This window comes from Ascidiella aspersa, chromosome 5 (genome assembly GCF_963924565.1).
Source record: "Ascidiella aspersa chromosome 5, kaAscAspe10.2, whole genome shotgun sequence".
Classification (NCBI taxonomy): Eukaryota; Metazoa; Chordata; class Ascidiacea; order Phlebobranchia; family Ascidiidae; genus Ascidiella; species Ascidiella aspersa.
Genome location: NC_139451.1, coordinates 16284473 through 16345420, shown reverse-complemented (window position 1 = coordinate 16345420; position 60948 = coordinate 16284473). Strand labels below are relative to the sequence as shown.

The 60948-nt window shown below is 35.1% G+C and overlaps 2 protein-coding genes across 3 annotated transcripts; both read right to left on the bottom strand.

The window, feature by feature from the left end:
- Nucleotides 1-501: 501 nt before the first annotated feature.
- Nucleotides 502-7609, bottom strand: LOC146145116 (uncharacterized). 2 transcript variants are annotated; one of them, XM_083390230.1, is made up of 5 exons: nt 7540-7609; nt 5034-5128; nt 3275-3436; nt 1390-1488; nt 502-924 (listed from the first exon to the last, which is right to left on the bottom strand). In XM_083390230.1, the coding sequence occupies exons 2-5, from the start codon at nt 5106-5108 to the stop codon at nt 724-726; spliced, it is 537 nt and encodes a 178-aa protein (XP_083246356.1). In that variant the 5' UTR covers nt 5109-5128; nt 7540-7609; the 3' UTR covers nt 502-723. The 2 variants fall into 2 exon arrangements, with proteins under 2 accessions (XP_083246356.1, XP_083246355.1); XM_083390229.1 differs by lacking the exon at nt 7540-7609 and adding an exon at nt 7417-7536.
- An 8940-nt stretch (nt 7610-16549) lies between these two features.
- On the bottom strand, nt 16550-33096 carry LOC146145115 (signal transducer and activator of transcription 5A-like). Its single transcript, XM_083390410.1, has 19 exons — nt 32833-33096; nt 32212-32404; nt 30029-30185; nt 29489-29578; nt 29241-29415; nt 28942-29078; nt 28530-28681; nt 27875-28030; nt 27442-27621; nt 27181-27274; nt 26132-26254; nt 25310-25402; nt 22977-23118; nt 22681-22834; nt 22247-22383; nt 21079-21252; nt 20737-20797; nt 19425-19547; nt 16550-19052 (listed from the first exon to the last, which is right to left on the bottom strand). Exons 1-19 carry the CDS (start codon nt 32930-32932, stop codon nt 18926-18928), a joined length of 2568 nt encoding a protein of 855 aa, XP_083246536.1. The 5' UTR covers nt 32933-33096; the 3' UTR covers nt 16550-18925.
- Nucleotides 33097-60948: the final 27852 nt, after the last annotated feature.

Sequence of the window (60948 nt, the reverse complement as noted above, 5' to 3'; positions counted from 1 at the left end):
AAGATTTCTCACTTTCCAAAGTTTTTTACCTTATGTTTCTAGAATGTTTTAGCCCATTTTAATAAAATTGTTTTAGTCCAAATGTGTTGTCCGTCCAACATCGTATATACAATTTGGGAAACTTAAACGACAATAAAGGCTTTTTGCGCTTTGCGCGATTCATTTACATCGTTATAGCTTTTGTATTAAAGTCCTGTCCAATCTAAAAAAACACCTGTCCAATCTAAAATTTTAACACACAGTCTGAGGATCACTTAAATAGGCCTGTTATTTAGTCAGCTAGTAGGGAAATTCTGCCAAACTGGCTGACAGGAAAAAAATGCTACAAAACCCACCCTGTGTAAAAATGTATCAACTTTAAAACACTTTTTCCACTGCTGTATTACGGAAAGACTTGTAATATGCAATTCAAATATCATCGGTAATAAATACCTAGATATGTCTTACTGTTTTGTTAAATAAAATAACGAAAACATTGACGCTGTTTAAACTTTCACTTTCGTAAAAATAGAAAGATAGTTTTTATTTGTTCAACTGTTCTGCGTAACAATAATTTTACAGTAATATGTGATGGGTAAAGCTAAGTGTAACATACTGATAGTAATGTTAAAATGTAGCAAAGTTGGCACTTGAAACAAATCCATAAAATATACAGTACGCTTTGATTAGAATTAAACATTGAGAGTATTTTATTCCTCAGAGATGAGACAAATCGGTTATTATTCACATTATTTGAATAAACCTAGGACTTAAAGAATGAACTGGTTCGCACGATGTTGGATTAAGATCGTTAACGGTTTGAAATGCAAAACTTGGGGCAGTTTTTGGACGTACTTTGTTGATTCGGATCATCATCGGAAAGTTTTGAGGTAGCTCAACACTTTGTAAACTTTGTCGGTCCGCCCATTGAGCGCAGTGGATTTTCTGGATAACAAAACACTTAAATAATGTAAAAATCTTATTATTGGCAAAATGACATGTTTATTTTTTAAATAAAGTTGTTTTAAAAAAAATTGCTTTGTTGTCTAGCTACAATTTGATTTTTTCCTAGCAAGCTAATTAAAAAAATGGTATTACTATTATGTGGCGTCATGTCTAAAAATTTGCTTGCACTTTTCAAACGAAATCTTTGAATCACAGCTGACCCATATCTTTAAAATGCAATTTTAGTCGAACTAAAAAAAGGTTCTGAAAAAAGTATCTATTTGTAGTTTTAGTTTCACAACAAAACAAATAAACTTAAATTCACGTAGGTAGCCCTTTCCACTATAAACAACTGACACCTAAAAAACAGTATTTCTGAGATTTGTATACATTATAAAAACATTTCTAGAACTGCACTATTTAAGGTAAAATAGTTCGGCCAAAAGTAGCATGTGAAATACATACCTGGCTAAGATCTTTTCGACCACACAACTCCAATGCGGCCACCAAATTGCGCATGCGACGGTTATCCAGACGATGTCGGTCCATCCACAACAGCAGCATCTAGATTGCAAACTCAGTCAAAAGGGTTCGTGATGAGTTATAATTACAACAAAAGACGTGTCCAAGAAAGTATCCCTCCCCCGTTGATGAAAACTTGTTTTAAACAGGCCGCAATACTTACATTAGATTAACATGAGTCGTAATTTAAAAACATAACTGTAGAAATATTCTATAACGCATCGGCGTCCAACCGTTCTAAGTATACAGGTCGAAATTCTAAGGTTCAAAAGATGTCGCGAGGCTTTATTTAGTAACATAGCGATCAATTGATTTCAAAAATCGTGCAAAATTTCTGATTCATCGCTGCGAAATTTTATTACAAAGTCTTCATGAACTGTTTGCAAATGTGTTGGTAATTTTGCATTGAGACAAAATCAAGAAGTTATCTTTAAGCTACCGTAAAGATTCACATTGAAAGTCAGCCAAACACTTTTGCAAATCTTTTTTTAGAGAGACACGAAATGTCCTAAAATTTAATGCCTATTTTGGCAGTCAGTAAATTCATTCCCCATTTTTTATTAGTTTTAAAAGTTATATCATCAAAAAATACCCCTATGGTTAAATTTAGCAATTTTATAAATTGGTATAAAAATATTCCACGACTAAGTCAATGTACTGCGAAGTATATGCCATGGAGTAATCACGCGTTTCTACTGCGAGAGGTTGTCCCCGGTCCCTTATCCGCGTGCTCGTAAGTCACGTGTTCTTAATTATTTAATGCGTTGTGCGGTGTTGTATCGCAATGTAAAATCCGTGATTACTCGCCTATAAATAATATATGACATATGATTTGATATTATTTATTTGTAACATCAAAAAAATACGAAAATCGACGACCATGACTATGAAGGATGAATGTTGAAATTCACATGTAACCAAAAAGTGATGTTACGGAATCGTCAGAGTGCTAAATAATGTATATTTTTTCTAAATATTTAAGGAAATATTTTCTTAACCGTGACCGGTTAACGACAGAGCTAGTTTGAGATCCCACTTTCTCTCATAAAAAGAGAGTAGTTTTTTTATGTCTTGGAGCACATGAGTTTCTTTATTTTACCCTTTATTTTACCCTATCGCCTGCCTTCTCGCTTAAAAGGGAGCGGTGTGAGTGACGTTTTTCTGCATGTTTCTTCAAGACTACATACCGGCGAACGTTTGCTGCCCGGCAATCGGCGGACAAACTTTGCCATTTAGTAAAGGGACGCGACACACAGTGCTTTGCTAAAGTAGCTTGCATGTATTCGCGAACTAGGTTGTTGGCGGAAACTAGGTAAAAAGGTCGGTTGTGAAAACAAGCCCTCTTCCAAGTTTGCATTATTTTTTCTAGTAACGTAATATACTCCTGAAACTCTCAAACTGCGTTTTTGCACATAAACCTAAGTATAGATAGACTCTTATTGACCCTTACTTGCCATACTTAAAGGTAGTAAGTTTTAAATAAAAGCCAAACATCGTATTGCTTGATTTAAACGTTTCTTCGTGACAAAATTAACTTAGTTTAGATTTAAACGCTATATTGCTAACGCCGGTGCAGTAAATAAAATTAATATATATTGCCCAAACACTTCATCGTACGGTTAAAGGAGAATAACAAACTTTTCAAGACGTCTAAATATGTGTTGTTCTACCATTTTTACATAATTTTCTTTACATAAAACCATTTTAGATTAACAATTGCAAAGCAAGAAAAAATTGATGCAGTATATAAAAGTAGAAAATCAGCAGTCCAATTCTGAGGTTTTGGCGAGCCACATGTCGGACGTCCCTGTTAAAAGAAACAATTTACCTTATAAGCCTTTTCCTTGTGACCTCTACAAGTTTTGTCAAAGGCGGCGATATCGGCACGAGTCAAGCCAAGGTTGTAGGCAAGGAGCGCCCATTCGTAGCCAATCACAGCACTCAAACTCCACATCACACGCTCGTCCAAAATATCCTTCACCACTTTTGTCTTGATTAAAAAATATACCAATTTAATGAAACCTAATTTCGAATTATTTACAAACTACATGGAATTCTAACAATATTTGGTTTTGCCGCGGTCTTATAATTTGTGTCGGCCTACGTATTTGACAAACGTGTGCTTCGGGTTATGTGAGTCTGGCTGCATTGTATCTCCTTTTGCCCATTGGGCTCATCCGAGTTTTTTCTGATTGCTTTTACTTTCACTTGATTAGGCACAGTTGTGCGGAAAGTGCTACTTTAGTTTTCGATCTTTCTGATTACTCACCTATTATACAACTCCAGCAAACGATTGAAATAGGAGTAAGTTCGGATTAGGACAAATACCTACATTTCAATAAGGCCTAATCACTTTAGGTCTTATTCTGTCGTAAATAATATTGCGCTTTAGGATTTTTATATTTCATTGGTCGTATTATATACTATGGCGTTATTTCACCTGTTCCGCGTGTTGTTTTATGTTTTTTATTGTTTTAGCAGTTTTATATATTTTTTGTGTGGTCCCCTCTTAATTTTTACAATCTTTGTAACATTTAAGGTAACCAGCAATTCTAAATCAGATGCATGTTAATTATTTCAAATTTTAAGCAACAAATGCTTCATCAAAAAACAAGCCCTATATGTAGTGTACATATAAATCAAACTTGTACAAATGATGTTATTGTTGTGATCGGTCTTTTGTCAACTTGATAAAGATTGATACCTGATACGCGCTTTCATTTCCTAGCGTTGTGTATGTTATTGTTGCGCCACTATAGCGTACAATTGGTCCTGTGGTGGGTTCGCATTTTATCGAATTCCTGCAGTATCTTATATATAAAGGATAAAAATAAAGACTTCTTAAAAAAGTAGCCTATAAATACCAAAAGTATAATGGGCCAATTAATTAAATCACAAATACCGGTATGCGTAGTTTTCGGTTCCTAAATGTAGTCACTCTACCAAATGAGCTACACAGGTTTAGAGGTCGAGTCGAGAAACAATCATGCGCCAATGCCTGACATTCTGTCAGTACAAGCAACTTCATATTGAAGGTGAACTACCAGTGCTGTAATGACCTAAGTCAATGACCCGGAAGTTCACCGGGAAGCTGTGTTTTTTCTGAATATAAATTTGACAAGTATAGTAACCCTATACTTATTCGAAGTATACGCAGAGAAATTGTAAGAGACTAATATGTAATCAAATTTTACTTTTTTATCCACGTTTTAATGCGTACAACAGCAGTGACCTTGCAAAAAAGTAATCTTCAAATATGTAAATCGTTTAGTGCGAACCGAGACTTACAAAGGCAAAAATGCCAATAACTTTTCATAGAAATTGTTTGAGACACTATGCACACATCGTTCGCCTTTGTACAGTTTGCGAGCGCTCAAAAACACTTTTCAAATCACGACCAAACAAGTGTGTTGACATCATGGTATGACATAGTTTTGTAAATTAATATGTCAGAAAACCCACCCAAAAGATTCCAGATCTCTGACTTTTTTATTTTTTCGAAGCGTAACGGTTTGTAGTTACAACAAAGTTAATGTAGTTACTTTACAGCCCATGCCAGTTGAAGTAAATTAAGCAAGCACACATACCTCTGCGTTCAGTTTTTTTGAGCTTTCCATTTCGATGCTTTGATTTGATCTCTGCAAATTGTTCCTTTTTGACATATGATTTCTCTTTTTGTCACCTTAATGACAAAAAAGAGTCTAAATAATAAAAAACAACATAACATAGGCTACTAATGTTTTTGTCAAAAAGTAAACGAAAACGACATCTAAAATACAACAAACAGCCAGGCAGATACAGCTGTAAAGTTAAATGTTCTATTGAAATAGAGTTTATAATGCTTCAATTATGTGTATACCTGGTTTTAAACGACCGGTTTTGCTTTAATCTTTAGGGGAAATGGCTTAACATTACCTTAAAATATTTAGGCAAATCAACTTATTTTAATGAACATTTTTTGACAAAAGTGGCTTATTTTATCATATATTAAAAACATTAACCAATTTCCCAGCGATTTGTTTCGTTTTCATAAATTGTTTTACTAGTTGTTTAAAATTGTATCGCTTGATGCAAAAGATTTGACTTGAACTTCGCTTGTTATTTATTTGTTAGAATCGTATTTAGTTGGATTTGATGTATTTAATTCAGGGGTCGGCCACCTACGGCCCACGAGCCGGATACGGTCCGACAGTATAATCTATCCTTTTTTATAATCTGGACACAAGGGCATGTCTCACAATTTTGAACTATTTTAACCTTGCAATAAGGCAAAAAACTTTTGCGCTTCGCGCAAATGTTGTTTCACTTTAAACTACATTTTTCTTTTCACCGAGTCTTCTCATACCAAAGGGCTGTACGCATGAAAACTATAAGTGTAAGCTATTCGTAGCATGGAACTCTATAAAACGAGAAATTTCTCCCAGTAAATTTGTATAATCTTTTCGCTGATGTAGTTCGTCTTTTATGATTAACGTATAAAAACAAGAGTATAAAAATATGTGCGTATTTTATTTTGAGTGTGCGCAATGCGTCACGTCTTCTTACATTAAAAGGTTTGCAAATTTAAATTAAACCAACGCAGTTTTTTTTCGCGCTTCGCGCGTTGCTACTTTATTAGTATAAAATAGACATTTATATTTAATTGCATGAAACATCTAGCTCCGACCCTGATCAAAAGTGCTTAAAAAGCCTTTTAGAATGTTTATAAAACAGATAAAAAGTATAAATTCATTTCTTAAAATTTTAGCGAATTACACAAATGGTAACAACCGAAAGCGTGAAAAAAAAACGAGAAAAAAGAAAGGGCACGCAACTGATAGTTATGTTATCAAACGGTGTTGTGGATCAATCACTGAAGACAAAAAAGACCAAAAAAATAGCTAACGCGTGAAAGCATTTTGTACATTGTAATTTGTCCAGCAAGTGATGACGCCTATTCATACGGCGAAATATATATTTCTGTAAAATTGTAAGTAAGGATTTCATGTTCATACCTGTTTTTTTTGTTTTTTTTATAAAAATGTAAATATCATCTGATTCGAAATCAAGAATCTTTGTTTTAGTTTTTATTGTCTGCAGGAGATTCCTTAGATTTGAAAGTTTTTCAACTTTTTTGTTAACTGTTTATTATTAAAAAACTAGATAAAAAACAAATTTGGTAAAATATTTGTTGTCCTATTTGTTTCACTTAAAATAATCAAATTTGAAATCAATTCATATGTGATGTTTAACAACTTAAAAAAAAATCAGGGCAAGGTTATTGACCTAAAGAAATTGTGATTTTTTCCGTGTTGATGACAATAAAAATAATGCTTTTCGTATCAACCAGCTTACAGTAATGCAATTTCAAAAAGTCATAAGGGTACTATATTTTAAACAGTTACATTATGAATTTAAATAATTATTTTTAATCTCTTATGTCATGAAATTATGCATGGTAAAGTAAAGAAATAACAAGCATTTTGAGATCGTCGATATCTGTTGTTTTACCACGTTTTACATGGCAATAGTTAAACAAATGCATTGCAAAAAAGTTGTTGGTGTCACGCTAGCGATTCGGCATAGGCTATACAGCAAGTACAAAAGTAGCAAGTTAAGCATTCCACTTCACCGGTTTTGGCGGGTCACATATGTTGCCCACGGTCGCAAATTGGAAACCAAAAGTTGTATGTACCTACTCCGATTTATTAACTGTAAAAATCGTCCATTGAATGCCTGACGAGAAAATAATTCATACAAAAGATAGCATATTCCCTACTTTTACCATTCACATTCAGGTAACCTAGTGCCATAGATATTATATAGTTATATACCGTACTTCGTAACCTCAAGTTGAACGTTTAGAAATCTTCATTATACAATATATCTCGTTACGGACCTGGAAAGCCTACGAAGTATGACTAGATCTAACTATTTTTGTTCTTAAATGTCTCTAATTTTATTGACAATAATTCAAATAACAAAGCAAACCTATACAACACCAGTGAAGCTTTAGCTTTGGCATTTCAAAGTTGCGTCTGAATTGATATTTGTCGTTTAAGTAATATCCTTATGAACAATATGCATTTGCTGCAAATACTGAAAAACACTTACCTTACAATACCGTCTAAAAGTAAATTGTCGTACATCATTATTGGTTTGTATGTATGGCGAGTGACCCGGCGCGAACTAATAATGACAATAATTACAAAACAATACGATGACAACGCAGGGTACAAACGCGTGCTCGTAAGACAAAGCTTCCAAACATAGTTTGATATCACTTGACAAGTTGGTCCTTGTCAAGGCTAACAAAGAGGCTCATTTAAAAATATACGTTTACCGTGAGTTATCCAAGAAACCCCAGTCATACACAACTCGGCGAAGATGTTTGCTGAATGTGCCTTTAATATTATTCAGCTGAACGCGTTTATTACTCTTAAAAACGTTTAATGCTACCATTTGTTTATTTTAAGAAACGGCGTTCACTTGTTTAATAAATAGATTTTGCCGAAATATTTTCGATAGCTTATTTTGATTGAACTTTTTGCACGTTTTTAAGCATTTTGGCAGGTTAAAATCTTGACAACTGTGCCATCATTGGGAGGCCACGGGCATAACTCTGTAGCTATAGGACAGGTATTGTCAAACCAAAGCGTCACTATGTTCTAAATTTGCAAGTTAACTTAAATGTGTCATTTTTATAATGACTGCAAAACTTTCTTGTAACGTTTCGTAACAAAGTTTTCTTACACGTTTTTTGACGGGTCAGTTTTTGACGGGTCATACATAAATGTTTAAAGATTAATATTGGATTCGTTTTATCACGAAAAGTTACGCTTAATCGAACGTTACCCATTGACAAGTTTGGATAAAAGCCTGTCGCTATTGCTAAACGCTTACTTTGCTCCTTTATATGTAGCCAAGTTGTGCGGAGCCAGCGTTTTTTCAGACGGCCTATTACTTTTAATTGCACTGTATTTTAAAAGTTGGTGTGGCTAAGAAATTTCGATATTGTGTCTGCGTGGTTCAGGCCCGCGTGCCAAATGTGGCTCTGAGAGTGCCTGTCAAGTTATATTTTTTGCCAACTTTAACTATGTGAACAAAAAAATTTTGTCGCGCTTCGCGCGTAGCCTGTTTTCTTCGTTTTATAGTATCATTATGGCTTGCCGATGTTTTCGGTATCAATTAAGGCGCCGTGTAATACTTCACCCTTTCTTGGTGTCAACAGCCTAGCGCTGTGTGAACTAAGACTCCTTACGGTTACAACATGTAATTTCTACCAAAATATATCTAGTTGTATTTTTCTATCAATTTTGTAATATGGGTATTGTATCATGAGTAACATTTATTCAAATTTTAAAACAAGATAAACATACTGACAATAATGTATTTTTTATGTGATTCGTGCGAACTTTTTACGAGATGCCATTTAGCTGTGGAGATGATTTTTTTGCGTTTTGAGAGATAAACTTGGTTTAGTTGCCTAATACCACACCGGTTAGCTCAGCGGTTCCCAAACTGGGGTCCGCGGACCAAATGGGGTCCGTACAGCAGTTTCAGAGGGTCCGCAAGGAGAATTAGTCTTTTAAGTTTTTAAACATTAGTCTATGTTTTAAACATGATCTGTCATCTTTATTGTCTTTAATTATGCTTTATTATTCGATCATATAGCGTGTTTTATGATGTCTATTGTGACATCATAAAGCATCTATTATGCTGTATTACCTGCTATCAGCGAATCGTTCACATTAGTTAGAACAGGGTGGTCCAAACCCAGTTGCAATTTCAGCCAAATATATCTAGTTAATTAAACCTTTTTGGGCGAAATGATAACGTCTTTGTAATTTAGCGATTGGGGAGTATGCAACATCTCTTTTACGCGAACATTCTACGCTTATAAAATGCAGTCTTCTAATTAAAATTTTTGTTAAATACACAAATTTTTCGCGCTTCGCGCACACCAGTTTTCCCACTCTCATAACATCCGACTTTATTTGCGCACAAGTTCGACGACAGAAGCAAGTTTCTGGAGCGTATCTGTCTTTCGATGCTACTTTGTGACGTTATCTTTAAACATTTCATGCCTCAACCAAACGAAAAACGTTGATCCGCTCCTGGTACGCATTTAGCCTTCTTTATGTGACCCGCAAAGAATATGCAAGAAATATTGTGGCCCGCGATGCAGTCAACCGTGGACCACCCTGAGTTAGAAGGTTGTTACATTAGAAAGAATCGTGACTGCACTAGTGTAGGCTACTACAAGAAATATGGGTCAACTGACCCTTGAAAATTTATAGGGCCGCGAAATATCAAAATAATTGCAACGGGTCCGCCAGGCAAAATTTTTAGAAAAGTTTGGGAACCGCTGGGTTAGCTAGATAACAACACGTTTCTTTATTTAGCCTACTTGAACCACACGGCGTTACTTGCGAAGTCAAATGTAAGGGTTTTTATGCACTTTTATAGTTTTATACTTATATCTATTCAGCCAAAAAGCGAAAATTTTGGTGATTTCTTGCGTCGTGTGACTTATAACAGATCCATTTCTGTTAAATTACACTATAAATGATTTCGAGCAATATTAGAATCCTTTCATGTGCCATATGCGTCACGTATACACGGGGCCGGATTAACATAGTAGCTGATGTAGTAGCTGCTACGGGCCCCGGCGCTTCACGAGACCCCGCGCTTGGTCAGCAAAACATATTTTTTGCAAAACAAAACATATAGTTGATAAGTATTTTTTTGGTTGCAAACTGGAATGGCTTAGAAGAATATTATAGTTGTAAGATTAAATTACTAGTCCCCACGTCTTGTCCCTTTCTAATTATTGGAAACTTGAAAAAACAGTAATTTCCGCTGGAGGTAACTGTCTTGATCGAGTGCTGTCACAAACACAATAATGTGACCGCCACTTTGGAAATACTTCGACACTTTTCATCATGAATACCCAGAAGTGTTAACTGTCAGTTTCGCTTTCAGCTTGGTTTCCCAGACGCACAAAAAACACTCGTGTACCTTGCAACTTTTTTCCATCGAATGCTCAGCTTTTAGTCGGTATAGTTCCGATTTTTGCTGCAGTCAAAATTTTTGGCGGAATCGCACAACTTAAGTTGCTTAACGCGAACTACAATAATTACAACATCACGCCACTTTTGAGGCATTGCGACGTAATACGAACGCCTAGTCCACGTTTCCTAACATTGATATTTTGTTACGCATTTGTCAATGTACGATGGTAACTGATTTTACTGGAGAGAGATCATTATTAAGATTTAAGTTGATTAAAAACTATATGCGAAACACAATGGGAAAAGATCGAGCGACTACACTATTTAACTCTTATGAACATTGAAAATGACGTTCTGAAGTCACTGAACTCATCTGAAATAATTGTCTGCAGAAATCAAAATGCGTCGAAAAATATGTATGATATTGTTGAAGTTTTATATTTCTCTTTGCAAATAAAACATTAGACTTTTGTTGTTGTAGAATGTAGATCAAATCTATAGAATATTCAATTAGCCTATTTCCCGGTCATTATTTGTACATCAAATCATCTGCCACAGGCCCCGCACTTAGTCAATCCGGCACTGCGTATACACTGCTTTCGTAGTGGTTTTACGTAGTGGGCCTCTGAAAAGCGTACCATAGGCCGCGGCAAAAAAAAATTGCCGAACACTGGTGTAGCCTAATGCCAGGTGCAGAAATTCGCAATTTTCTTGAAGGGCGTTAACTTGCAAAAGAAACTCGTAAAACGCAAGTATGCAGGGTTACTCAAGGTCAATTTTAGGCCAATATTTAGCGAGGTTATGCACAGCGTAGCCTATTTCTCAAGTAATAAAACAAAAAATCAGAAATCATCTCGCCGAATCTGGTAACGTTCGCTTGGTACAAAACAGAGCCGAATGTAAAAAAAAAACTTTGTAAGATAAACCTTTGTAATGACCTCTACGCTAATTAAAATGACGGGTTTGTTATTTTTTAGAAAATTACTGATTTTGTTACTTTTTTAGAAATCTTTATAAATGCATTTATTCGTTGATTAATAGCCATATTTGTTATTAACGTGTAACGAAAGAAGTAAACCAAGTAAAAACAGTTAAACACAACGCTAGGTATTTTTATAAGCAGGGGCCACGAGGATCGATAGCCTTTCAAAGGGGGCCACGAACCATAAAAGGTTGAGAACCACTGGTTTAGTCCCACGGCGTTAAGCACAAATCTTGGCACGAGGGCGCTAATGGAATTTTTTCGAATCTTATTTATACGTGGGTACACTATGCACGGATCTGTAATGTAGCTTAATAATAAATTTCAAAGCCAAAAAGGTCGAGTAGATCGACAACATCTTGATTACGACGTTTCGATACGAACTTGTATCATCTTCAGTTAGTGTGGCTGAAAAGCAAATCAAAGCATCACTTATAAAAGGTAGGACGCAATTGTTATCATCTGAGTTTTTACAGTTGGAGCCTTTAGGTGTTGAATAGGTAGAGCGGTGTAGATGAGGTGTCGACGTTCAGTTCAGGGCTGCAGTCTTCAATAGATAGCGACTTGAGTAGCCGCAATCTAAACACGTCTGAAGCCCTTCCGAGCACTTCGGGTTTGCAAAAATCAACCTTATGGTCCGAGTGCTACAGAAGATGTCTGCAAACCTCTGATTTCTCGTCCACTCTGTGTTCTTTGACCCTCGTTAAAACATTTCGTCGGGTTTGACCAATGTAGGAAGCACCACATGAACACGTTATAATTTATACACGACACTAGATCACTGCAAATGTTCCTGTCGATCCTTTATGCGAAACGATTTCGTCATTTTGGTTGTGTCGTGGATCAATCGAAATCCAACTTTGCCACCAGTAGCGCGAAGTACAAACCTGTGAATTTCACGGCGTATATGGTGTGAAGCTGGGCCTATGTATGGTAGTCGCATCAATATATGTTTAGAACAAAAAATAGCGGACCATATATCAATAAATTTCTGTTTCATTTACATTCCTTCTCAAATCCTTCCCAACCCATTATTTCTGTAAAATTAAGTATAGTGACACAAATTAAACTAATCTCTTCAATAATTAATTCTAGCTTTTTTTAAATTGGTTTGTGGCCCATCTAAAAAATTTCCATGGCCCACCAGTGAGCCATGGCCCTGGTCTAGTATGTTGATGGTTTGTAGGAATCTTTTCAGTCTAATGGCGCCGTGTTTATCCATAGGACTATAAACAATGAAAGTTTCGCCGACTTAGCATATTTAAGTTCCTATTTAGCACCCACGATTCTATAGTGTTTTTTTAAACAAACGTAAAATCTATAAAGCAAGGATGTCCAACCCGTGATCCGTCTATAATGTTTAGGTGCGACCCACCCTTAATTATATTTTCAAGTCGTGTGTTTTTAGAAAAAATGTTACTATAATCAAAACGTGTAGAACGCACAGTATATTGGACGTCATAGATTTCCTGAGAATCTAATCAAATCTGAGGTCGCATCTCAACAGCCAACGTTCACTCTGTGTTAAGTCAGAGTTGTTAAAATGTGTGGAGTTCTGGAATTTACCTCTGTCTATTTAATTTTGTTAACTGTGTATATATTTTGTAATTTTTTTGTCTCTGAAATTGAATAATTGTGTTCTAAGGCACTGTCTTAAATTCAGTACCTACAATGTCAAAAACGTACTTTTCTTTCAAAAGACCTTTAATCGTAAAAAAGAGGCCATTAGCGCGTCCAAACCATACAACAAAGGTTTTGCACCTTTGTACGGAAGCGGAACCCCGGAGACCTTATCCAGACACTCAAAGCCCATGCAACCTTCACGTAAAATATTTTTTATCTCTATTCTCAGCCTCGCGCTGATTTTTTTTATCTTTTTTTTTAATAGACAATGAACCAACCTCAATTTTCGTGTTTAATTTCTTTTAGAAGCCTTAAGTAGGCCATTATGAAAGGTAACGAGGCAAGTATCAGGACTTTGAGCGGCTTTAAACCTGAAATTAGTAAATAAGTGAATAAAAACATCCACATTTGTTCCTTGGCGCATATACCCATAAACCAGGGATCGGGAACCTTTTTAGCCCAGGGAGCAATAAAAGCCAATTATTCTTGGTTGCTTTCCCATGAGAGCCATATATAACACTTTTTTTAGCCTCTAGTTATAGTTGAAAAAAACAGTAAATTGAGCAGGGAACTTTTTTTTTATTGCAATTTAAAATAAATAAATAAGTCAAGTTTGTTGCACTGAGTATGTGATACTGGAAACCACCTTGACCCTTACAATATAAATGTCGACCTTAATTCCCGTCAATTCATTCGAACTAAGATATACTGATGATGCCTTTGCTTGTCAAATATATATGTATCATATCTTTAAAATATTTTAATACTGTCTGACCTGAATCGCTAGCTTTGCTAAAGGATTTTGCTGTTAGATAAGTTTGCATAAATTTAATTTAAGAAGTCCCGTCGGCCTTTTGGATACAAAGATAGAAATATAAGCTTAGATTTATCTTCAATCAAAAGAAAAGGTTGAGAACAGGGCCTTTTGGATACAAAGATTCCACCAAACGGGCTAACAGTCGCGAAAAAAAGGATTCGCGCGAATTGCTGAAAAATTTGCTACTATGTGTGTTAAAAAAGGAAAAATAAAGTTAGCAAACCGGTCGTGGCCGCTTTCAGTATTTTTATCCAAATCATGCGAAGAAATATAAGCTTAGATTTATCTTCAATCAAAAGAAAAGGTTGAGAACAGGGCCTTTTGGATACGAAGATTCCACCAAACGGGCTAACAGTTATTCAAATCATGCGAAGAAATGAAAGCTTAGATTTATCTTCAATCAAGATTCTTTTATCAAAGAGACATGTGGCGTCACAAAATACAGCCATATATGTCCCCGCGTCATAGGTTCCCGATCCTGCCATAAACAATCGATTCGCCCTCGGCAAGCTTGCATAATAGCCCATGTGATTATCGTCGTTTTAGGTATTTTTGGAGGTGTGCCGCCGACTTATTTATATCCTTTTGGTGTGCCGCAAGTAACAAAAGGTCGATAAGCACTGACCTAGATTAAATATGACTTTCGTGTTTCCCTAAAGCTGAATTTCTCAAATCGGATTTTAAAATCCATGTATAGTTACCCCTGAGAGAAAATTTAGGGGTAGGCCTACGCGAGCAAGGTCATTTTACAACCACTGGCTATTTTTCGTATTTTTAAAGAATAGTTTCTTTCGTTTATGTGACGACCGAGAAAAAGTTTAGGCTTAGGGCAGCGTTTAAAGTAAAACCAAAACCATGCTATACGCAGGTTAATGACTTACTGCCAGTTATCAATAAACTAATTGTGTTTGAATGCTAATATTTTACAGGTAGAAAACTATCATACCACCATAACCAGTTTTTATTGTTTTTAAATTTGCCCAGGCTTTGGAGTTATTGTTGTTGTTTCTTAACAAAGGAGCTTGTACAAAGCTTTATGACGTCACTGTTGAAACAATAACTGCTGTTAACTTCAAAATGTCAAGCGCTTGAACTGGACATTTCTGATTATGTAAACCAGGGTTGTTAAACAAATAAAACAAAAGTTTGAGAACCTATACCCTCAAGCAATTTCAAAAATATAGAAATCAATGGTAAACACCTTTAGAATAGACTGCTTATGGTTATATGCGCCGAAGGCGGAAAATTTTGGCGTGTTATATTTCCATACCATGTAATTTTAGGCTTTTAAATCCTAAAACAATCCGCCTAATATCCTGGACTTACATGGATATGGCTACACCTCCGAATTATACAATGTTAGGCTTCTAAATGGCATTCGGAAAATCAAAACTTTTTTTTGTACTTTAATATTTTAAGTCTTTTGGAACATTAACCAAGATAAATTTTGCAACAGCAACCAACGTAGAAAAAAATTGCTTAACATCCTGGACATATTCGGCTACCCATCAGGATTAGAGAATGTTAAGTGCTTATAAATGGCATTAAGAAAGTGAAACTCGCACTGTTTACCGATATCAGAAACAACCGAGATAATTTTTTTAGTGCGAAGTGATGAGGACAATAAGAACAAGATGCCTACTATTTTACATCGAAGTTGGATGTCGTGTGGATAACAATTCTGGGGTTCCGCTTCTTCTCAGAGGTTTAAAATCATAGTCGTAAAATTTTTAGACGCGCAAATGACGTGGTTAGTTGAGTTAGCTCCAAAATTATTTTCAAATTACAAGTTTTTTGCAATTAAAGGAAAATAGGTGTGAAAGAGTTAAATAATAAAAGTAAGTTTAGCAGAATTATAGCATGCAATCTAAATCCTTTCCTAAACTGTTTGTTTTTAGTATTTTTGTCCTAATCCGTAAACAATGCCTGGAAAAAATAGCAAGGAAAAAAATATTTGTCCGCCGCGGCACACCTGCAATGGTCTCGTGGCACTGCTCTAGTCTATAGACCAGTGATTTGCAACCTTTTCCACTTGCGGCATACTAACAACGCTAAAACTATTGGCGCACCTACAGAATATCTGTCGATCGACAATAGACAACAACAGCAAATATCCTACTAAGCGAACTCAGCCATAAGATCAAGATAAGAACAATATCAACGTCGGAATATTAACCTATAGCAGGACCAAAAATCCCGTGCGAAAAGAGCGACGCCCCAACGGCACCGGGAAAACTTGGGCGTCCAAATGCCAGGCCGACGGTCCCCGATCGTGCCATACCATTTGCTTCCGTTCCAGACGTTATTTTGGTCATTTAGGCCTTTTTTGAATGAATTTTGGATGTATTACGACAGATAGTTCATATTCAGACGATTTCGATCTTATTCCGTACTGCATAATACTGCGTATTTGACTGTATTATGTCGTTGGGTCCTAATTCGATTTTTTGAAGTTTCAAAAAATGTTTTTTTCTCTCGTCATAACGAACAAACCTCCAATATGCAAAGGACAACATGTGCTGTACGACATTTATCGTAAATATTTAAAACTATTTTTTTCGAAAAATTATTATTTATTTTTTATTACAAACACATTTCGTTCATATACGCATCTACCTTTGTTGCCCTAACTACATACTTCACTGACAACCGTATTACATAATAATTACGAGTCACAGATTAGGATTTTTGTCTTTAATCTGCACACTGGGGAACAATTATTCGTTTAGGCCGATTCAGGTGTCAATAAAATGATTTTTTTCACATCCTAAAACAAACGATAAGCGAACGCGGAACATAGGCGGCACTGGGAAATAATTTCAGAAGAGAAAGGGTGACTCACCGGTATAGGATACGTGATGGAGTCACTACGTGTAAACTATGTACAGATGAATTAGGGTTGAAAAGAATAGTTTCGATCACACAACAAAAATATAAAAGTTGCCCAAAAGTCCAGGTCAAACTACAAATTTTACATTTACCGTTTAAAAAATACAAAATTAGAATGGTAGACACCGGTAACGTTTTGTTATGGAAAAAATGTGTCGTTAAAAACGAAATGTAATAATTGTAACTCTTGTTCGTGTTCTGGAGTCGAAATCATTAGGTTGATTAACTTGGTAAATACATTGCCCCGCTTAGCATACGCACACAAACACGAAAAACTCTGCAGTCAATGTAAAATCATTGCTACAAAGTTAACGACAGACCTTTGCGCAAGGAAGTTTCTCGGAATGCTACAATAATTGCGGTGCATATCTTAATTTGCCAGACAGTACTATAGCGCAGCAGCAATAAAAATAAATAAAATCAACGAGGCAATCCTGTACGGAGGGACATATAAAAGTACCGTAAATTATACGTATTAAAACAGTTAGCAATCGCGAAAAGAAACTGTCCGGAGTTACTTATTTCGCCAAATATGTTTAGTATTATTTCCCCTTTAGCCCAAGAAATCCTTTTAACAGCAAAAACCAAACACAACGGATAAAAATAAAACGGATAGAAATGTTTTTTGCAACAGAAAATTTATTTTTAGAATGAAGTTGAATGAGTAGACGTAGTAAATTGAAAAATCTTACAGATCCCAGTTTAACACCCCTTTCAATTAAATGTAATAACAATTAAAACTAAAAATATCTCAGAACCAGTATTAAATTGAACATCATTTGCAGCAAATCTCGTTATAAATCAAAACATAACTGTTAACTGTACATTTTAAATTACAAAAGAGTGTTTAAAAGTTGATAACTCATTTTTAGAAAATAAATGGCACTGGGTATATTTTTCATTGTCTTTTAGGTAACACAACAAATACATATGAAGTCGAAACGGTTAATTGCAAATTCTAACAATTGCCATAACTTTTCGTTAACTGAGTGGCCGTAAAATTTCATTGGCTTAAGAGTAAAAATGTTACATTTCGTATACATACACACAAACGAAATTACAAAAGATAATAAGATGATTGTAACAACGTCATAATCGATAAAGTTTCAAAAAGTCACAATGCGATGACTCCAAATAACAATTAAAGGGTAACAAAGTTTTGTTATTAACACACAATAAAAGTATAATATAAGACGAAATCGTACGACAGTTATAGTACGCGCTTATGAAATGTGGCAGTAACACGTATTGGCGAAATTCAAAGAGGGTACTATGGTTAAAAATAGTACATACTACACTGAGCTGCACTTAAAAAGTCACACGGGGAACAGCGGAAAACTTTAAAAATAAGAATGTACTGCAGTCAATATTCGGATCAAAAGAAAGGCATTAATCTCAGGGAAAGGAGTCACTATGCACAGCGCAATCTTAGTAGTACGATAATTTGCAAAAAGCAAACCAGCCGTATTTATAGCAAACAACTTCAAACATATTTTGGACTATCTTAAAAAAACTAATTTCAAACAATATTTATAAAAAGTAAATTTTGTGTGTTAGTTTCAGGATCTCTGCGGGTAAAATTAAATGAAAAAAATACAAAATGACTCATAAAATATGCGTGCATCGTTTTAATTAGGAATATATTAAAGGTGAAGTGACAGTACGTTAAGGAGTAATACAAACTATAAGGATTTTGGAAGTACGTAGAATAAAATTTATTAGCTTACTTATTCGGAAAAGAGGTTTGTAAATTAACCGATAAACTGGTTTAAAACGAAGTTTACCAATAATATTTGCACTTGTTACTAGTTAGTTCAAGCATTATAGAGTACTTAAAAAGCAAGCAGAAAAATATGCTGAAAATTCATCTAAACATTTAAGTATATAATGGCGAAAAGTAACGATTTTTTTTAATTGGCGTACGAAATATTGGAAGTTTATATTGATTTAACATATTAGGTTTAAAATTTTCATATTCGTTTGGTGACTGAAAGTTCAATGTAATCCTCCAATTGTTTTGCTGTACGATTCATTGAATATATCTGGAGTCTTTAGAATGAAACGTAAAAAAACGATATGCTACAGAATACTTTAGTTTGCATGTCTTTTTGGCAATCACGTTAACACTTACTCTGTTCGTTGTGATAGGTTGAACATTAAAATGCGACAAAAATATCACATCTGTCTGCTTAAAAGTTCGTTGACATCAATGTTACATTGTGGAAAGCAGTCGAGGCTTTCGTCATACTCCATACCGCTGGTGACGTCGTTAGCTTGATGAGGATAGTTGACAATTTCTGGGCTGAAATTCAACAAGACAATAAAAGCGTGGACATTTTAATCCACAAGTCATGATTTGTGCTTATTCAAGTAACTTGCACCTTTGTGTTGTAACATTTTTTCTCATTATACAAATGATGACCATATAGTCATAATTTTTAATTAGGCGTTTAAAAAAGGTGAAATGTATAAAGTAAATTACGGTTTTATATAAACACTTTCTGTACCTAAAAACACGGAAAACACTACACTTGTCATAATAACTGGATTGTAGCAAAGCCATATAGAAAAAATTAAAATGGGCGCCTCTAAATATTCATTTACGTAAAAAACACTAAAGACTAAAAAGATTGCTGAAATGTGTATTTAGTTTTGACATTCATGATGTACTCACACGTCATACTGCAAGCTATTATGGTGGGATACTGGAGTCGGACTGTGAATTGATAACGATCCATCATAAGACGGTGCCCCAGGTGTACTTGCATCATCCCCCATCAGACTGATGTTCAAGTGACTACAATAATAATGCAAATTCAGTATGTTTTAACGTGATGTCCCCCGGTCATGTTCACGATACAAAGATATTATGTTAGACAGTTTTCTATAAAACAATTTATCATGGTCGTGTAATAGCTTTTAATTTGCTTTACTACTAATTAAAACTTAAAAATGCGATGTACCAAATGAAAACTCATTTTTCAGTGCAATATATATATTAGAAATAATGTAATCCCGTTTCTGTTTAAAAAATCTAAATTTAATTTCGTTGACCAGGGTTATGCAAACGGATGGGCATGACTTGATGCCGCTTAAGCTCAATGTTTTGCCAGTTTAAATTAACCTTTAGTATGTTTGGGAAATAGCTTGAACAGACACCATAGCTTTGGCCAAATTTATTTATTCATTAGTGATAATTACGTGTAACTGTAAGTTTGCCGCTTTAGGTTATAATACTTTATGCATGATGGCTTAACAGTGCGAGCTAACTATCTTTGCTTTAAGAACACCAGTTTAGTAAGACGAATGCTGACTAATGCTTTGAGGACGAGTATTTAGGCAGATTCCAATAACCTGTTTGTAACATAGTACACACCGACTTGGTTATTCATGTTATGTTGCCCACTGAAAAACATTTTATCTAAATAGTTTTCAAATATTTTCAGTAGAAAGAGAGTGGCCCAAATAATAGATAAAAGATTCATTCTTTTATTAGCAAACGTTTCGGCAATTTTCTTTTGCCATCATCATATATATATAGTGACTCGTTTTTATCTTAGTCTCACTTACTGCACTGATGATGGCAAAAGAAATTGCCGAAACGTTTGCTAATAAAAGAATGAATCTTTTATCTATTATTTGGGCCACTCTCTTTCTACTGAAGATAATCAACATATCCGTGTTTAGTGTTCCTAAGTTTTCAAATAGATTGGTAAACAAAAATCTTTTTTTAAAGTATATTTTATATCCTTTTTTGTATGTCAAAGTGGCTGAAGAATATAACTTAAGACTAAGTTACAACACACTTTTATTCGTTGCTTGTTTATTGCACGTTGTTTCTGCTATACACGTACATGATGGTAGCCAAACAACGTACAATGTGTCTTACTTAATAGTTGTGCTAAAAAATACACTATTTCTTTTATAATAAACATTCATGTTAAAAAAAAAAAATTTTAAACACAAAAGTACAGTTATAAACAAACCTCTGAGGCCTGATGTTGATGGTTTGCATCAAATGAGTGCGCACATAGCCGTCGTTTTGCGCTGTAAAAAAACAGTTATTGGGTCACAGTAAGTCAATGGTTTTGTTTGTTAAATATTTTTGAGCTTGTAATTTTACCAAAATAATTTAGTGTATTCTTTTAAAAAAATGCAAATTTAACATAAAACTACAGAACAATTAATAAATAAAAATTATGTGGTAGAAACGGAAGTTGATCACATGTAAAACAGGTATTGAATACACATAAAACGGACAAAACGTATAGCAGGGGTATGTAAACAAAATAAAACTCTTAACAAAATAGGTGTGTACACACACTCACGGGAACCGCTCATCGATTTGCTATAGTATTGGCCGAACACCTCGTCTTTTGTTTTCGCGTCATCGATCATACATATGTAGAGCAGCTGATCGAGGTCTTTGATGCGGTCTGCCAGAGAACGGATCCCATAATCTCGCAGGGTTTGCGGCTGTAGATTCCATACTCGGGGAATTCCTGAATAGAACACACATAGTGCGGAAAAACAGTTATAGTTTGGCGCGAGTCTTTTTTAAAACAGACATCTTCTAATTCGACAATAAAACTAACTCTTGAGAAACAAAAAAGTAACAGCTTTGGTGTCAAAACGTTTCATTGGTTACTGTCAGGGGCGTATCCAGAAGGGGTGGGGTTCGGGCGTCTCGTATTGTAAATGCTATTCGTTCGTTTTTGACAGGGTTCAACTATCGGTCTGTAGCTGCAATGTTTTTGACTGAAAACGCAAACGCTATGTTCCGTTTCTCTTTCGCATCTTGGTCGACGGTAGACGCAGAACACTCCCCCCCCGTAAAGCGACTTTTTCTATTCGTTCAGTTTAGCTGTTTGGAAAAGTGACTTTGACATTAGCGAATAGGATAGTTTAATCTGTACGCAGAATAAATTTGACCATGAAACAGGAGTTCAAGACTACATACAAAAAACAATAACACAATTCACCACATTAAGTCGAGCCTTCTTCCCTTTTTCTGGCTAAAAACGTCGATTTTGTCTTAGTTGGTGGCTGTTTGCAATTGGCGGTAATACCCGGTGTTGCTGTATTAACTTGTAACAACTAATTTTTTCTATAAGCATATTGCGGTTCCACAATTAACGCAATTATTTTCCCTTAATCACAGCTCGGATTTTAGCCGACTTGGCGCACAACTGTGGTGCCATTGTTGCGAGGATCGTGGCATAATAACACTCGGAAAACATCTTCTTTTGTATTGCAGGTGGCGAAAGGCGGCACGTAATGTAGCGTAGTCTCGTGCATTAGGCTTAGGAAACTGAGCTGCTAATAGTGGAATAATGAATGTACCAAAATAATTCTCTGGACGTTCAAGGGCTGTTTTGATTTGGATATTTCTCAATACACCTGTGTTTACTGTTAACTGCAATCAGTTTGGGAGAATTTTGTTTGGAAAACTTGTACAATAAAGTTCTATAATTACTTGCCAAAAAACAAAAATACCTTTATCTGAATCAGCAACCCAAGCAATTGTAAGTCCACCAATTTCGGAGTCAGAATATCGTAGCAGGAAAGTTGAGCATGGTTTGGAGAGCAGCTTCTCCTGGGATTCAGCCTTTCCGATAAAACCTATGATGGCGCTAAGAAACATAAGGAAACTTTTTGGCGTCGATCCGGTGTTGTTAAAATGTTTTTTGTAGGTAAGTTTTAAATTGCACATTTAGAAATCTACAGAAAAACATGACAGTTTGTTTTGTATTCATTGTGTTTCCAAAGTAATACCGGTTAGCATTTTAAAACAGAATACAAAAATTAAAAAAAATGAATTCTTGTGTGTAGAGTAAATCACTAAAGGTGGATAAACATTAAACATATACGTTAAACGTTTCTTTGTTGTGATGAATGCGTTTGATGCAGATCGTATTTCTTTATCTTACCCATCATTCCAATGTTGCTGCAAATGCTTGCTTTTGGTGAGTTCCATGACACCGTTAAACCACTGCCAGAAAGTGAAATTTCGGTTGGGGAGTGGTTCGCGGTTAAACTGAGCCCATGATATTTGCTTGTCGGAGTTAGGCGGGACGTTTTGTCCTAAACAAACACTTGTTAATTGAAATCGAGTGGCCATTATGTACTAAAAAAATGTTGAAGGTTAACAAAACTAACAAATAAAGAATTAGAAAATCTATTTAACCCGATAAAAATTCGATAGGATGCGGTACACGTAACTCACTGAATACTTTGTAGGCAAGGTATTGCTTTGCTTGTGTAGTAAGACCCTTAGCGCTGTGGCATTCGTGCTTCCACTTACAGTCAAGAGTTTCGATTAACTTGCTCCATGGAACTTTGTCAGGGATATGGAATGGTATACGACCCTTAGGAATGTAACGAACAGTTCAAATTTAAGTTTAAATATGTAGAAGACGTTCTGCTTCCATATAATTGCAATTTTCTGCCTTTGGCGCAAACCGCTGAACTAAGTCTTAAACAAAATCAGAGATGGCACTGATTTGAAATTTGCACTCGCCAGTCGGCCGGGTGTATGTCACATAGCTCTCACCCGGGCGAACAACACTCGCCCAAATGCTGGCACGCCGTCTGCGAATTTCAGAACTTTCCAATTGTTTTTCAATATTTTATCTAGACTGTCTTACTGTTTCGGTGCGTATAGATCAGGTTTGGGCACCTTTTTCTAGTCGGGGGCCTAAACCCCATCAGAAAGGTCCCGGTGGGCCGTTGAATTTTAACAATTACGTTGTTAGAAGTATAGTTTTTAAGAATTTTATTATAACAACTATAACGACTGCAAAGGAAGGATGGACCTATAGGCAGTGTTTTTTTAAGGTGCTTTGACCGAAACGGCCCCCCAAATTTCTCCAGCGGTTTCCTAAATTTTGGACTTGCAACTTTTTGGTAATTAAATGAAACACTTGCGGTCTCTTAAAACTACTTAGCGGTCACCCAAACCAAACCTTAAAAAAAAAAACTGGACCTAGGGATTTTGGCATTGAAAATGGGTAAACTACATTTAAGAAAAAGACAGTTAAACGTTAGCGTAAAAATTGCAGTTGGTTTGAAATTAGGTCCAAACGGCGTTATCCATGATCACAATAAATTGTTTAAAGAAAATACTTCAGGAAAACGCAGGGCCGTCAAACCCTCGGTGATATATTTACGTTAGAAGACACAATGGATTCGTGTTAAGCGCAATAAAATCCATTTAGATATAATAAGTTCGCAAAACTTCTTTGTTGATGTTTCTAATTCGGGATAGGCATGACGCATTTAGGCTAAAAAGATTTAAAAAACGCAAATACTAGAAGCATTAACCAGATTTGCGAAAAGCGCGAAAAAATTTCGCTTTTATATAGCTAAAACAACCAAAAAATGGCATTCTGCCCAGTTTATAAGATTTTTACATTGACGTGCCGCAGGCTGCCTATAGATACAAACTTACAAACGTCCTGGACAATGTAATAGACATTGTCGAAATATAATAAACACTCATAAAAGGGGAATTTGAATGCGTTCTTAATTACTCAAAGTAATTCGCTCAAAAAACAAGAATGTACCCTACAACTGCATATAGCAAGCAAACCATACAGGATTTTGTAAAATTAAAAGCGATATAAATAGAAATATATAGAGAGAGAGAACTATCTTGGCGACAATAGGCATACCACAGAGAGTGTGATCTTGGCATGTTGCGAGTAGTTTTTGTTTTATGTTTGTAAATCAATATTGTAGTGAGCATTTTTTGGGTCATTTCGACGGCGCAAAATCTCTCCTGAGAAATATTATTGAACAAATCAGATGTTTACCGAAAAAACTATTTCATACAAAACTGCTTCAAACGTTTATCTAAATGTTAAATGCGTAGGACTACTTCTTACCACGTTCGATGCGTTTGGTCCAAATTAGTTTTTTTACGGATGAAAAAAAAAAACAACCAATCTTAGCTTAAGAGCACTCAACGCTTGCCCGAGCTAATTGCATTGGCGTGCGGGCGAGTGCAAAATTCAAACCCTGTAAAATTGAAACGTAATACACTATTGGTGTATTTACGGACAATGCGTTAGAAACAGAAACAGGAATATTAATTTGTTTCATTTTTTCGACAGTGAGCTAACAATGCAAGATTGTGTGAGACACACCACAAACTTCGGAAATACAACAATAAGAGTGAAGATATGTTCAATAAGCTTACGTTCTACCATGCAAATTAAGTAGTAATTACCACGGCCAAATATTCGAGATTGTGGTCTTTGAAAATTGTGCAAAATACAGATTAGACCGGGACATCGCGAGAATTAGCTCGACAACGTCATCCATAGGCAAATTACGGTCGAACAACAAATACGTGGCTTGTGGTAGATTTGTGCGAAATTAGGTCGCGCACATCTACCGGCGATACCTTAATATGGAAGGCGTTATCCCACAAGACGGTGCCTCGTGCGTTACATTCCTGGCTAACGTTTACTATCACCACCACTGGAAGAGACATTACAGAGGGCTGTGGATAAAACAAAGCAACAACCTGTTAATATATAGCGCAAATAAGTTTACCTGTTCAGCAAAAGCGTTGTCCCACAAAATGCTAGCGGCTGCGTTTGCTTCCTGATTGCCATGCACTATTACAACCACAGGTAGAGATAGTGTCTAAAGAACATCATTCGAAAAAAATATAGAAAAATATTTAATATTCTGGAGTTAAAAAATATCCAGCAACAATTTTGATTTACCGACACAGGGCCTTACTTAAAGATACTTGGAAATATATATTATAAAGTAGTAATAGTAACTAAAGGTTTCGTTGCCGCGAATGTGTTATTTTGTGGCTACTTGTTCGTTGTTATTTACGTTACTTTCAGCTATACTTCTTATTTCCTTCAAATTATAATGAACTAATTTTACTGTTCAGCCAATTTATCTTTTTAAACAGGCTAGGTTGATGTTAACTTTTTATCCTTTCTACCCTGTTTTTTGAACGAACTATATATATAGTTTAAAAAGTAATCATTTTGCCTAGATCTGAAAGACCAACTGTTGCGTCTTAAATGTTACAAGCGTTTTAGGATGGAAAGCAACTGAAGCACAAAGATTTCTCCTAACAAAAAAGACGCACACAGAACAATACAGTCCTCCATATAATAAAATTTTAAGTCAATGTATTCAAGTAAAATTTATGTTTTTTTTTTGGTAAAAAAATACTTTTTAGAAAAAACACTACGTTTTCAGATAACAAAATAGTCGCCCAAAAAAAGCAAGCAATATAAATATTTTGGATTGTGGGGTAATAACTTTTTAATGTGTTTGTGGTATAGAGATTTGAAAACTAATAAACTTAACGGGCACGCAAGAGTGAGACTGACTCACTGTTACACTTACCCGGACTTGAAAAACTAGTTCGTTACTTCCGACGCTAAATCGGGCTTGGAAAAGAATGGTGAACTTTTCTTCTGTCACAGACTCGGCTCCCCGCTTGTCGGCACGTTTAATGCGACGTAATGACTGCGCAAAGGTCATATTTTACTGGGATTTAACACTCAACATAAACACACAAAAGTCTAATTGTTTAAATGATTTTATCTATTATCAAAAAGATTCACAACAAAAAGTATAATTTGAGAGATTCAGGTCAATTATAAAATAACACACCAAAAAAACAACAAATAAAGCTTAATATTAAAATATATTACACGGCTGATATATACTAAGCAGGAAGTTCATGAGACATGGCAAACGATATAGCGCTATTTCCAATGACAAGATCATGTCTTGGCGAAATATTAAAAACAACTCGGGTCGTTCGAACAAATCGTTAATTGGGCAACCGGACATCACGTTTTAGACGTATGACAATTTGGGGAGAACCAAAAGACGCTGACGTCAAAGGGGTATTTTGATGACTGGAGTTCATAATGATAAAGAAATGGTCACAATGGTACTGCAGTAAGGAACAATGAGATTAACTAAAGTTACTGCAGTTGTGACCAGTAACGAAACAAAGCAAATAAAATTTGTCACGAAAGAGACACTAAATCTCAAATGCGAGAAAATAAAAACAAAACGTTGTTATTGTGAAAAGATTTAATAGTATTCCAAAAAAAGTGATTTGTTCATGTCTAGCAGCAAGTCATAAGCATATGTCACTGTGTCACTCTGCATTTCATGCCACTTTTAGCCGAGATCTCTGGTCCGCAGCGTTAAATTTTTAGTTGTTCACATGTGCAATCAAAGTTCACTTGTTGTTAAGCTATTGTTCAAGATCTTGCACCATTTCGCAGCAAACTATGTTTTTCAATATCCCATAAAATACCGGAACTTAATACAGACATTGTTGTTTACGTTTGATGGAAGGAATTCGTCGTGAACATAACAGACTAGCCAACTTATGGCCAAAGCACAAAAAATAATAACAAAAGAGAAAAACTGACCATGTTACGAAAGTTGACACTAAGTATTCCGGATTGATGGTGATACTCCATCACGTTTTCAGGGTTCAATATGTCTCCGCTCATCTCTGTAATGCTAAATATTATAACATTAAGATAAATCTAAAAATCGCAATGCGATAATCTACAATATTACTTCATGCTTTTTTTTGGAGTATCGCTAAGCTAAAGCCTTAATCAAACGATGACATACGTTAGTTATAAAATGTTAAAAACAAAAGAGCATTGTGAAATAAGTCTTACTTTCTTCCAGAGTCGTTCTTCAGCAGAGCTTTTGCCTGATTCTCACTTATAATACTAGCTTTTACAGCAGGTGGGTTCATATGGACATTCAACTTGCCACCAACAAGAAGTCGAATGGTGGCACCGAAGCGGGTTTGCGTCTTGAGCACTTGAGGAGGTTGCTTTTCGATAATAAACGTGCTGTTGATGCACAAATTTAAATTATTTGTTTTTTAATGTGGCTGCAGAATTTTGTTCCTGTTTACTTTTTCCGGGATTTCAAATATAAAGAAAAGGAAATGACTTCAACAATTAGAATTAATATAAGAAACCACTGCAATGTGTTTTTGTAAGACTTACATGAAAAATTTAAAGCATAACACTGACCGCGTTAACAGTTTTCACAAGTCTTATTAATGATGCCTTGTGACAAGGGTGGTCTTATTAAAAATACCTTGTGACAAGGGTGGAAAGAAGAGCAGTAATCGTTGCGTTCAGATCCGGCAGGATATCCCTTCCTGGGTAATTTATAGGAAGTTGTTGCCTTTGCAGCTCAACGCGTTTGATCTGCTGACGATTTTGCCAGATTATCACTGCCAGTTGCTCACACCTATGGATACAAAGTAAACAATAGCTGAACATTTAAATCTGACAATTCTACAGAACAAATTTACAAACATGATCTGATTAGCCGTCAAGTATTTCGTTTTAAGAATACGATGTTACTATTGCTAGCATTCTATAGTAGCGCATTTTACTGGGCCGCTTATATCGAAAAAATCCATGATCCTACTAGAGCCTGGAACCGGCATCCCTTGCCCAATAACATTTGATTGATAATCATGCTAAGAGGAAGGCTAACGATATTGCAATCGCCAAGTAATTGGTCGTCCGATAAAACGCTAAAGCCGCACGCTATAAAAGATGTAAAGCATAATAATATTTCACTCACGGTTAGCAGTTAGTTATCACTCACGGATATTTAAGTTTCAAGCAGCATTTCGCGTTATAATGGTGCGTTTCCAATTATCCGATAAAACGCCAATTTTGGATTCGAATTCGAAGATACTAAACGATTTTGATATTCTACTTAGAACACCCCTACTAACCACTGTTGGAGTTGGTCAAGGTTGCTTTCCTGCAACATTCCATTGTACGCTAGAGCTTGTGATCGTTTCCATTTAATCAACTCCTCGTCAAGTATCTGCGTCTGCAGCTGACTAAGCAGGGCGAAGGTTTCTTCGTGACGCTGAGCAAGGTTCTGCAACAAAATATTTTAACATTAAAAGCTTTTTTTACATAAATTAAAATACAAACAAACAAAAAACGTAGTTTACGAATAATTACTCTACTGTATGATTCAAATCTTGCTGCTTGTAAAGAAAAACTCGGTTATGTACATTTTAGTTTGTTAGATAAGAGTGTCAAACATCTACTAAAATGTCGTTGCAGTTGAGTCTTGCATATATCGATATTTACATTATAAGTCGTTTAACGATACCGTCTCAGCTTTGAACTCACAGGTCGCAGCTGTTGCAGCTTTTGAGCTTCAGCCCTTAAAAGTTCGTCGACTTCTTGCTGCTTGCGAACCAACTGGGGCTCGTGCTTGATGCGAGTTTGGTCGGTGGGGGCGCGCTGGCGAATCTCTTGCAGTTCAGCTACAATGTTTTTTAAGCAGGTAAAGGCGAGGTAAGAGGTAAGCAGGGAAAGACGGTATAAAAGTAAGATCAGGGAGTTTTGTTAATTTTTTTGGATAAATCCGACAATTTACTTCGGGAGTTTTTTGTTATTTTTTTTATAAAAAAAAAAAAAAAACTTACAGGCTACACGCATGCTATCCTGATAGTTGATGACAAAGTATTCTTGTTTAGACTGAAGTTTGCGCAGTTCGTTTTCTGTATCCCGGGTCATGGCCGAAAGTCTTTCTAGTTCACGGTTAATATGCATCACTTTTTCCGACTGCTGGTTACTCATCATGTGAGATCCGTCGAGCATCTGCAGTTTCAAATAAAATATACTTTTGCATGCATTGAATGAGCGATTTCGATGTCTTAATCAACGCACTTACCGCATTAGCTTGTTGGACAAGGCGGCATTCAATCGAGAGGATTTTCTTAACTGTTCGCACCAATTCGAGAGGGACGGAACCGTAGACATTCTAAGTTGTAAATTAAATGATTTGCAATGCAAAAATGCAAATCTTTTTTCACGGCGTATTTCATAAATACAAAAATAATTCAGAACATGTATCCTATTGGTCTAATTTTGTTATTTTGCCAAATTTAAGGAGTTTCTTTGAATTTCCAAAGAACATATCATAGTTTAGGTTCCATTTTTTATCAACGTTAAAGTATTTCTTGTTTATATTTTACGATTTTGAGCTACTATAACTAATAAATTAAAGTGATAGTTATAAAACAATGAGATCAACCGTCAATGGACAACCATAAGGCATTCACCTAATAACATGATTTATTGCAGTTGCTCTTCCATATCTAATTAGAAATAAAAACATAACTCACAGCGATACGCCTTACATTTTTTAAGTGGGAACGTGATTTATGAAATGCAGAAGTGGACAAAATTGATAAAGCCAGTAATTTTGTACCTTAAAATGCGATGCGATTTCACCGAAATGCAGTTTTTGTAGGAAATCCTTGCCTTCGGTGAGTTGGTCGCATTGTTTCTCGATTTCACTGAGAAACTGGTCGAGAATAAACTTGGCGTGAGCTTCGTCGTTTATGTTATCTGGATCAAGCTGGTCCCTACAGGCAAAACATTTACATCGTAAATGCTAACGCCAGGCATATAAAATAGTTGTTTCAACCAATTAAGATGAGCTGTCGTAAATCGATTTTTAAACAGTGGTTCTCAACCTTTTCTAAAGAACACACGTGGCGGTCCTCTTGCAACTCTTTCGATGATTCACGGTCCAATAAAAAATGAAGGAACGATCTCATATTGTAAATTAATGTAAATCGGAAATGTATTTTTTATCAAGAATTGAAATGTGACAACTTATCATCCCAAGGACAAGGACATTTCTTGGAAGTATAGTACATCAAGGAATGTAATCGTAAAATTCTGGCTTAGCGTTTTGTAAAAATTATCTATTTTCGTACAAAAACTCTTTTTGGTACTTTCTCGTTTCAAACGTACACGTGCAAATAAAACTATTGAGTTGTTTCAGACGTCTTACGCAAATAGTAATCATTTTCATCTTATATTATTATTATACTTTTTTAATCCTGAAATGATCTTAGTATATCATATTAGCAGAGCCTGTTTGTGGTGCACAACAAACCAGAACTAAGATAACTCATGTTAGCCAAGAAACGGGTAAAATTTAAAAATTATACTGCGTAGAGATCGGAAGTCAAAATATGACTCCAGCGAAATGCGACCTACATCGGAATACATACAGCCGAAACCCGTCAGAAGGGAATTGAATGACAAAATAGGGTTTAAACGACTTTTTATCTAACCTTAAATTCACCCTTAACCAAACATTCAAACCCACCCATTCCACACCTCAAGTCCTAGCAAAAGGGCAAATAACGATGCCAGAATGGTCGGTGACAAAACTCAGGCGCCCATTCGCGCCTGCTCAATCCATATGGTTTAATTCTTTAGTGAAATTTAAGTTTAATTTATTAAGAGTGTAAAGTGCGATTAAAAACGTATGCATAACGATTCCTTCTAAAGTAAATGCTTTGTAAACGTCTATGAAATGAACCCAAAGTTTCTGACCTTAGTGCGAAACGGATTGCCGCTGCTTTCTCGCAAATATTTAGACCAACTGTATAAAACGAGGCCAAATTGCTCTTTCAATGCTAAAGGTGCCGACCCGTGATCCATACTACTAATACAGACATTTCAGCGACTGGTAACAAAACAATGGACGAATGGAGGGTCAGTGAGCAACGTCACAACTTTTCTATTTTGTTTTATTTCTTTAACATTTGCTTTAATGTCGTAATAAGAATATCAAAGCCCATACAGACATCAATGTTGAAAATGAATAAAGAGTTATTCGAAACGTTCAAAATGATACCTACTTCTGTATGGGCTTTGATATTCTTATTACGTCTTACTACAACCTCCAACCATTATGCTCCAATGCTTTAATGTCCTTTAGTTTTTCGGATGAATATGCGTTAAACGGAGCTCGTTTCGTCTTTTTAGCATCGATTAAAATTTTACCTATAATATGGCCCTGGAACGGCTACCTTACAAAAATGACGAAATTGAAATCAGTGTCTCAAGCTATTGGAAACGAAAGAATGGGTGATCGGCATGAGAGGGCGAGCTGAAAATTAACCTACTTTTTCACGGAAAGTTGGCACCAACATACTTTACTGCCTATACATTCCAAAGCTGGCAAAAGTTTGTTCAAGCTTTTTAAGTCCAAAATGTATTGACTTGATTCTACAAAATGCCACATGTTAGCCACCCCTAGAAAAGAACATTTATGCATATTATGATATATTTTGCTATCCAATTATGTCGCTAAGGTAACCCAAATATGTATCTCCTATTCGGTATACCAGTTCAAAACAATATACGTACTAGCATACAGCAACCTCGACAAAGATCACTAATTCTCAATGATTATTGTGTCAATTGCAGGGTGAAAACTTACAAAAAGATTAAACAGCTGATACGATCGCAGTAAGTTTCACTCTTTAAGTTAAACATGAAATTTTGACATTAGACGTTTACTCAAAATTGGCAATAAAATAATGCAATGGCGCTAAAAATGTTCGACCTTTTATTAATCACACAACCTACCACTGCTGGCGCTCTATAATGTCGGCAAAGTAGTGACGAAACTCGATCGGAAAGTTGGGTCCATACAAGTTCTGTATTTGTCGGAGAGAATCCCCCTCAAGTTCGCGCACTTTTGCCCACAAGGACATCCCGGCTGGGTTAGTGCTTTGCTGGTACACTTGTGGCGTCACAGGTGACAACGAGAGAAAATTATCTGTGCAATAAAAACAGAACTTTTACGTTCACGAATGCTGCAGTTATAATGTAAGTCTGTTTGTCCAGCTTTTTGACACTTATGAACATAAAAAAAACACTCACTAGCAGCTACACTTTTGACATTAATTTAAATTTATACCCTTTTTCTGTTTTTAGGAGTACACATCAAACAAAAATGTTATGTGGTACTAATCAAAACAGTAAGTAGTCACTTTTAGTGAAAATTTTACATTAAAGAAACAAAAGTATAACGTATTTCAAAGTAATAATTAAAACGACATCGATGATATAAGACGTAAATATTTTGTTTCTTGTCAGTTTTGTCAGCATCAGGCAAGTGTTGCATTCTTTTTTTACTTACTGTAGGATGAGTATAAAGTTTAAATGCAAAGTAAACCGTTTGTACTTTAAAGTGAAATCCCCTACCTCCAAAGGGCTCTTGTTTCTCCTGTTTTATGTTGACGTTCATGTTACCATAATAACATGCATTATGGGACATTGGAGCAGAATTTTGACACTGCAACATTTTCCCTTATTATTTGACGTTTTCGCAAAGTGCGAATAGTGGAATAAACTGCGATTTATTACTGCCACAAGAATGGCTTAAAACAATTTGTTTTTTGTAAAACTATTTCCTTGTTCATCAGATTGTCTTCCTGCGCAAACATATACAATCAGAACAGGGGCGTATACAGAGAAGATGTTCTTTTATCATATTTCAAACGTAGAATTGCAAACTAACTGCTGGTATAGTGAAGCAAGCAGCGCTTGGGACATATATGTAAAGCTTTTCTGTCGAACAACAGGATATGCTAATTATTTTCAAACTTGAGAATACCGAGGTTATTCCATATAAAAGAGATTTAACTGTCAACAAAAGCAATACGTTAACCAAATTCTATAGAATAACAATACCAATTTATTATACCACACTAAAAAGTAAAAACAGGACAAAATATCATACAATTTACCCTACAACTAACTATTTCGGTACAGGTATAAATAGCACGTGTATAAACTTGTCATGTCGGTACCAATACTCAAATATTGCAACACTCAATTCTATCACACAATAGACTGTACAAGAAAACAAGTCGTTATATTTATCTTATGAAACTTTTATCGCCCCCGAAATCCGACTTTAGCAGAGCAATGAGCAGTGCATCGGACAGTGCAAATAACCGCAAACATCTCAAGTATAGAAAAGGTAACTTCAGTTCGTCTGCGCCTCAAGGCCAAGCCAGCCCATAACGAATTTTCGAGAGGGCGGTTAGTGGTCTAATTATGTGCGTTCATCAACAATCATTGTTTACGCGACGCGCTTTAATTAAACGCTACAAAACAATGATGACAGCCTTTTGCATCTTTGGATGTAGTTCAATGTTATGCTTACTCTACAGCAGTGGTTCTTAAACTGGGGGGCGCGCCCTCCTTGGGGGGCGTGCGAGGTTCACAAGGGGGGCGCGAAAATTGACAAAATCTGTATTAATTATGACTAAACTTTATGGTGATCATTGAATGGACAACATCCAGTTATCACACATTAGTTTTTTCTGTCGTGTAGAATATTCCTGTTGATTTTAAGGTTAGTATTTTCGTTTTGTGAGGAGATGATTCCACAAAAATTTTATGCTAACGCATTAACCACGTGATTAAGTTACCCGCTCTGATCGGCCATTCGAGAAAAACATGGTGTGTGCCGCACGCATTAAAACGATAGCCTATTTGTTAATACCAAAATTTGTTTAATTTTTCGTACTGTTTAATAAATAGCTCGAATATTCACAGAGAAAGTGCTAATACTGTTAATTGTTTGAAAATACTGTTCATTGTTACGTCACAGACTACCAGGTTTATGGCTTTTTAATCATTTTGTTTTCGCTTTTGTAGAGTTTTTGCGTGTTTCAGATAAAAAAAATTTTTATGTTTTCGGCTTGATTTCCTATTATGTGTCACATAAAAATCAGTTTCATAAGTTTACAAAACAATTGGACAAGATTTAGGGGCTCCGCAGACACTCCAAAATTACAACACTAAAATTGCTAAAATCTGGGACTTCCCCTAACACGATGCTGTACGTTTTTCTTTAAAAACACAGAAACCTTGCAATTTTTATATTAAACAATGGCAAGAAAGCATCACTAATCTATTTTCCAGTTTTATGTAACTTAAAATGTATTCTTAAAGCCCCCAAATCCATACTCCAACCCATTTTTAGAGATTTTTGACGTCATTTTTGAGTGTTTTTAAGGTCCCTGATCTGGAATTGGCCACTGAAACCGCGGTAAATTTGTCAGAAATTCCGCGTTTCAAAATATGACAACCCTAGGTTAGGCTGGGTTAAAAACATCCTTTGCATTAATGCAACTTACCTAGAAATAAGTTGCTGTTATGCTTAATGTTTTTTGATTTTGAAATAAGGTGGGGCGCGAGTTTGGTTAAAATTGTAAAAGGGGGGCGTGTCTCACAAAGTTTAAGAACCACTGCTCTACAGTCTATACAAGCGGGGGCCAATATATTTGGTCGCAGGCCATCAGGCCATCAGGCCATTCCTTTCATTTAGCGGGCCTGCATTTGGACAACGCTGATCTACACAAAATGACTGCTATTCGACCATTCTTTTTCGAAAATTATTCGATAAACTTGTCAGAAGCTAAATCGGTAATTAAAGAACATTTTAGGAGAGGTCGAGATATTATTTACACGTACACAAAACACAAACTTCAATTCAGCTAAACACATGCTAAAAGCACAACAATTTACAAATATGCTTTTAACCTACAAACAATTGGCTGAAGAGCGAATATTTATACTGTTAGTACAAGAAGTTTAAATTTATGATGGAATTAATCGCCGCCATTGAAAGGCAAACGTGATTAAGCACCAAATCCTGGCGTGCATCAAGACATATTTATTTGCTTTAATAAAGACATTTTAATATGCCTTGCTTCTTGATGCTAAGGCTCCCCAGCAAACTAAAACACTTTTGCAGGAGAGGAATCGGCTAAACCAGTGAAACTTTTTTTTTAACTTGCGACGCACGCACCAAGTGATAGAAATGTCATTAACATCTATTTTTTCGTCTATTTGATAGTATCAATCTCCCTCAAAACGAGGTCCATCAAAAACGAACCAAATAAAACAAACAAAACGCAGCTGCACATACTTTGTATACAAAACGCAACTGTACGAAATTTATATGGCGTTGCGCATGCTGAAATCTATGCTAAAGATACAAATTTAGTGTGACGTGTGGATAAAGCTTTAAACTTTAGAGCAAAACTATCCACCAAACAGCGGTTCGATGATCTTAGTTTTTACTTATTGGGCAACATGTTCTCACTTGGCACAAACCTTGCGGCAAAGAAAAGGTCTTCGCGCCATATTTCAACTTAACTGTGAACCACGATTTTAGATAGCAACAGGGGCGGATACAGGATCTTTGTTTGACAACAGGGAAGCGTGAAAACATTTAAAGATCTCAAGGTAACGTCATAACGCCATTAAATGGTAATTTTAAGAAACTTACCTGTGGATCGTGCGCAAAAATACCTGAAGTTAGTCTAATTGCGCGAAATAATTTAGCATTTACAAAGTCAAGCTGGCAAAAACATAGAGGCATGATAGGAGCCGCGGCCAGTTGCCGTGCCCATGTAAAATTGAAATGAGGCTAAGTTTAAGAACCTGTCAGCTGAACGTTTGGCTTTCTAGCGAAGATCCCCAAAAAAGTAGCCGCAGTTAAACGGTGAATTTATACGTATATCGTGATACAGATATCTCAATCAAACCTTAAAAATTAGATAGTTCCACATACGTTAGAACTGGAAACCTAAAAGTATACATAACATTTTCTTATATTTAAAAATGACAAAACGCTATAAATATGTATTTAAAAAAACATGCTTTTTTATCTAAGTTTATACTTAAGTTTATTAGTGTCTTTAACCTGCCAGTCAGTGACAGAATCACAAGGCCCTCTATTCATTTTTCATTACTCCTGTAGTCCTGTACATATGTGGGCTACCGCTGTCAAAACTAAACAGTTCAGATTTATGGCAGTGCATCCAGCCAAGCTGCCGTGGTGTTGGCCTGCTGACAGAAGTGTGCTAGCGTAATAGCAAAATGTGCGCGGAAGAGTCTCGTTACACAGAACCAGGGCAAAAGAGCGCGACAGTAAAAGAAATAATGCCAGCGCCAAGCAGTAACGGTTGCGCATAACATCCTATAATAATGATGCACAATTTCCGACGACTGCTGGTAATTAACAGGCCCGAGCACAGGCGGCAAGCCTACAAAATAAGTTTGCTTTTTTGCTTGGAGTTCCAACTCCAGATCCTAAGTTGTACAAAGACAAAACATAGAATACTAGTTCAATTATATAACTATAGTATAGTCTCTTCTATTGACGCTAGGGGTAATTCGTTATTAATTCTTCACTATAAAGAAAATCTTGACGTCACGGTAACTGACCACACCGTATTGTTAGGAGTATTTAAAGCCTAAACCTAATCTTTATGTAAATAAATTGTTATTGAAGAAAATACTAAAATTAATTCAATCGCAATGGACCACACAAGAAAATGTCGTGTTTAAACAGTAAATTAACAGCTGCTTCGACCGAGAAGGAGTACACAATCCCATAAGACAGACCTAAGCTAACTTAGCGACCCGAGAATTTATAGATAAATATCTCTGAAAGCTATGATGTTACAGAGTTTTTTTCACATTTATTGTACTGGCTACTACACCTTTCTAGCAAACACATTATTCAAAAATATGAATATCAATATTCAGCGATATTCACCCTTAACTGTCAAGCCAACAGGTTCAAACTTTAACGATATGGTCTAACTCTAGAAGGCGCCATCTTCATAAACAGCCATCATATTTAAATTCTTCCGTAAGGGGTATAACTGCTCATGTTCAAAACAGCCCTTCGCAATTAAAGTTCGTAAAACAATTTTACTATTGGTGATTGCCTAATATTTTATTCAGCAGCAAGTTAGATAAGTTTTCATAGTTATTTTAAAATAAATACAATGTTTCCTATTTTAAGATGTTCATACGATTAGTTCTGATTCGCTGTTTTTTTTTGTTTTTTTGTTGATCAACTACTACTTTTCGATTACGAAACACTTTTTTAGGCCAAATGACTTATCAGGGGACGGAATTTTAAGTTCTGGGATAAAATTTGTTGAAAGGAAGATTCGGGAACAATAAGCTTTCAATAAAAAAAGTTTTTGAATTCGTTTATGATTAGTGCAAAGTTTTTTTTAAACAATCTGCTACTGCTATGTTTACCATCGTCTATTGTTTCTTCACAGTACACGCGATTTAAAACCAAGGGCTCTGCTTTCTGTATGCCGTGAAACTTCCCTAGTTGTGCAGCGAGGTGAACGAACAATTTATTTGTTGCGCTTCATAAACTACGGTTTACTTATCAAATATAGACCTAAAAGGTGCGACAAGGCTGGCATTTATGTGGTATATAAAAAGTCAAACCTAGGTTAATGTCAGGTTTGCACGTATTTTTGACAAATTTAAGCAACGTGAGCGATCATTAAGTACTAAATTTCATTGTTATGGTAAAACCATTTTTTGTAACTTTATGAAATCTAGGAAATGACTTTCGTACTTTAAACCAGGGTGGTCCAAACCACATAAGGCCCGCGACATCATTTTTCGTGGCCCGCGAACAATGTTGATTTATTGCAATGCGTACCTTTGACGGTTTACTCCAAGAAATCTAAGTGACAAACGAACAGTAAGAATACTGCAATTGTTTGGTTATGATTGCATTTTTCCGGTTAAACTACTAAATAAACCAGTTTAATATAGCTCACCAAATTCAGATCAAGGGGGATGGCAAAAACGCATAGCTTTAGGTATGTTTTAGACCGGTTTAAGAAAACCTGCAGTGCGTCTTATACGAAACTTTCTAAAATGGCTGCTTTGCGACCTTATAAGTTATATTTGCGTTTTATTTTCTCTCGTTTAAATATGAATGCAATATAAGAACGACCCTATATAAATTACTATTTTTGCCACTTTAAAGTAAATGAACGATAAAAATATATAGCGCTGCTGTAAAGCATTGTTTTACAGGTTTTCACTGTGACTTTAGGCTAACGCCCTGACCCATTCCAAGATGCAATTTCAGCCAAATTGATCTGGTTAAAACCTTTTTGCGCAAAACGACAACGTCTTTGTAGTTTGGAGATTGTGCAGTATGCAACATCTCTCTTAAAATATTTTGTTAACATTCTACGCTTATAAAATGCAGTCTTCTAACTGAAAAGTTTTGTCAAATCTGCAAATTTTTCGCGCTTCGCGGGCACCATTTTCCCCAGTCTCATACCCTACGATTTCATTTCGGAAAAGTTCGACGAAAACCTTGGCGGGTATAGCGCCTACTCTAAATCAGGGCTGTCTAACCAGTGCTCCGCAACATTTTTTCATTGCGGAGCACCAACAAAATAGATGACGATAGACAATGAGCAGGGATGTCCAACCTACGGCCCGCCTGATATCCCCGCGGCCCGCCTGACACCACTAATTCTCACTTTCAGTAGCCTTTATTAAAAACAGTTGTTTGGACTATCATCAAAACGTGAAGATCGCGCAGTATTTGCTGTAGGCCTAATTTTGTGTTTTTTCTGGGACTATAATCGAGTCTAATGTCGCATTTCAACATCCATCGAACACTTTGTGCACCCATCATTGCTACGCAAGATGTGTGTTTTTCTGAATGTGTGTTTTTAAGGAAATGTGTCAGCCCAAACACGTGAAAACTCAAATTTTTGCATATTTGCGCATAAGTTCACTCCCGAAGAGCGGGTGTTTATAAGTTAGGTTGTTTTATGACGTCACGATATGACACAACTTATGACGTCACCCCTTTAATTTAAGAGGTTTTGCGGCCCATCGAAATTTTTTAAAGTGGCAATGCGGCCCATTCTGCTTAAATGTTGGACATCCCTGCAATAGAGCATAAGCAATTATCCCAGACCAGTGCTTCTTAAACTTTTTTAGTTTTGTTCACCCCTAGCATCTATCGTCTATTTATAACAGCACAGAATGACTTCGGTTGTTCTGATTTTTTTTTGTTAAGATCAAGTAAGTAAGTAAGTAAGTAATGTTTATTTTTCCGTTAGCGCTTAAATTAAAATACTCAAGTAAGCTATAACAAAAAACAAATTCACGCGCGATACGGCCGGAGCAGCGAAGGGTCCAATGGACCTTCCAGTCAGCTGCACGGTAAACTCAAGCTAAGTTTTACCATTGCAGATCTACAATTTCTCGAGTCCAGATGTATTAAGCTACAAAAGCACAAAACACAGTCACCAATTTTTTGTACTATTACTTAGGTGTAAAGTTTAAAAACAATTTCTGTATATTTATATTCGTGGTAGTTAAGTTAAATAAAAAACTGTTGTCAAATTTGACTTCTGGCAATTGAACGCAACATAAGTCTAAGTAAAGTTCAAAGTTACAACTGGATAATTGCACAATATCAAAACGCCTGCCTTGATGTACCATTTTCTTGTTACTTCCACCGATTAGTAAAAATCACCTAAAAACGGAAGAAACGCCGTGGCAATCAAAATTAAAATCGTATTTTTATTAAAAAACAGGCTGAGTTGTGATAATACGTGACCAAAATGACTCAAGATAGTAAAAATCAGCTTGTACATCAGCGAGCTTATTCAATTATAGTAATATCATTTACTAGTGTAATCCAGGGCGGATTCCGAAAAGAAGATGCACCCAATGTTTTGGGCTACAAGCAAATGTTTGGGCTACATGCCTGCTTTAAAAGATATTTCAACCTACAGCTACCAATCATGAGGCAACCAACTAACGACCTCGCCTTGTAATTTAACACAAATTTGACTTCATTTTAAACAATTTAGCTTAAAATTCCTTCAAAAATCAACAAACCTTTAAGGAAAATTACTTTGAACAGTAACATCTAAAAATAAATGTACAGTAAATATCCCGTTTGAGTTAGAAATCCTTAAACGAACCTCCTAAAAAAACAACAAAACGTGGACAAGCGGTCAATATAGGATCCTCTGTTCTTGTACAAATACGTGAATTAGAAACGAGCAATGTTGTAAAATTAAACAACCCTTGCCTGCTCATTTACACTCGCTGGGGAGTCTGAGACTTTGGGTCGCAGCTAATCTGTCGAGCAGACCGCCATTGCACACACAATGCCCGGATTAATCTGTGGCGCACGCAACACTAAACACTTGTAGAAATCTTCCTGCAAGTCGTTCAAAGTTTTGCAGTAAATCTACTTAAACAACTTTCCAACACTTACATTTAAATCGATATATTCTAAAGGTAAGTAATGTATCGTTAGCACAACTGCTAGTATATATTTCTTTAAACAATTAACACTGACATATATTTCCAAGATTGACTATAACAACGAAATTCAATAAGCAATACCTGGAAGCAAAATGTTTGCTAATGACAAAATGTGTTAGGATTTTAAAAGACAACGCTAAAAATAAACCTAAAAAGCCAGATAAGCATTCCACCGGACACACCGACAATGCCTTTAACTTAATAGCAGAAATAACTGATTTTCTTAAAGTTTTGGAATTTACCATGATAAATTAAAAAACTGTTACGGGTACTTCGATTAATAAAAATAGATGACATATTTATTCCTAAAAGCAATTTTGTTTGAAACAAAATACGGCTGGTGCATTGCCCCTCTTGCACTTTTAATCAGGCTGGGCGCTAATTCAGCCTGTGTTGTCAGTCAAGCGACATAAAAGCGCAATGCCTAAACCCGCTATGTTCGTACGATGTACAATAAATGTAGACTCGCCTCTAGACATGTGTACCAATACAATATCCAATAGACCGGCCTGATTTTAACAAGCGCGATCGTTCGCAGATTTCAGGCAAAAACAGCACCATAGTGCTGTGTCGACAGCAACAATACAAGTCGTATCGTAACAGCACTCAAAAGGGATCACTTTTCGCTGAATAGTGAACAGAATGACAATTTATTGCTTAGCCAGCACGGATTCTAGAACAACTAATTACATTTGGGTAATCCAAATCTAACAAAACTAGTTTATTCCCCAAAAAGTTTTTGGTATAATCTTATTTCCCATTGATTTCTCGTTTGTGAAATAGATTGTTATTTTAGATAACGATTCGAAATCATACGCTACCAGGAACTAGAAATGGGTACATTTGCAGTGATTTGCGCACAGAAACATATGTACAGTACCGTAATAAAACACATACATAGTACTAAATACACAAGCAACAAGCTCAAATCTGAAAAAAACTACTCTAATAAGCCACCCAGAATACGTATGTATTTAATGGAGTATAATCTAATCAAATCAGAAAAAAAGAACACGGAGTTATTCAAGGTGTTTTCCCCTGTGATAAGAGCCAAGTTTTCTTTTTGGTGCCTTGCATATCACGACCAGGATGCACGCATAGTGGCGTATAGTGTTATACTAAAGTCAAGTCGTCTGCCACACACGAACAAGCGTCATCAAACGTGTATTCAAAACAAAACATCGTTCAAAACGGCAATCGTCTGTCAGGTCCGTGATTAGGTGAAAAAGTCCGATTACTAAACATTTATAGTTTTACAAAAATGTATGGTGCACAACATAATGAAAGTATTGTATTACATATTAACTACAAGAAAAATAAAAAATGAGAGTGAACACTACGTGAAGGCGTTTAAAACCGAACTAAAACAAGCTCGGGGTTGGGTACGTGGTTGACTGGTAGTTCACTGAGTGTTGCTGCACATAAGTTGAGTGTTGAAACATGTAGCAATATTTGCCTAATTTTTTACGTAGCGGAGTAGTTTTCTCGCAAATTTTCTTAAGACAAACAATGGTGGCAAAACAATCAACAACAAGGTAAAATGCAATTTAATCCTAATTGGTACATACACATATTTGACACAAACATTGCTGGAATGTTCGTTTATTTATTTATGTCACCTGAAATAAATTAAATTGTTTATGCGGGTTATATTAAGCAACAAACAAAATTGCAGTATTTAATCGGCTCCTGCAAGGCATTACAGTATATAAATTAAAACAGCTTTTCTAGCAATTACGTTTTTTAACATTTGAACGACCTACCTACACCTAGGTCGCATATATATCAGGGTTCCTGGCAATTATTATAAGAATGACACGATTATTGCTGCATGAAGCTGCTTGCGCAAATGCAAGTTAGGGTATGCAATCTAAAAAGGTTAGCTTTAGGCTACAGAATAAAATGGCCCGATAACAGTGGCCGGTATACTATTTGCAAACTAGCGCTTTATAGACTGTGAAGCGTCCCATGCAACGAACACTTAAAATAATGGCGTGATATCCCTTTATGAATATACCAGAATAATAAAACAGCCAGGACCAGTTTTGATTTAGAAAAATATATTATAAGAAGGTATCCCAACCTTATGTCGAAACATGTGCGATTGTGCGCGAATGTGCTACCAAAATGGTCCAAATCAGTGGTTCTCAAAGTGAGCCACTTGGCTCTAGAAAGGAATGTTTAATTTTGGAAGTTGCCGGAGGAATTAGGGAGAAAAAATGGATAAAAAAGAAGTTATTTAATCGGATATAGGTAATGAAAAGCTTATTTAACTGTAATGATTGGTACAGAATAAAGTCTATTGTTTCTTAACAGTTACATATTAGTCTATTATTGTTTGTTCACAGTTACAGCCATTCAAGAAATATACACCAATGCGCGAATTTTTTGCAGGTATTTAATTAATACCGATACGTTATACGCAGGGCCGGATTAACCACTAGGCTAATTCGACCCTCAATTTTTTAAGGTTAAATTTTTGGGGCTGATAGTGATACAGATACTAGTACAGTACCGTTTTTGCTAAGGCTAAAAAAGAATGACTGGGTCGGGTCAATATGTGCCTTGTGTGCGAGTAGATAAATAAATCGTAACAGGGGCGGATCTAGAGGGGGGAATGCCCCACAAAAAAAAAACTACAAAAAATGAACATTTTTTAACTTAAAAGCAGCTTATTTTCGCGCTTCCCTAGGTGGTATGTCCTATTTTCGCCAAAATAGGACATATTTTTAAGCTTTGTAGTGGTGTTAATGGGCTCATGGCGCCATATACTGCATATTTAAAAAAAAAAATTGTAAAATTCGTTTCGCAAAGTTGCGCAAAGCGACGTTTTTCAGATTTTGCAGCGACAGCATATGTGGCCGTACGCTGAACTCGACTATATAATAAACGAACTTAAATCCAAGTAAAAGTGAAAGCTTTTTGGTGTTAATGCAAATCTGTATCAGAACCAGCCCGCCAATATAATTCATCCGGCCCGCCGCCTCTTTGACAATCTAGACACGAGTCCATTTCAAATACTTTTTTGACTATTTCAAGTGTGTAAATGCGAAAAATTTCGCGTTGGCGCGAATCATCTTTCTACATCCAATGTGTTTACATTTTGATGCTCTTTTTGAACTAGATCAGCGCATCTTTATCTTTGCGCCGTGGAAGGCTGCCAATGCATCGCGGAAACGTATTCAAAAATAAAGGACAAATATTTTCTAACCATTTTTTTTTTTTTATGGCCTTCACCAAACTAAAACTAAAATCCTAGATCTGCGCCTGCAATCCCTGTTTTATGACGTCATATCTGTCACTATTTTATGACGTCATTAACGACAGACGGAAAAACGGGGAATACCCGAAGTTGAAAATTCGGGACCCCCCTTTTGGATTTCTGAATACGCCCTTGACTACGACTATAGGTATTAATCCTGTTTTGGTCTTATTCTGAACAGTGTTTTATTTCGACGTTGATGTTGTTCTTATTTCAATTTTTTATGTGTGTTTTTTACTTTTTGCAGCTTCGTTCGCAAAATTAGGCCCTTCTCGAGTAAACAGCCTTAGGCCTACATTATCCTTAATCCGGCCCTAGTTATACGTTCAAACAAACTTAACTTTCACAGTTAGCGCATTCAAATTTTGTAACAAGTCTTGGTTTTCGACACAGATTGGTCTAGTAGTGACGACTCTTTTTTTGTAGGTTTGTTTTTGTTTTTTTTGTTAACAGGGTGGCATCGAAGTAATAAATAAAAAAGGTAGTATTCTTTGTGCCCCTATAGGCTAGCGACTGTTGTGTTTAATAAAATTTATAATACAATGCAGACTAAGTGGTTCAAAACTTCCGTCAACATATTTCATATTATGTGGAACCAAGTAAACAATCTATTCGAATGGACAATGGACCAACAATATGTAACGACCTAACAAATAACGCCTATTGCAATATCAAAAGCTACATTGTCATACATTGTGCCGTAAAGCTTTTAACATTACTTCTCCACACTGAACTTAGCCAACCCGAAGACCGGCGACTGGAAGAACTTGTCTGCATGACTTAATTATAAAACCCTGTGTACTTTTAGACCACTTTCAGAAGCCTGATATCCGCGAAAATTAAAAAAAAAGTTTTTGTTAACGTACAGCAGCTAACACTTGCTTTTTCTTATACATGTGCACAGTTGTGTTTTCTTAAACATGTGCACAGTCGCAGACGTTATCTTCACATCGGCATGTCGTGCATCCCTGCTTTATACACTGAGAAGCTTACAAACACTCAAATAATGAGTCACGCTATAATCAAACAAAAACCGACGAGTTTCCGGTTGTAATAAGCTCGACTTTCTGTCATAAAACTTCAACACATCAATTCCATGAAAGCCGGATATTCGGATAGTCTTCTTAGCTAACACACATTTTTACTTTCACAAACTCTTCGTCACAAGTTGGATTCTACAGAATAATAAAACATGTCGATAACTAAGCAGATATTTCAGCAAACGGCTTACTTAGAGTGGTGTTATATATATTTTTCACTATGCCCATGTCTTGTGGCTTAATCTACAGACCTAAAACTACATATAAGGAATTCAATTATAAAACGACTTTTATTTTTAAAACGCAACGACAGACGCTGCATAGTGAACACCGGTAATGATCGCTAAGATGGCTAAGCAGAGTATGAGAGTATGCACATGCGATTATGCACATGCGATTACAAGTACGATTAGCAGACTTTTCCGAATGCATTGGAATAAAATTTTCTAAAAATAAAATTTATATTTTAAAGGTCAGCTGTAAACAAAAGGTTAACTCAAATAATTCTAATTAGCACTATGATTCAGAAAATGCTATAGCTCTGTTGCGCCTCCGATGGTTATAATAAAGTAGAGTAATTATCACACGATGTCTGACGTAATTCGTGACCTAATTACATATCCCTTTAAAACGTGGTATCGCAAACTTTTACCAATTAGACCAAAAATCTATAAGGCACACATTTTGTCATGTCATGCGACTATCATATTACAGGTAAATCTACATTTGGATTAATATCATATGAATAAGCTAATACCGGTTCTAATGAATGTTGTATGATGGAAGGTAGCTAGATAAACACACATTGCTGTAAAGTGCGCGACTTAGGATTGCAACAAAACAAGGGAAACTAGCCCCAAGTTTTAGGCAAACATTGCGTACTGCGCCACTCCGTCGCCCCAAGCAAAACGGCAGCTAAAGGAAATAATTGGAGTTTTAATTCTTGCGGCTGGTTCTGCTTCTACTTCCAACGTGTCAGGCAGAAACTGGCTGTTTAGGAACTAAGTATAAACGCAACATACGCGACTAACTCGCAGCAATCATAACTACGATGTTTGAGAAAGTTTTTTTCTGCCTAGTCTCAACTACAATATTAAAATCAAGCAAAACTTATTTTGTAAGTTGGCAATACTGCAGTAGCACATTAAAATTTAACAATTTAAATTTTACAGAGCTGTATTTCTATCCATATATATGCACATTCCTTATTACTCACAGAATGCTGTGTAAGTGGCACTAAAGTCAAAAATTTATCTGTTGTCATAATACAAAATTGCAGAATAAAAGTCTGTAACTCACATAAAAGGTCGATTTATTGCTTTTTTACCAATACAAGTAAATTCTTATATCTAACTTGGTAAATTTGTACAAGAAAATATACGTTTTAGGTATGTAGTTCTGGGAGGACAACCAGTAAAACATTATATTTTATCTAGGAGGACAATCTATTTTTCACAGTTTTATCTATTATGATTAGGGCCATTTTTATTTTAACCTAAAAAAAAATTTCTAACCTAACGAAATTGCTTGTTTCTAGAGGCCACAGTTCTTCCTTGAATTGATGCCAGTTACTCAAAAACATAATATTTTGTCGATTTCAGACCCAAACGTAACATTTTGTCGCAAAGTCTGATTTATTTTTATGGATTATAGGTGTTTTATGGATTATAAAAAGTGCGTCGTTTTTTTTGGCGATAGATTTAGCTTGCTTAGGCATTTTTGTATTACAAAATGTCAGTAGGCTATTCCTAAAATCCAAACTGTTGATCTTCGAAAAGACCGCGTTTATGAAAATAAAGTCTTTTATAAGAATTATTTAAATACGTAACAATAAATAAAAAAATTGGCAATTTGCGATAAAAGTTACTGCTGATCCAAGTGGGAATTGTGACATTTTTCCTGCTTTTATGGCTTAATATGGTTTAGTTGTGTCGCAGTTCCTGATTTACAATGCTTTCACGTGGATTTTTGCAAAAATTACTCTCAAGAAACACAAAAACTTTGGCAAAAAACAGAATTTGACAAATTTTGACTTTATTAAAAAATTTAACTTTATTGTAAATTTTAACTTTATTTTAACCTATAAACTTCTCAGAAACAGTCCCCTAGGTGCTAAAAACAACTTTATTCTTTGATTCGTGGACATACGAGGTCCTTAAAAAATTTTAACTTTATTGACTTTTGCGGGCCCTAATTATGACGTAAAGCTAAACAACTTACCTTTAGATAGAAATGGTAGTGCGAATTTGCTCAACTAGTGAAAGCACTTGAAAGTTGTCAAGGTGTAGTTAAATTAAATCTCCAGAAGTTCAACTTCTGGCACCACAATGTTGTTTGAACTGTATTATCGGACTCACTTTTACTAGTTCCTGCTGCAAGACTGCAAATGTAAAACACATGATTAAATATAGCTTAAGGAGTTGTGGCTTGGCACGGTGGTATGTAAACTAAACAATGGTTCTCAGAGAGCTAAAAGTCACACAAAAAAGCTTAGTACACAATAAAACAAGGGTGTTAAGAAATCAAAATTTAGGGTCTTAAAAATAATAAAAACGTTATAACTGGTATACAAAAACAAGAGGCAAGTATTTAATGAAAAACACTTGAGTTTTATACTTTGAATAATCTAGGTATTGGATTTGCAAACTGCCTAATTTTATTTGTCACACTATCAGCTAATTTATATCATGCTATTCAGAAACGAATAAAGAAAACTAAAGATAGTTGCTCAAATAACAAAGTTGTTACAAATAAAGCCAATCTAAAACCTTATTCATAGTTAATAGCTTGATTTGCGCACCCTTCAAACAAAAATCAGTCAGCAAGGTCCAAAACTTTTAATGTAAATATGCATTTTGCCATATAATTAAATGGTATCATCAGTTTATCTGTAAAAGTGAATAAATAGTAAAAAATATTAAAATGACAAATTGTAAAATAATATCTAAAATACATCCAAGACTGACATGGACAGAGACAAGCTGTGTATAACACCAGCCACTAAAAATAAGAATCAAGATATGAGAACTTAAGTGTTTACCGTTTTTCGTCTTTGGTTGTGCCTTTTACCGCTCTATTCGGGATGTAATTTGTATGCTGTTTTTTGCTAATCTGTTGTTTGCTTTCGCCTCTCCACTGTCATCCGATTTCCTTATCTACCGTGTTTTGTTACGACACTGATTTACATAACGCTTCCCTGTGGGCCGTGTTTTATTACAGTGGCTTTCTGTGGCTGCTTCACATATTATGATTCTTATTCTTTATACTTTAGTGGCTGGCGTTAAACACAGCTGTCTCTGTCCATGTCAGTCTTTGATAAATTTATTTTACATTTTTTACTATGTATGTAGTTGTACAGATAAACTGATGATGCCATTCATTTATATGCAAAATGCATATTTACCATAAAAGTTTTGGATCTTGCTGACTGAGTTTTGTTCAAAGCAGGGTGCTTCTCAAGCGATTAAAATTTTAGAAACTTTTAGCGTTAGTATTGTGTGTTCTGTTGGAGGGCAACATTCTGTTATGGAAATACATACTAGGCTTATTCATAGTTATAGGCTAAATTAGAAAAAAAATTGGGTAAAGTTTTTGAGCTTTTTTGAATACATTAACTTGCATAACCAATTGAAAATAACAAACATATATTTGCACAAAACTATGAAAAGATTCCTTGCAGCTTTGTACAATCTTTGGTTTGTACAAAAAGAATCATAGAACTTTCAGGGAAGATACAGCACCAAGTTTTTGATTAGTATTGACATGTAAGGAAAGCATGGCCAGCTCTCTTTAGTTGGGCATCCCTGCTGTAGGGTAGGGTATGCATGGTAAGCAGCTTAATTACTGATATAATGTTCCCATCTAAGTCATAAAGACTAAATTACTAACAAAAGCAAACCTAAATGAAAATATAACTGTTTTGCAAGGGAGACCATCAGCACATAAACTTTTAAAACTTCAGAATCAAGAGCTAAATTGTAGTATTTTTACTATGATCATCAGATTTAGGAGGCAACCATTTAAATAGTTTATTAAATTCCTGTGTATGGGGGAATCTAAAGTATGACCTTTTTTGATTTTGGAACGCTATCTAAGATAAAATTGCTAGACTTAAAGTTGAATCATTTTGTACTTTATATGAGCGAAAAGAATACACTTATCTTATAATCGACAATATTTTTTAATGGTTTTGAAGTTTACTTTCAGATGGCATTAACTTTTTAAGACATATGATTAGGAATGTTCAAGTAGAATTTCAAAGTAATCTAGAATAATAGGTTTCAAATCTAGAATCACGAATCCTAGTACATTTTTAATTAATATTATTTACCTTTTTTTTGGTGAAAAATTCTTAATAAATAAATATAGCCTTTAATGGCAAAACAGCAATTAATCACAAAACTGAGAATATATATAGAATATAGTAATCCAAAAATTAAATTACAAATGATTTACATTTTAAACAACAGCTATTTACAGAAGTTGACAAAATTTTAACGCATGATTACACGAAAAACAAAACATAATATAAAAACCAGTTTGTTGACACAGCCTAATTTCTTGCCGATATAGTAAGTGAAAATGCAACACAATAAACGGTAGATGTTAAAACACCATAAATATATTCCAAGTCATAAAAACATAAAAATCTTATATCGCCAATAAAAATAGAAATCTTATTATTATTTTCTCAAATTATAATGAACAAGCACTGATCTCTATGAAACCTGGATAGCGCAACCAGTGGTTGAAATTTGAAGCCAATGGGATGGTTTCCACCACTAGGAGTCGCGCGGACCGACTCAGATGAAGTCGCATTTTTTTACACTGGCGATAGGTCTGAGACAGTAAATAGACTGGCACTATTTGGTCAATAATTCAGTTATCAGGGCCGTTTGCGACATTTTGACCGGTTTAACTGGTAAGTTTATCCCTGTAGTCACTATCAGACCATTTTTTTTTATTTTTATCGCAACGACAAGTATGCGAATATTGCTTTTTCCAGTCATCAAACTGTCCTGGCAATAAATGGTTGTAATTTACGGCCTTTCCATTCCCCGAATCAAAGACTGGATTGTTATTTAAGTTAGTTCACTATTTTAGCTTGTTGTCACACTCAGAAAATCTTTCACGAGAAAATTGGTTGGCAAGGTGGCTGTGGTATGTTTTGGGTAAGCTTCTATAGTTATTGATCCAGAAAGTGCATTAAACTAACATGCATTTACCAAGTGAAAGGGTTTACCATAATGAAGTTAGATATATTGGTCAATTTTTACTAATAATGTTGTTTATAATTTTCTGAAGTTAGTGAGAATTTTGTTAAAACTTCTAGAAAATACTTGTTTTGTTGGTAATATTAAACCTGCTATGCATTCTCTCCCTGGGTTAACAATTTATGGAACTAAAGAAACTGGTACTGGAATACAATTTAAGCAGATGCTGCTTTCCAAGTGATCTAACAGGTAAAAGTTTATTTTCTACCTCTAGTGCTCGCTGATTAAATTAGTTTGTTATATGCAGTTTTTATTAAGTTGTGGGATTCTTTAACAGTGTTTGATTTAGTTGAAATAAATAATAATCATTATCTTATAACAATTATTTATACCTTTTTTTATAGGTTTGGAATCAAAACAGACTAATCTGGAAATATAATTGCTATGAGGGAGGATTCAAACAAGCCTGCATTAAAAAAACACTTTTAATCATGTTCTTGATGTCATATGCTACAGTTCACACCTAACAAAAAGTCAACAGTTTTGCTTGTTTTATTAAACTTCATAATATGCATTTATTATTTGTATGATACGAAATGAAACAAAATTATACAGTTGATCTAAACGCTGCGAATTAAATTGATGCTTGCAAAACCACAAGTAAAAAACATTCTACTAAATTTCGTATTAAAATCAGTACAATATTATTCCAAAGATTTGACTACTGTTTGAAGAATGATAAGATTCATTGTAGTTGTGACTTGTTTGTAACATTGGAAACTGACAAACTTCTTTCATTGTCCTGGCGTTGTTCCACAAATATACGGTTTCTTGGTGACTCAAGATGTAAGATTTCAGTTCTGTAGCTAAAATATTCTTTGGAATTCAGCAAGTGCCTGATTTTTCAGCCAAATGCACTAGCTTGCATGATAGTGTCTGCTCTAGGGCTCCAGGCTATATTTATTCAACTTTTGAAAAACCACATGGGGTCACTATAGTAAGATAACATTTACAAAATTACACCTATTTCAAAACAGTATAACAGTACAAATTGTTAGTTGTTTTAAAAGGATGTGGATCACTCGAATATTTTCCTAAGATGTGAGGTATTTTGTATTAAAAGGTGTTAAATTAATGTTGAGTACAAAATAAATATCTAGTGAATATTTTAAGTGGACAAGCAATACAATGTCGTTTAGAATACCATATAGAAGATATATTTTTGAATCAAAAATGTCTGTTAAAAAGTGTGAATGAAACAACTTGCAAAATGCAAAGTTATAGGTCAAAAACAGCAGTACCACAAAAACTACAATATTCCCTCATAAAAATGCTTATTTCAGCTTTGTTTGCAACTAGCTGACCTTAAATATTCTAATTACATTTTATTTATAATTTAATTTTGACGCAAATGCTTCCTGGTTTTAACCGAAACCCTATTTTAAGTACAAAATTAAAGTTGTAACAGTACATGTTTAACAACTTCTCGCTACCAGTATTTGACGAAATTGCGAATACAAAGTGATTATAGATATTAATTAAAGTTAACTTAAAACGAATAATTAGCTTCACAATAGATTCTACAAAAACAAAGCGCGAAAACAACTAACAACCATTGGAAAAGATAGGCGCTCGCAACTGTTCATCTGACTCACGCAACGCCTCTAGTTGTGGAAACCATCCCATTAGAAGGCTTCTACGCCATCTTGAAAGGTTCCAAAAGTGCGTAAATTTTGCATTACGGCTTATGGGAGAGGTATCTTAAAATTGTCTTTATGGCAATATTTGGTGATTATTTTACCGAATTTTAAGGGATTAGTGATGTATTGGTATGCTTGGTACTATACACAATACCAATAAAGCAGAATAACTTGATTTTAGCCCCTGCTGATAGAAATATACTTCGTTTTTACTGGCACCAGAAAATATTTTTTTTTATTGCAACAAGGCAACGTCAAGTTAGGTAAAATCAACTTATATGATATACACCTACTACAGTTATAAAATCAACGCACAAAATTTGAGTTAGGGTGCGAGTTTGTGTGTGGGTGGGTCAAGTATTGTTATATTCTTTATTTAATAATAAAACTCGCCCACCCTAACCCAAACGCTAATCCTAACCCAAATAATGTTTCGTTGTGGTAGGATTCTAGACCAGCACCGGTTTAGTCCGCACTGTGACTGTTAATAGGTTTAGTCAAATAATTTTGATTGCAGGAACACACCTAGATTTTTTGAACTGGAATTCATCACTAAACCATTTAAGTAAAGCCTGCAAGTAATTCCACTTAAACTGCATGAGTATACTTATTTTTTAATAAATATTAGAATTTCAACAATGCATGAATTTATGACAAATAATAATATAGATCAATAACAGTGCAAGTTTCTTTTTTGCTTGTAACTAGTTTGATATTAAACTAACAATATACTTGTTTTTTCTGATTTGAGTATCTCAGATTACTTAGATTTAATCAAAGAGATTATAACCATGAGGACAAACTTTGACGTAGCCCATTGTTCTACTTTCGACAGCGTTCCGCTCTAGAGCATAATAGTAAAACGTAAACAACTGGGCTTCACTTGAATGTTGGTGAGCTAAAATTTTGGAGCAACCGGCATATATATATTAAGGTTCGACATTTCTGACAGGTTAAAAGTTATGTTTGAATTAGGTGTCAAACTTTCATTGCCGAGTTTCGTGTAAACACACTTAAAAATGTCTGTAGGGCATACAATATCAGTTAACCATAACTACTATATAATATGGTTAACACACTCGTTGGCGCGCCAACGTCGTCCAGTTAATGACTGCGGAAGCGTACAACGCTTTTCTGTAGAGTAGACCAGTGGTTCCAAACCGGGGTGCCGGAGAGGAATTTACATTTTTTATTATTACTAGTAAGCCTTTTGGTACAACTCTTTGTATTTTTGCTTTTATAGTACAATAAACAAAATATTACAATATTGCTTAAAGTTATTTTTATTGCCCCAGTTTCGTTTATTTTAGCATTACAGTAAAAAACTTAAAGAAAATTAGAGTAGGGATCTTGTAATATATTCAAATATTCTTTATTTTTGGTGTTAAGGAATATTAACATTACACATTTTGGTACTCGATAGGGTTCGGTGAACACAAACTTAGTGTGTAATATTGTTCATTGAAAAATAAAAGCACCAGATTATGCAGCTTTGTAATCTGTTGAAATTAAATGTAATAATAACCTTTATTCTTTTACTACCAGTTATCCAATCAAGTTTAAACTGAATAAAGATATATATATATTTAAGCTGTTTACAAGATGTCACCTATTTCTATACATGGGCTTTAATATTCATTCAACTACATCCTCCAGCAGTTAAGCTCCAAACTTTTGTTACCAGCTATTAGGGAGAAAAGAGATGAGAAGCACTCAAGGTAAAAAATACTTTTTGCAAACTTACATTGAAAATGACAAAAAATATCTATTTCAAACAGGGCTGCGGAGTCGGTTAAAAATAACCCAAGTCCGACTCCGGTTAAATGTGGCATTTCATTGAGTCCCGAGTCTGGCCCTGACTAAACAGCCTGTTTAACAATGGATATTCAGCTATACACTTATAGGGGTGTCATATAATTCATTCATTCATAATACATGGTTGGAAAATATTCCACCACATGCTATATTCTACCTTTACAATTTTCAGTTGGCGATCATATTAGTTTACAGCGCATGTCAGACTTTGGAGTCGGGTAGTTTTACATGGTCTTACTCGAGTCCCGAGCCTGACTCCAGCAAAACAAACCACCTCCTCGAGGCAGACTCCACAGTCCTGATTTCAAACCTGTACAATATGCTACCTAGTTCTGTCTGGAACTTTTTATTTACTCTAAATTAAGCCACTATACTTTTACAGTCTATAATTTATTTCCTGAAATTTATTCAGAATAAGTAATAACTCAACAACTCTTTTGACGACAAAGTAAAAATTTATAAATATTTTATTCATATAAAACAAAACGTTTACTATGTAATACACACTTGGAAATATAAATATAATAAATCAGTGCAAAGAGAGATAATTTAATAAAATTCAAAAAAACATTTGTAATATATTGGTCGATAAATTGTATTCTTACAGACGCTGTTGACCAGGTACTACACAAAAGAGTACAATACTGAAATGGCCTCTGGAATCTGGTGTCAATCAAGAACTTTATTCATTCCTTAAATTGTTTGATTCCTGCCATGTTTAACCAAATAAATTTTAAATAAACATTATTTTGTTTTGCTTGCCTGAGTTTGCATATTACCAAAGAAGTAGGAAAATAATGACACTTTTAACAAGAATTGATTACTTAAGACAGGGTGGTCCAAAACCCAGGCCCGACATCATTGTTTGTGGCCCGCGAAGCACTGTTGAATTATTGTAATGCGTACAGGGTTTATTTTAAAGATATATAAGTGACCAACAATCAGTAAGCATACTGCAATGGTTTGGTTAGGGTTACATTTTTGCGATTACACTATTAAATAAACCAGTTTACTACAACTTGGCAAAAAAAGCCTAATTTTTTGTATGTGTCAGACAGGTTTGAAAGTCGCAGTGCTTCCTATATGGAACTTTCTAAAATGGCTGTTTTGCAATGCAAGTTATATTTGTGTTCACTTATAAATGCAGTCTTTTTCGAAATTAAGTGTTGTCAAATATGCAATTTTGCGTGTTTGGAGCGCACCATTCTGCCAGTCTGATTAGTATCGCTCGATTTTATTTGTGCACAATTTGGTGATAGCAGAAAGTTTGTGCAGTTTATATATCTTTCGACAGTTACTTTTTGACAATGCTTTGTGCCATCATCTGTAAACCCCTTCATGCTCCGACCTAACGAAAATCGTTTATCGGCTCCTGGCCTGCATGTAGCCTGCTTTGTGGCCCGTAAAGAATATGTAAGAAATATTGTGCAACCTTGGAACACCCTGACTTAATAAATCCAAATCAAAAGCCCTAAACAATTGCCAGTAGGAATTTGTGTAAAGCAGTGTCATATGTTATCCACAAGAGAATAAAGTTTCACATTAATTAATAGGCTTCTTGCAGCACAACAAATGGTAAAAGGGTGGAAAATTTGAAGGAATTTATTGTGTTTTACTCTTTAATCTGCTCATTCTGTGACCAGAACTTTTTAAGTGGAGGTTTCCGATCAGTTTTCCAACCTGTATAATAGAAAAATAGTGTAACATACTAAAATAAAAAAAGATTTTAAATAAATAAATACTTAAAATATGCAAGTAAGTCACAAACAAAACATTGGTAAAAGTACTTGGAAGTTTTGTATAACTAGACCAGGGCTTTCCAAACTGGGGGTTGCTCATGGTGTTAAATTTTATACAAAGTGCTAAATTTATAAAATTGTTATTTTTTTTGTTTGGTATGTTAATGGCAAATTATGTAATGCACATTACTTCAATAAATACATGCCAAAGCAGACATCGACAAATGTTATGTTTTAAAATGTTAAACCTAGTGGGTCAAAAAGTTTAATACAATAAAAGCAGTCACAGACTGAAAAGTTTGGGTAGCCCTAAACTAGATAGGCCTAAACTTTACCCATGGACAGATGGCAGTTTAAAGTTTTGTTTATAAGTAAAATAAATACTCTATAATGGTTTGCATTACGCTATGATGTCATTGTCACAATAATCTTACCAGAGATTTGTTGTATCTTTGAGGAATAGACTGACTATTTTTTTATTTTCCCAGTGTACTGTTGATATGTCTTTAAGCAATGTCCAACATAATCCCAGAATGGCTGAATCACAGTTATAGACGAATATGTGTTCTTATTATAGTTTAACTAGTAAATACGAGCAAGTTCTATAAAAATAAACCAAGTGGAGAAGTTTAACATTATTATAACATACTCCAATACTGAGCAATCAAATATAATATAATTTGCAAAATTATTAACTGAATTCAGTGACATTTGGTAACTACTGATTTCGAATGTAACTACCTTTTTTAAATGTAACTACAAATGCTAATTGCTTGCTTCACTCGCACAAACAGCACACCACCAATGATATTTGCTAGTTAAATATTACACACAGCAAACTGAGGTGCAAAAACTTTTTGTTTGAACGATGTTTTCAAAGAATTTGGTATTAATTTTCAGTTTATGGTATCAATTTCAATGTGTCTTAATTTGTAACACTGGAATTAGTATATAGAAGACTATTTAGAGCAGCAGTACAGCATAAATTTATTTTGCGCACTGAACACTGGCATACTTAAGAAAAATTACTGTATGGAAAGTATTCTTTAGGATAAGGATATATTTGCGTAAAGAACATTTCCTAAATGAACAATGGCTGTTACCATTTACCAAGAAGAGCAAATTTTTTTATTTAAATTAAATTGGTATACAACCAAATATTACTCCAACTTACTTTATGTAAGAAAAGCTGGAATTACCACCAAGGGGCAGACAAAATTTGCACTTCAAAAAATTGTTCGCAAGCTGCATAGCACTACTGCGCCCCACCGCCAAATTTGGGATCTTAAACAGTAGTATAGAAATAGATACATTTGTATTCCAATAGTAATGTAAGGCAGTGGTTCGCAAACTTTTTTTGCGACGCCCTCAAAAAAGAATTTTGATTTGCGGCACACTTATCAAATTTGGAATTTTACAATTTTTACTAAAATTTATACACTAAAGCCAATTCATTTATGGGTTTGGTTTACCAAAAGTTTCTTTTTCTGTAATAGGCTCTGTAGTGTACAGTGTACAATGCAAAATACCTATATCATTTACATTAAACATTAAGAAGCTAACAATTAACACCGCCATACAGTTAAGTTTAATGAGTTCGGCACCTTGAGATTAACAAGAAACTAAGTGATATTAATTTAATTTATACGCACCTCCTCACATAAATCTTAACGTAGAAAGTAACGCAAAAAACGGTCAACAAATACCGCATACGGCAACGGGTTACGGTGCGGGTTTGAGTTTGGGTTGGTAGAGCATTATTATTAATAATAAAATAATGATGTGCGTTGCGTTATGCGGCATTTGTAGACCGTTTTTTGCGTTACTTTCTACGTACCAAATGGAAAGAGCCCCGAAATCAACGACATAGCTCAATCGCGTACATTTTAACAGTAATTCGCCTTTCAAAAAAGTACAGTAGGGTCCTAAGAAAGTGTCACGCAACTTGTGATAACCTTGCCTGTCCTACCAAGTCAATTTTGTAAACAGAAAACGGTTTAAATTAGGACTAGGGGTCATTAAACAACAAATTACGCCAAAAGCGTACATTTTTATAACAGGCTTAAATGGGAAAGATGATGTTTTTCTTATTGTGAATCAGACCGTGACGGCTGTCGAAAGTAAAGGCAAAAGTGAGAGTTTGTCCTCATGGTTATAATCTCTTTGGATTTAATAATATAGATGTGTGCTAACCTGTAAATATTTCCTGAAGACTTTTGTACTGTGAAAAATAACAAAAAAAACTGCAATAAACCTCAACATGAAACAACAGCGAAGTGGTATATTCTTATCGGAACGATTTAAGTTCGCTTGAGGATGGAATGCTGCCGTGCGGTAGTATATTCTTATCGGAATGATTTAAAGCATGGAGTCGAACCGTTTGACTTTTCCGGTTCAGGTTCGGTTCGGGTTCAAGGATTTTTTCGGAATCCGGTTCAGTTCCGGTTTCGGTTCGGAGTAATTTAAAAGTTCCGGTTCAGGTCCGGTTCGACCATCGCTATTTCAAAACCGGTTCATAAAGCTCCGGTTCAGATACAATATAATTTGCGTTAAATCTCAAAATGTGGGTCGATAAATGTAGAGAATAATGTTTGAATTGTAAGTAATTTAATCTAAGTTACGTGACGTATTAAAAAAACAGCAACTCATTATTGAAATATCTAAAAAAATAAAAAATCAACGATTTTTTCATTCAATATTCATATATTTTTCATGAAATTTCGAATATGGCGTAACTTGACTCTGTAAAATACAAGTTGTGACGTCATGGAGGAGCGAACCGCTTTTATTTACAGGTTCGGGTTCGGTTAAGGTTCAGGTACTTTCAAATTTTTCGGTTCAGTTCCGGTTCGGCTCCTTAAAATCTTATAAAAAACGGTTTAGGTTCGGTTACGGTTCGGATAAAATTGACCCAAAACCGGTTCATAAAGTTCCGGTTCGGTTCCGGTTCGGTTCCGGTTCCGGTTCGGTTCCGGTTCCGGTTCCGGTTCGACTCCCTGATTTAAAGAGCAAGAATCAATGCAAGCCACAAAATAATACATACATTCTGGACCACTTTTGTCTCATGGAATATGTGATGTGTAATGAGAACTAACAAGAAAAAACATAAATTTTACCAAAAACATGAGAATTTGTTAAGATTTTTACATTTTTTGAATCAATATTGTCACCCAACAACTGGCTAAAACTAATATAAACTTGAAAGCACCGAAGGTTGTAGTTTGACATATAATGAATTACTCATTTTAAACATAGATAGTTTTGTGAACATTACTATTAAATCTTTATTTATTTTCAACATTCAATAAGGGTACTTTATAGAAAATGTACCTTTTATTTTCTTGTTTAATTACAAGTGTCATTTGACTTTGTTTTCCCTAGTTATGGTTGTTTTTCTATTTGTAATACAACAGAGGTGCTTCTGTGTGGAAAATAGTAATTATTTGCAGAGATTTTGTATTATGGATAGGTTATTTATGCACGAATATGTTTTCCTAACAGAGTAACGACAATAAACAAAAAGTGCACTGGAATGTGATAATATCCTACATTTTGCCATTTGAACACCAGTTAGTGATGGATTGGAAATCTGGTAGCCAATGTTTGTTAGTGGATGACACAGACAAACACCACATAAAACACAGCAACTAATTCGGGACATCCATCTTTCCATGAGATATTAAAAGCAATTAAATAAAATACCTGATTCTACTTATGCATATCGCTTTAATTAAACCTTACTACTACCTGCTGCTGATACTATTATACGAAAATAAATGCTAAGAAATGTTGTTGTCAGAACAGCGTTACCAACCAGCATAGTTAAATGTACATAATAAATACATTAACTAGACTGATCAAAAAGGCCATTCCAAAGATTTGTATATCATATAAGTTGATTTTACCTAACTTGACGTTGCCTTGTTGCAATAAAAAAAAATATTTTCTGGTGCCAGTAAAAACGAAGTATATTTCTATCAGCAGGAGCTAAAATCAAGTTATTCTGCTTTATTGGTATTGTGTATAGTACCAAGCATACCACTACATCACTAATCCCTTAAAATTCGGTAAAATAATCACCAAATATTGCCATAACGACAATTTTTAGATACCTCTCCCATAAGCTGTAATGCAAAATTTACGCACTTTTGGAACCTTTCAAGATGGCGTAGAAGCCTTCTAATTGGCTTCAAAAACCGCTCACGCGTGCCACTAGTTGCGCTATCCAGGTTTCATAGAGATCAGTGTGAACAAGACGAAATACCCGGCATTGTTAAATAGAATATTTACCATCATAATGTACGAAGTCTACCTGAATTTCATCTGGTTAAACAAAATCAAACAATCCATCATACTGTTGCTCTTTATTACTATTGCACATTACGTTGTAACATGTTAAATTAATAGCCTCATAGCCCATAATTATGGAAGCTAAGTTAGGTCAACATCATACAAGTGGCATAAATAATGCAAACATATTTTTTTAAATGTCATAACAAATTTGCTTATGCCTAAACGTTTCTACAGCGTGTCACTAAATAAAAATATCAAATCATGTAATATCGTGGGTCTAAATCATGTCATATCGTGGGTCGTTCAATCATTTCAGTCATTTTCAGTCATTTGCAGTCATTTGCAGTCATTTGCAGTCATTTGCATTTCAGTCATTTCTTTCAGCCATTTCAGCCATTTCAGTCATTTCTTTCAGTCATTTCTTTCAGTCATTTCTTTCAGTTATTTCTTTCAGTCATTTCGTTCAGTCATTTCGTTCAGTCATTTCGTTCAGCCATTTCGTTCAGCCATTTCGTTCAGCCATTTCGTTCAGCCATTTCGTTCAGCCATTTCGTTCAGCCATTTCGTTCAGCCATTTCGTTCAGCCATTTCTTTCAGCCATTTCAGCCATTTCAGCCATTTCAGCCATTTCAGCCATTTCAGCCATTTCAGCCATTTCAGCCATTTCAGCCATTTCAGCTTCCAAAAGACTGTCTATCAGCAAATACTTTACTAAACTGGATCTTACGGAACTGTCAGGTACCCGTTGCTAAGGAGGACATTCACAAAACGGCTTTCGTTACGCACTGCGGTACGTACGAATTTCTCAAAATGCCATTCGGAGGGGTTAGTTTCATTGGCATTTCATTCCTCTTTCTTTACCATGACAATAAAATTATGCATGCGTAATCGTTCTTAAAACATTTTTTCATCAAAAGAACGGCAAAAAACAACAACATTGCAGAAAATCTGAATTAATGCAAAAATAAACGTAGCGCCCTCTATCGGCATTTATGAGAGGGTACATGTGCTGCATTTGTACCGGTGTTAAATGCATTTTGCACCAAAACCTTAACTTAAGACTTACCATTCCTGTTACAGTAGGATATAAAGTTTATTTTTACC

Bases quoted from the DNA above. Each gene is read 5' to 3' on its own strand.
- LOC146145116 (XM_083390229.1), bottom strand. From the start codon at position 7,450: ATGCCAAAGCTAAAGCTTCACTGGTGTTGTATAG. The intron at 5,129-7,416 runs GTTTGCTTTGTT...TTTGTCATTAAG, and splicing joins GCTTCACTGGTGTTGTATAG to GTGACAAAAAGAGAAATCAT. The intron at 3,437-5,033 runs GTATGTGTGCTT...TTTTTAATCAAG, and splicing joins CAAAAAAACTGAACGCAGAG to ACAAAAGTGGTGAAGGATAT.
- LOC146145115 (XM_083390410.1), bottom strand. From the start codon at position 32,932: ATGTTGCAGTGTCAAAATTCTGCTCCAATGTCCCATAATGCATGTTAT. The intron at 29,416-29,488 runs GTAAGTGCGTTG...TTGAAACTGCAG, and splicing joins TTGTCCAACAAGCTAATGCG to ATGCTCGACGGATCTCACAT. The intron at 28,682-28,941 runs GTGAGTTCAAAG...ATTTTGTTGCAG, and splicing joins AGCTGCAACAGCTGCGACCT to AACCTTGCTCAGCGTCACGA.